The sequence below is a fragment of the Rousettus aegyptiacus genome, unplaced genomic scaffold (genome assembly GCF_014176215.1).
Source record: "Rousettus aegyptiacus isolate mRouAeg1 unplaced genomic scaffold, mRouAeg1.p scaffold_m13_p_18, whole genome shotgun sequence".
In the NCBI taxonomy this organism is placed as follows: Eukaryota; Metazoa; Chordata; class Mammalia; order Chiroptera; family Pteropodidae; genus Rousettus; species Rousettus aegyptiacus.
The window spans coordinates 11,971,784-12,040,712 of NW_023416293.1; the positions used below are offsets into that span (position 1 = coordinate 11,971,784).

Here is a 68,929-nt window from a genome sequence, read left to right on the forward strand (position 1 = left end):
GTGAAATAATTGCTCACTCTGAGTTTTGGAAATTCTAAGTGTTTCAGTTCATTTTCAGTTGGAAGGAATCAACATTTAACAGTTCTGAGCTCTCGAGTTTTAGCTTCTGCTTTCTACTTTGTGGCTGTATTCAGCCCCTGTCAAAAGGGTAAGCCAGCTTTATCAGTGTCATCACGAAGATGAATAGAGGTATTGCAACAGTTCAATCTTCAAAGTACAGAACCTGGCTCACCTACCATGACTCGCTGCACGGTTACAACATGCGTGAGATTTATATCTGTCCGTTCTCAGAAAAACAGGACAAGTTCATTCTGACTTCCATTCAATTTCTATTAATATCTTTAGAATCTAGTTTCGTATTTCCAATTAAAATTTTATTATGCTTAATCCTATCTTAATGAGAACGTCTCAATTTTTCTTCTTCCTTTATCCCAGCTTCAAATAATTCTTTTCTCTGTCATGGATGACGGTATTCCCTTCTAATCAATATGTCATAATGCTAAGTATTGGCATATCAAGCTAAAATTCTAAACTATAATAGTAACTTATTTAGTTTTATGAAACATGTAAACCATGATAATCTCTCATGTTGCTGTATCCTAAATACAGTATCTTAACCTACCTCCAGGAAAGAAATTATATTTTTATATATACAAAATATATTTATAATAAGTTATAATGTATAAATATATATAACTTATATGTAATATAATATATAACATAATTTATATTTATATATATACACACATAAAAATACACATAGAATGTACATATGTATATGTTTTAGAATATGTTGGCAAGGAAGGATATATTATGCCAATGCAGATTTTTGTTTAGGTTTTGTCAGAAATACTCTATTAACTTACAGGGCCATAATTCCAACCTCATTTCTCTAAACGTATATTTTTCTATTCTCAATATCATTAAGTGCAGATAGCTCAGTCGTTTTCTAAATCCAGTGGTTTTGAGATAGATATGCTCAAATAAGAGAATTCCTTCATATTGTTAAGGAATTCTTTTAAATGTTTGATATCCCGCTTTAATGTTTTATCCCACAGGAGACTTCTGCTTCTGATGGAGAACGATTCAAAAGACTCTGGCTCTGGGTGACCCAGGTACGACTGCACGCACAAACAAACATGATTCTGTGGTGGCACCCAGGGGTGCTGGCTGCAGGCAAGCCTTGGCGGACAGAATTTCAGAAAACGACACGCCTTTCTCATGGACGAGCAGCCAGGCGTGGAGGCTCACATTCCTGATATGTCACCGAGCCGGGTGGGCGGCAGAGCCGTGGCCTTGCCTGGCATCGAGAGGCCACCTGGGAGAGGACGTAAGGACAACAGCCAAGCTTTGAGTTACGGTGCAGGCTGGCAGGCTAAGCTGGAATCTGGGAGAGCCCCAAACAAACAAACAAACGAAAGTGAACAAACCGTGTAACCCTGTAATCGCCCCCCTCAGCCCCGGATTCGTGCTAAGGAAGGGCAGAGGAGGAGCACCGGGAAGCCTTCTGGAACATTCGCCCCGTGGTTGGTGCCAGGTCCCTGCTGGAGAGGAAGTCAAAGGTGAACCAAAATGGCAACACTGTGCCCAGCCCCTCCCAGGCCACATACTGACAAGATCCTAAATTTGGGCCCCTCTGCATGGCAGCCCAGAAATCTGACGCTTGGCTGACCAGAAGCGAGCTCGGTCTAATTAGACCCGTGGCTCAGCACCCCTGTTTTCTTACCATGGGGGGTTCCCAGAGGTCAGCCCCTCAACCTGGAACAGCCTGCTCTCTGCAAAAGAGAAGACAACATCTTAAAAGTTCAGATTTCAGGAGAAGCAATTCATGGAAGGACCCCTGTTTTTACCATTGTAACAAATTCCACTTGTCACATGCTTTGCCTGTAATCCTGTTTCTGTTACTACATCATCTTTCCTCATCTTCGGTGCCGAAACCTGACCTCTTAGTGAAATAAAAAGGTGCTACGCCTGAAATTCTGGAGTTTGCGTTCAGTGGGATCTCCAGGAATGAGATGATCACACACAGATGTAGTTTTTTCAGAAAACACTCAAAAAATGCTCGTGTTAAATTTCTCCATTCCATTACGCCATCTATTTTTATCACCTTTTGAACTGAAAGATAGTTAATATAGAAGACCTCAAATAAAAAAAATAAATTTTTTAACCTGGGACTCAGCTGGGATTAGAAACTGCTGTCCCCACTCACTTTAAGATGCAGCCCTTGGAAAATGAAGCTCGTTGTATCTATTTTGTTATTTATCAGCTCCGGAGATGTTCCTTCTTGAGTCTAAGCTTTTTCTATAAAAATAAACTCAAAGTTTTAGGCAACTTCAATTCATAAAACTTTAGGCCCATATAGATCCCACCTTTCTTTCCATTTATTACAAAACAAAGGATTAAAACAAAGTCTTCATATGACTACCAAAGGACTTTGTTTCCAGTTGAAAGTCTGTAACTCTTTTTATGCAAGTTATTTCAAATAAGCACTTATTTTTAAGACCGAGGTCTCTCAACACTTTTTCACTCACTAACTGATGATATGTTTCACAAAAGTACCTGTCTGCTGTTTTGGCTCCCTTGGAGGGCAGGTTTGTAGTTCTTAGCAGTAAGGAAAGGTTCGAATGGATTAGCACGTGGCATCCTCCCCCACACACATTTTTTTTCCCCCTGTGCACCAGAGGCTAGAGATGAAAACGCAGGAGTCCCTTGGGTGCTGGCGGGAAGTTAGCAAGTTAAAGTATTAATCAGGTACGCATCCCCAGAGCTTTGGAAGGCAAAGCGGGGTGAAATGGCGGATGCTTCTTGCCATTTTCTCTGCCTCTGCTGGTGAACGTGGTCCTGCAAGGGTTGGATTTTTCTGCGCCAGCCGAGTGAGTGTCAAGAGCCTGGCAGGAGATGTCTGTGTTGCCAGCGTAGACCTAGCAGGCGCGGCTGGTGCTGGTGCTCTCTGTGAGTGACGGCTGGGGACGATCCCTAGATGGCAATTAAGGTGGTGTGTCCTTGAAGCCCACAGCCCGGCTGGTGGTTCCGGGAGTCACGCCGGAGGCGGCCCAGTGGACAGCCTGCTCTTCCAGCCTTTCTGGTGATTTGGGACCTCTGAATTCCCTATACGAAATCTTGTCCCATGTGGCCATCTAGAAGGGCCCCCCAGGCTCAGCATAGGAACAGGGATAAACCACAAGACTGCCAGGGATTGAGGAAGGAGTAGCTAATACGGGGAGGAAGACTTCCCCTCCCTCCCCCCCCCCCCGCCCCCACTCTTATTTGTTTGTTTTGGCCTTGGAAGGGCCAGAAACCGGTTTGCATGCTTGGGAGCTGAGACACACATCCGCTGTGGAGGACCGAAGAGAAACGACGCCCCATAAGGTACTGGTGCCAGGGGACAGGACAGGGCTAACTTCAAGTCAAGGTCAAGGCTCTGAGTGTTACATGGAGTCGGCTGCATAAACCGAGACCGAGTTTGCAGCTTGGGGACTTTCGATCACCACGGTGTGATCGGCGAAATCCTAGGACGGCTTACGTTTCCACTCGGGAGCAAATGAAGCACAGCCCACACCGAAGCGCCTCGAGGCGCTTTCTGTTATTTCCGTGAGTCTTGCTCACTCGCCCGTAAGAGAAGCTTAATCTGGAGATCGGTTTTCCGCTGCTCCTGTGTTTTGCCTTTAACAGGCAAGCTAAACACCGTGATTTTTTTTTTGAAAAGTATTGTGTGTAAACAAAAACACATTGTAGGCCCCATGAGCATCTCACCTTTGCCTCCGTTTGCTATGCATTCTGAGGGAATCTCTGGAGTCGGTTTTTTTTCTTGTTGTTGTTTTTTAATTGATTGATTAATGATTATTATTTTTTTAGGCGAGGCAACCCCTGGTTGACCTCACAGATTGCAAGGACCTTGTCAGTTTACAATCCCTTATTTTTTAAGCCTACAGCACCTGGTCTTCCTAGGTGGTCTCCCATCCAAGCACTAACCAGGCCCGACCCTGCTTAGCTTCCGAGATCAGACAGGATCTGGCTTGTTCAGGGTGGCGTGGCCATAGACAAATTAATTTTTTATGGTGACATTGGTTAACGAAGTTCGGTAAGTTTAACAGTAAGGTGTGTATATATATATATATTGCATTGCGTGTTCACCTCCCGTAGTTAGATTTCTTTCTGTCACCACATATTTGACCCCCTTTACCCCGTCTACCTCTCTCCCCTCCTCCCCCACCCCCTACCCTCTGGTAACCACTAGTCTATTTTTTTGTCCCTGACCATGAGTCTCTGTTTGTCCTGTTCATTTGTTACTTTGGAGTCAGTTGTGTACACAGAGAAGGGACTTAGGGTCTGCTTTAGTTACTGAATTAAGTTACTTTAGTAAAGTTACAAATCCACAAATCCAGTTTCTGATAACCTTTTAAATTCAACTTGTATATTGTTTTATTTACAAACTTAATACAATTTAACAATCACAGTAAGATTTTACCGTTCACTTAATTTAGTTATCTTAAACATTTTAAGTGATTTTATGAATTTAATATATTTGATTTTCTTTTCAAGTGCTTCAACCATGTAAAAGACTATATCATTCTTATAAATATAGCAAATTAAACTTATTTTTGTATTCCTTTCAATTAAAACTTGTAAGTCTTGATTATACATTTTAAGTTGGAATCACAGAACTAGTTTTAAAAATTCTATTCCATGTGTTTATAGCAACGTATCAAAGCATGTAAAAACATCACGCAATTTCATATTAAAATATTAATGAATAACCCATATTATTTTATACTTTAAATGTCCAAGAATCGAAAAATATTTGCCCACATAAGAAAATAAGGCATGAACAGGCTAAGGTTCACAGTGCATTGGGAACACATATCTTCCTGAGTGATTTTCTCAAAAATCGTGGTTTTAATGATTACATCACATGGCCAGTTCCTTCGGCACCGGATTTTGGCGGGTCCGGCGGGGTCGCTTTGCGCCCGCTTTCCGCTCGCCCAGACTGTGATCAGCGGCGCGGACGCGCTGTTTTGTCTTTCTGGGTTTTTCCTTAGCAGAGGCCCAAGAACGGTATGGCTGTTTTTCAGGGCTCTTGATAAATATCTCTGGTTGCCTTGCCAACCTCCTCACCGACTTCCGCCCAGGAATATATCGTAGTGTCCGGGTCACCTTGCCCTGCCCTGGCCAGCACCGAGCACAATCTTTATTGCTACTGTCACGTAATTTCGTGGGAAGTGCGGTGGGACGTGGTTTGTAAGCCCACGGTGTGCTGCCGTTTCGGGGTACGCCTCACCCCTCGTGCACACTCACTGACGTTTCGGGGTACGCCTCACCCCTTGTGCACACTCACTGACGTTTCGGGGTACGCCTCACCCCTCGTGCACGCGTACTGACGTTTCGGGGTACGCTTCACCCCTCGTGCACGCGCACTGACGTTTCGGGGTACGCCTCACCCCCTGGGCACGCAGGTGGGATGCGCGCGCGGCCAGGCCGGGTGGCGCCGCCGCGGTCCCGGGCCCCACGGCCAGGGGGCGCTGCGGCCTCGGGTGCCCCGCCGGGCCGGTGTGGGGCGCGCACGGCTCCACCGCGCGCGGAGCAAAGGTTGGTGGCTCCGCAGGCAGCATGACGGTGGCGGCCAGGCTCCGAGGCAAGGCGGCCAGCAGCCTCGCGCGCCGCGGGCCCCGGGGCCGAGGGCGGCAGGACGCGGACGAGGAGGCGACCGCCATCCTGGAGCACCTGGAGCTGGGGGACAGCGAGGCGGCCGCGAGCGCAGCCAGCGAGGGGCGCCCGGGGGGCCGCGGCGCGCGGCGCGTGCACCTGGCCGTGCTCCCCGAGCGCTACGAGCCGCTGCAGGAGCCGGCGCCCCGCGACAAGCCCAAGAAGAGGTACCGACAGAGGCTGAAGAAGTACAGCAAGGTAGGGACCCCGCGCCCCGCCCCTGCCCCGGGGGTCCGGCAGGCGCGCGCCCCGGCCCCGGGCTTCCTGAGGCCCCCGCGGGGAACCCGGGCGGGTCCCCACCGTCCGACCTGCTCCCCCTCGGTGGGGCGCTCCCGCGTCCCCCTCTCCCCACTCCCCCACTCCCGTCTCCCAAGCTGTCCCGTCTGTGACCCGCGCAGGGAAGGGAAAGTAAGTTGCAAGTAACGACAAACTAGAGCAGAGGTGTCCCTGAGCGCCGCGTCCCCGGCCGGCTGGTTAATCACCGTCACTCAAGGGTCGAGGCTCGCTTTCCCAGGTGATTCTTCTCCCCGGGGCGTCTTCACTCCCCTGAGCCCCCCGCGGGGCAGAAATCAGTGTCCCCGCTTTAAGGATGGGAACCCCGAGGCCTGAGCTCGGTGAGGTGACAGGCGTGGTGACCCAGCTGGAAAGCGGAGCGTGCCAGCCCCGTCGATCTGCGTTCCGGCAACATTCTCCCCGGGATGTCCCACCGGCTGAGAACCGTTTGGGTTACTCTCCCTTTTGGGTTGTGAAAATGTCCAGAGGCGGCCGGACGTGGTCATCACACAGCGTGGTGAGGGTACTCGGGGCCACCGAAGCGTTGACCTTAAAATGATTCATTTTTATGTTGCGTGACTCGTACTTTGAGTAAAGAAACCCCACCAGCAGGTCGACTAGGGATGGCGGGCCCCGCGGGGGTCAGCCGCGTCGGCCAGGTGAGGACGCGTGTGCTCCGGAGCGATGCGCACCGGCCCAGTGGACCCCACGGGGAGGCCAGGGGTCTTTGTCACGTGGCGGCCTTGGCCACGGCCCTTCGGCCTTTCGAAGGAGCCGCTTCGGCCTCTGCTTTTTCTGAAGCGGCTCAGGAGGTGACCAGCTGGGCTCCCACGTAGAGGAAGAAGGTAGCCGACTCCCCCTTTGCCGACCACGGGGCGGGCTTCCCCTGCTGCCCTCGGCAGGTGACGCTGGACCTTACGTGGGTCTGGCGAATCAGGCGTGAACTGGAAACGGCTCCACGTTGCCGTCCCCTGCTCAGTAATGAGACCAGCGCTCCCGGGGTGCGGTGCGGTTCTCTGGGCTCCCGCGGGGCGCCTCGTGTGCTGAGCACAGGTATCTCCGAATCTTCTCGACACCCTGGGAAAGCCGGGGACCCCGTCTGGCAGCAGAGGACACTGGAGTTTAAGGGACTTGGCTGTCTGTTCAAGGCTGCTCAGCGGGACAGCCTCGGGGCTGGAGGCGGTGGCCTCACAGTTCCTGCCCGTGCAGAAGCGATTGGGACGAGGAAGCAGGTGGGGTGAGGAAACTGACCCCCAAACTTAGCTTAAAGTGATAGGTGCCCTCCCTGAGCAGGGAGAGGTGCGGGTAAGGACAGAAATTAAATTTTTTTTTTTTTTTTTTTTTTTTTAGGTGAGGCAACTCTTGGTTGACCCTCACAGATTGCAAGGACTTCGTCGGTTTATAATCTCTTATTTTGTATGCCTACAGCACCTGGTCTTCCCAGGTGGTCTCCCATCCAAGTACTAACCAGGCCTGACCCGGCTTCGCTTCCGAGATCAGACAGGATCGGGCTCGTTCAGGGCGGCGTGGCCGTAGACAGGAAAGTAATTAAGTTTTGTTAACCAAGCGGCCAGCCAGGAGAGGCTTGGTGAGGAGAAATGCAATGTGTGGAATTACCTTTAGCTCAAGAGGGAGAAAGAGGTCCCCACGTTCTAGGGGGCGAGGGTGCAGGCGCGGGAGCCAGGCTGCCAGGCGCCAACCCCGTCCGGCCGCTTACTGGTCGCGCGACCTCGGCTGTGCCCACCTGTCTCGGTTTCCTCATCTGTCACTTGGGCTCATCATGGTAAGGGGTGAATGCGTGGATGCGTGGAGAGGCCTTCGGGAGCACGTGGCATGTGACAAAAGGTTTTGTAACTGTTGACTGAGGGGGCAGAGGAGAGGAACAAACAGTGCTTTAAACAAACACGTTTGTCCTTCGACAGTGCCGGGATCCGGAAGCCCAAGCTCAGTGTCCCTGGGCTAACGTCATCGGCAGGGCCCTCTCCTTCCGGGGGCTCCCGGAGAGACCCGTTTCTCCTCGGTCCAGCTTCCGAGATCCCCTTCCTCCAGCCTCACGGCCACGAGCACAGCACCTTCAAAGTTCCTTCTCACTGGCCTTCCTGCTGCTGTTATTGGGTCGCCTCCCGGCACCCCCACATTCCTCTTCCAGGGACCGCTGGCTTTCTCTGGAGTCCCGTAAAGACGTCAGGATCCTCGTAGTGACTGGACCCACCTGGGTAATCCAGATGGTCTCTCCATCTCCAGACCCGTCATTTAACCACATCTGCAGACTCCCTTTTGCCAGATGCGCTGATTCTGGGAGTTGGGACCTGGGCCTCTCAGGAGGGGGGCAACATTCAGCCACCGACCGCTCCCGCGCTCCCCCGTTCCCCTCCGCCCCTCGCTCGGAAGTTCTCCTCAGGTCACAGAACTCGAAATCTGCCCCCCGTGAATGACGCCGAAATGGTCCCCGTCATAGAGGTGGCACATTTCTTTGCCTCCCATCATTTCAAATCTCTGTTTTTACAGTGTTCCCACCGCGGAGCTATTTTGGTAGCTTCCTCCCTCCCCCACCCCCACCCAGAGGGAAAAAAAATTGCAAAGATGAAGTGACAAGCTGCTTCTTTAAAATAGCAGGCTGAGGAAAATGGAGGTACAGATACCCCAAATGTCAAGTTTAATGCGGCCGTCCCCGAGGCCGGCGGCCCTGCTGAGAAAGGCTAGCTCCCAGGCACCGTTCTGTTGTCCGTACTCCAAACAGGCGAGTAGGATCCTCCCACCGAATCTCGCTACACGTTTATACTGATGTGTCCCTTAGCAACGTCTCCCCCTCAACACACACACACACGCACACACACGCACGCACACAGGCACGCACGCACCCTCCACCCTCAGGGCCTCCCCGAGAGGTCACGGTTCTCAGTGTTGACAGCCATCCACGTGACCCGGCTGTCCCAGAGGAAACCCTTTCTGGGTTCCGGGGAGACGGTGAGGACGGCAACGAAGCCCCCTCCCTCATCCCATCCCAGGAAAGGACGCTCTTAAGAAACTTTCCTGAGCGGATAACAAAACATCTCAGATCGACGTGTTGCCACCACGAGCCTAAATGGCTGTGGTCTCAGGAGAGACGGTGTTTTTTCTACAGTAAGAAGAGCTGGTGTCCGGGCCACCTACCCACCTGCAGCTGGCGCCGGGCCCTGTCTGTCCTAAGGGCCTCCCTTGCACACACCTGTTTAATCCTCTTCACGACCCAGCCTGGTGCTTACTAAATATTCCCATTTTGTAGATGAGGGAAAGAGGCCACGGAAAGTTAAGGAAGTGACTGGGCTGGAATTTAAGCCCAGGCCGCAAGTGGTTACACACTGGGTTCATGAAACGGGGCGTATGGCGTGGGGTGAAGGGCGCCCCCCTGCCATGAGACTTCCTTGGGATGGAACTTCGGCTCTGCCTGTTACCATGTGTACGATCACGAACAACTAAGTCCTCCGTACTATCTCCTGGTTGAAGCTCGATGGCCAAAGGCCACCAGGGACGTGCTGGTAGCCGATCCAAGCTAGGTTTATTTGCCTGGTGCGGCCAGGAAAGGCAGAGGAATCGTGAGGTCAAAAAGTGGACGCTTGGAGTGGGTCCTTGAATATTGGAGTCTGAGCCAGAGGCATAAATCTGGGAGTTGTCAGCAGACAGGTAACGCTTACGGTCATTGGATGAGACCACCTAAGGACAGATTATAGACGAAGGGAGGGAGGGAGGGAGGCAGGGAGGGGGGGAGGCAGGGAGGCAGGCTAGCAGCCTCACCACGACCCCAAGATCTCTGAATTATCTGGAGACACACAGCACTTGAAAGCGCTTGACAAGGTGGTGACATTTCTTCTGAGCCTCACGTGTTCTGGGGCTGGGGGCGGGCTTGGGAAAACCTTGGCGACTTGCTAATCTACTCTGGGAAGATGGGGCAAAGTGATCCCTGGAGCCTGAGGAAGTACAGAGTTGCCTAACCTCACCCTTTGCTCTTCTCTTCTGTTCCTGAAAATAGAACGCGGGGAAGGTCATCATCAAAGGATGCCACTACCTGGTCATCGGCCTGCAGGGGTTCGCCGCCGCCTACTCCGCCCCGTTCGGAGTGGCCACCAGCGTGGGGTCGTTTGTCCGCTAGTGGGAGCTGCTGGTGCGGACGTCTCCGGGACAAGCAGAAGCCTCTGCCCTGGGACCCGTGCAAATCCAGAAGCTTCTCGGACTCGAACCCACAAACTCCTTGGAAGGGAAAAAGGCCTTTGTTTGTCGAAACGGACGAGTGTTTACAACCCGGGGCGAGGCCCCTGCCCTCTGCTGGGGGGCGGGTGGCCCCGACGGAGCGTCCCACGCAGAATCAGCGGTATCAGGTTGCGGGTTAGAGTTAGGTCAGTAAAGCCGGAGCCTTTGCGGGAAGGTGGCAGGGGCCCTGGGCGCAGCAGCCCCCGAGGAGACGCCAGCGCTCTGGGCGGGCAGCGGAGCGGTGACCGTGGGGGTGCGGGGGGCAGGGCTTTGACCTGGGGCGAGATCGTTTGCGGGCCCTTGGCGGCCTCTGAGGTCGTGGAAGTCACGTCCCCCCATCTCCTCCCTTCACCCCCATGGTCACCAGTTTAATACAGGCTTGAGAAGGAAGCAAGGACCCTCCCTTTGAAGGCTGTGACGCTCCGAAACTGTGTTGATAACGTGTCGTGACTATCGGAAGTAGATAAAAGCTTGTCGCTGGCACCCTGCGCTGACATGGACGTGCAGCTGGCGGTGAGGGAGGGGACAGCAAGTTTGGGTGCAGGCCGGGCGCGTGGGAAAGGCCGGGGGAGGCCGCGTGCTCCCCGGGCCAGCGTGCGGGGCGGCCGGGCCCAGCCGCACACGCGTGGCCGGCCGACGTCGTGGGCCTCCCGCCCCGCGCCTGGCCGCACCAGCCCGACATCATCTCCACATCCGCGCCCACGCAGGGTGCTCCGTCTCGGGGTGGGAAGGGGGAGACGCCTCCTCGGGAAACGAAAGCGTCTGATTTAGAGAAGGGACCAGGAAGTCGGAGACAGGTGCCGCGGAAGTAGAAACGGGGTGCAGGGCCGTCGGCCGAGAGAAGCGGAGGCGCAGGCCGCAGGCGGGGTCATCGGCGTTGGGGGATGTCCGGGTCGCGGCCGGGCAGCCAGGTGGCCTGAGGCCCCGTGACTGCTGCTCCGCAGCCCTCCGAGGCCCGCGGGGTGCCACCGGCCGCCTTGGGAGCATCCCCACCTGTCCGCGCTGTCCTTGACCTCGTCTCACCTGGACTCAGAGCCTCGCGTGGCCGCAGTCCTGACACTGCCCCAGGAGGACCCGGGGACTGTCACGGGACCATCGGCCGGGAGCCGAAGGGAAGAGGAGGTCCTTCACTCCAGGCCCTCTGCCAATCCCCACGGAAAACCGGCGTTCTGACCGTTTCTAGAACGTTCAGAAGTCCAACGTAGCAGGCGTTGCCCATCAGTCTGTAGCGTCCATGGTGGCACTGACCTGCCGCCCCTGGACATTTCGTCAGGCCACGGAAGGGAGGCCTCGTCCGTCGTGGTGAGTCCGGGCAGGTGGCCACACGGACGGCTGGACAGAAGAAGGAGCAGGCGGAGGAGAACGTCGTGGCCGGGGCGCCAGGCTCAGCGTCCCCTTCCGGAGGCTCGTGTTGAGATGACCTCAGCTCCGTTTCCTGCACCCTTAGTCTTCGTGAGGAAAGGGAAGGCGGGTGCTCTCGTTCTAGCCCAGATGAAGAGAGTGGGTGGTGGCCCGTCCAACGACAACCACGCGCGAAACGAGGCGTGATGGGAGACAGAGGGACGCACAGTTGGCGGGGTGTCGGGTGTGTGCGCGGCCTGCTGGTCACAGGAAGGAGGACGGGAGGAGGGAGCCCGGGGCGGCCCAAGGATGCTGCCCGGCCCCAGACATGCCCCCCGGGTCCCTGGCCAGGCGGAGAGGTGAGCCCGGGGAGGGACGAGAGCTGCCGAGGCCTCCTGAGGAGACCTTTTCCCACCCTGCCCCCCAAACTGGAGACACCGTCAGCCCCACACATCTGGCCTGATCCTCGAAGTCTGGTTATGAAGCACCTAAAAATTTCAAAAGTTGGAACTTCACAGAGATTGTCCTGGGAGCCAGGTTCTCGTGACAGAACACAGCCCAGCTGTGACCGGACACCCGTGTGGCAGGTGGCCTCTTTGCCTTTCATTTTTTTCTTTTTTTTTTTTTTTTTAATATCGGGGTCCACGTCCTGAGAGCTGAGTTTTAGAGCTTTTCTTTTACACGCTTGCCCACGAGCCTTCGTTCGCGTCTTTTTCTTGCCCCGTTATGTGAATAAAACCCGCAACTGGTTTAATCTTCTGTGTGTGAAGTTTTTTTTTGTTCCACTCACTTTCTGGCCTTGCCCAAGACAGCCGCCGTGGCAGAGGGCTTCCTGCAGCAGGCGAGGGCCAGCTGGGCGACCTCCTGGGACAAGCTGGGGGAAGCCCAGCACCGCTCTGAGGCCCGGGGTAGCAGGGAGGAGGGAGGCCCCCACTCCCCTGAAACTCTGCTCAGCTGTTAAAGATGGGGCTATTCTCGATAAATCCAGCAGAACCGGCTTCAGTAAGTGGTCCACCCAGCAGCGTGGATAAGGCTTCCAGGGTGCTCAGCGCCTTCCATCCTGAGCCTCCATCCGGAGGTGCAAATGAGGATCCGAATTCGACACCTGCAGGACTGACCTGGATTTTTTTGAAGGTGTTTCCCGGGGAATCCTCTCGTGTAACCTTTTGACCAGGCGCTAAACACGCTACACGCATGTTTCTGGTTCAAACACCATCGGCAGGAAAGTCGTTGAAGCCGCCCTTCCTGTTGCTGGCTCTTGGATTTCGGAGGGGGCCGCTTTCGGCCGGATTTGCTTTCTCTGTCTGAAATGGAGGGAAATCGTTTGTTTTGTTTTTGTTCTGCTCGTTTCAGAAATATAGAAAATGGTGAGATAAATCCGTTTTTTTGTTTTGTTTTGTTTAGTTTTGTTTTTGCAGGGGAGTTACCGTTTGGAGGAGGAAAGAAAAGCATTACATATTTATTACATCTTTATTCTCGAAAGAACCCTGAGTCAGGTAGTATTATCACGCCCACAGCCACGGATCTGGGAAGCAGAGACACTTAGGTTTTGGATGACAGTTTGTGCGTGTTGAGATCTTCAGCATTCGAGGAGGAGAGGGCGTTAGGTTGTTTGTGACCTTCGCCGGAGGCGCTGGGCTGCTGGCTCGGCGACTTCATGTCTCTAGATTCTCAATTTCGTTTCCTTCCCAGTAACAAAGCAAGGAGATGGTGTCAAGCGAGCGTAAATGAGTTGGGAGGCTCTGGCCAGAGAGAAATGGCCAAGATTTGTGCAAGGGTTTTTGGGTTTAAAAACCAGAGCCGCAGGAATAAAGAAAAGCTAAGAGTTCTTACGGTAATAAATACATTCTTGAGAAGAGCCAGCCCTACGCTCTTAGCCTCCGGATTGGTCCGAGACGGTCATCTCTCAGATGTCCTGTGGTCTGGATAATGGATGTCAGGTGGTCCGCACACGTGACCATTCTTTCCTAAGCCCTCAGGGGTCAATCAGAGAGCTATTGATAGCATTTATGTAGATCTGGAAAATTTTAAAGTGTGAGCTCTCAGGCTAGGTAAAGCAGGAATAGGATTGGTTCCTCATGCCTCAGCCCGCTCGATGGTAGTAACTTAGAGCTTGCCTGCAGTGACTCCATTTTATTTCTCCTCTCTTTCCTCCATAGATACTATTATTATTTTCTGGGTTTCACACGAAAACCGAAGCTCAGGAAAGGTAGGGAAGGCCGCTCCGAGGCGGTGGCCGGGGGCGCGGGCCCAGGACGCACAGCTGGGCTCTCCCCGCCACCTGCCAAGCATCCCTGCTTCCTCTCAGGCCCCTGCACCGCCCGGCCCGGGAGGGCGAGGGGAGCGTTCGCCGTAATCACATCCACCTTGCGTTCCTGGTTCCAGTAGAGCGATCCGAGTAGCTAGGAACCCTCTGCGAAGGGAGTCGAGGTACTTACCGGCTCATCACACTCGGGATTTTTGAGATGCTGAGATTCCTTAGCTGCCGATTTGCCAAGGTCAAGGTACAGCGGGTAGGACACAGGGCCGGGGCCGGGCGGGAGAGGGGGGTCTGTTATTTACGTTGTCTCGCTTCCTCGCGTGACTTCTGCAGCCACGGTTACTATCCCCGTTGACTGGTAACAAACGGTTCCCACAGAGCCAGCCCCCTGTCACTCACTCCAGGGCCCAGGGGCTGCAGGCCAAAGCCCTAGGCCGGCGGGAAGCCGCCCCCAAGACAGCAAGAGCACTGGCACAAACTGGCTGCGAATCCTCCAGCCCTGCGACCTTGGACAAGTTCCCCAACCCCTCGGAATTTCAGGGCTGGGCTTGGTTTTGGTTGCAGAGTAAACAGTGTCTGCTTTAGAGGGCTATTTGGAAGACGGAATGTGGACCAGCACGGAGGACCGGAGGACCGGGTGTGCAGGTTGTCATGTGGCCGTCCTTCGCCCCTGACCTGTGGGAGGGAGGGAGGGAGGGAGGGAAAGCCAGAGAGAGAGAGAGAGAGAGAGAGAGGAAAGAGGCACCTCCCACTTCTCCTTCTTCACCTTGAACTCGTCCTCTATCTGAGGGTGGCCTCCAGGTTTGCATGGGGGTTAGAGCCCCCCTTTCCCTTAGCTTGAAAAGAAACCCACTTGGAGATCCAGGGGAAGGAGGATCTCGGGGCTGCGGAGGACTGGGAGAAAAATTTACCCCCCGGGTTGGGGCGGGGTGGGGGGCAGGGTGGCTGGACGAGCAGGAAGGGTTGTGATTGGAGCTTTCTCTCTCTCCCAAAGCAAAGGCTCTGAACTTGCATGCTGAGCTTGCTTGGGTGACGAGTCCCCAACACCCAAGCTGTCTTCCCTGTGACGTGGGGATGCAGGGTTCCTGTCAGCTCCCCATTCGCAGTGCTCAGGGGACAAGCGAGCTGCCTGGGGACCGACGGGAAGGCCAGGGGCTCTCGGAGGGGTGGCAGGTCTCTCCGCAGTGGCTCACTGCGATCTGCTCGCTCTGTGGTAACAACCAGCAGAACCTCCCTTCACCACCCAGGAGTCTCTTGTTCGTGGTTATCCATTTACCCAGCAGATCCGTTCTGAGCGCCTGCCCTGGGGCCCCGCCGAGGCCCTGGGCTCGTGGCCTCCGTGTGCACTTGGGCAGGGTGTGAGAAGGCCTATGCCACGCAGGACGGAGGGGCCAGGCGCCCGGGGCCTCCCTGCCTCCTGCTGGCAGGGGAGCGCGTCGCTGTGTGGCTCTCAGGCGCCGTGGCTCCTCTCGGGCCGGCCGTGCTCCATCCTCGGGGACAAAGCGCGGCCCGCACGCATCTGTCCCCTCCTCTGGCAGTCTGCGGCTGAGGAATAGTCCCGCCTCCCCCCTCCTCCAGCTGCTCATCTTTTACTCCCCCCGCCCTGCCCTCCGGGAGGAAAGAGAAACAATGACCGGCTTCCCCAGCAGCCTCCGTCTGGGCCGGGAGAGGCAGCGAGTTCTTTTTCTGGCCCTGGCTGCTGTTTACACCAATCCCACCACGCCCTCCGCCCTCCGCTCCCTCCCTGACCTTCGACCTTCGCCCCGGCCCTCTGTCAGCTGCCTCCCTGCCCTGGCCTGGGATTTCTGCTTCTCTCTCAAGTCTCAGCTCAAGGCCACTGCCTCCGTGAAGCCTTCCCTGATCGCAGCGGCTGAAATGGGTCAGTTGCTCTGGACACGGTGGGGTCCTGTGTGTCCTGAGTCCTGGATCCATTCTATTCTGCTCCGTGTTAGAATCGGCCGTTAACACATGCGATTCCTCCGTGATGCTGGAATGTAGTTGGGGAAGGAGGGAAAAAAGGAAGAGAAGAAGGAGGAGGAAAAGAAAGGAAAGAGCCCGGATTTCGACCGCAAGCTTGGTGGAGCCTCTAAGGCAAAATCGGCCAACACAAAACACAAATCGAAACTCTGTAGAGAGCACCTGGGGCCTGGGCAGGACCAGGATGGAGGCCGTTAGCAAGGTGACCCCAGGAAGGCTCCTGCCCTCAGCGCCCCTCGTGCTGTGTGGGGGGCAGGGAGGGCGGGCCCCTGACCAGCAACTGCTGCCCTAGGCAGGATCTGGAAGTGAGCGGAGTCCGCCTGACCGAGAGGCCGCAGGATGCCCAGAGGGAGCTGGGACACAGCCTGGGAGGGGGTGACTTCGGGGAGCTGGGGCCAGTCCTGCAGGCATGGCTCTGGAGCAGGTGAGGGCGGGACCCCACATGCCTTAACAGGGCCCTACGGAGTCATCAGTCCATTTCATGGGCCAGGAAGCGGAAACGGAGAAAGCGGGGGACTTGCCCAAGCCCTGCCTCCCCCGCCGGAGGGCGTGGCCCGCCCCCATCCCCCATCCCTCCCTCCCACCCCCGCCCCTGAGAGCCCTGCTGCTGCCCCCCCTCTGCGTTTGCTTCGCTGTCAGCTGCTTGCTTATTTGGGGTCTCACTCCCCTCACTTGGATGCAAGCTCTGTGACAGCAGGGACTGTTCGGGTCACCGCTGCGTCCCCAGTGCCTGGGTCACTGCCTCGCGCTTAGTAGGGCCTCCGTGGACCTTTGCTGACGTGCAGATGAGGACGGACGGAAGGCGGACGGCACAGGGTCGCGTGGGACTTGCTGCGGCCCGAGGTCGGCTGCGGGCGCGTCCGCTGGGGGCCTGTCCTTACGCCCCACGTCTGGGAGAGTCAGAGTCGGAACGGCGCTGGGCGGCACGCTGTCGTTCGGTCATCAGCCCCTTCCTTCTGTCACATAGTCAGTCACCCAGACAGCTGTCCATCAAGCGCCCGCCCTTGCCCGGCCCTGAGCAGGGACAGCTCCTGGGGAGGGGCAGACGCAGCGGCTGGGACAGAGGACGGACGCCAGGGGGCCAGGGCCTCCAGCGGGGGTGCCAGGGCAGCCCCTCAGAGGACGCCAGCCACGGGGCGGTGTTCCAGGAGGGGAGAAGCCTGCACAATGCTGTCAGGGGCGCCTGAGGTGGGTGGGGCGGGAGCTCAGCGCCTGTTTGAGGAGGGGAGGCCCATGTGGCTGGAGCAGCATGCAGGGGCAGTGGCCGGGTCCCACGGAGAGGGGACGGCGGGGCGGCAAGGGGCCCTGGGGGCCTCAGCGGTGCCGTGAACAAAGGGGAAACTTCTGATGGGTCCTTCGTGGGGACGGGAGAGGGACAGTGGGGTCAGCTCCATGCTTTGAAAAGCCCTCCCCCCCAAGCCGAAAGGGGGACAGGCTGGGCCTGGGGTAGGCGTCGCGGAGGCAGAGGACAGGCAGGGGCTACAGGGTGTCTGCAGAGACAGCCTGTCACCTGGGGTGACGGGAAGGTATGGGCTCCCCGGCGCCTACAGATAAAACCAGGTGGCAGGATTTGCTGAGGCCAGCGTAGGGGTGAGGGAGGGAGAAGAATCAGAGAATTCTCTCAGATCGCCGCTTGTGCAACAGGGAAGGCACCGGAGGGTGGCGGTGGGTGGGCAGGCGCAGAGGGGGCTGAGAGTCTTTTAAGCTCAAGGCCAAGACTACTGTTTACTTAGTTTGCACAATGCCTCTTCGCTGGGCCAGAAATACCATGTTCAAGGCCAAGTCCCAGGGTTTTCTGCACAGAGTTTCCTGTGCCGTTATTGTCATTTTTACTTTGGAGCCTGGGCATTGTGTGACTGGCCCGGGCCCTAACTGGCAGGGGCTTACTGAGCACATGGTCCCTGCTGGTCTCTCCTGGCACCGGGGGCTGCCCAAAGGCACATTCCAGGCCAACAGGGGTGGGGGCAGGGGTCGTGTCTTATGTGCGAACATGTGAGGCAGGGCACTGTCAGGGGGCGGGGTGCTCACACCGCAGGTAAGTGCAGGCCTGCTGGACGCTTAGTGCCCCACGTGGTCCAATCCTCATAACGAGCCAGAGACACAGATCTCATCCTCCTCGTTATTTAAACGTGGAAACGGAGGCCGCGAGGCGTCAGGCCTCCTTGGAGACCGCGCAGATCCAGAAGGCCGCAGAGCCCACCTTCCTGGCCCTGCTCACCTGGGTAGAACCTGCTCCGTACTTGTCTCCTCTGCCCCTCCACACCCGTCTCATGGGCGTGGTCCAGCTGGTCTGTACACTAAAACGACCACCGGCCCTGACTATTAGGCAGAATTCCCCTCTCTCTGCCCAATACAGGCAGCGCTCGCTACCTACCCCCCACCTGTCATCCAGTTAGAGGTAAGCCTCTGGTGGCCTCGGGCAGGGGAGGAGGGAGGAGAGTGCCACCCCCTGGCACAGTGCCCTGTGTTGGGCCCACACACACCTGCCCGTGAGCTTCTTTTAACCCTTCGAGGAGTTCGGGGTCCTGAAAAGACGTTCGTCTCCTTCACATTTCCTGGAAGGAAAGACGAAGATGAGGAAGCCTGGCCCTCCCCTCGTCGGGGGGCCGTGCTGGACACCTGCCACACGTCCTCCGCCTCCGCGGACTGCATCTTGATTTAAAAAGGGAAATACAGCGATGCTTACGACCAGGTGTCGTAGTGTCCATCATACCGGAGCCATTATTTTGTGGTGGAACTTGGAAAAGCTGCTCAAGACTTTGGAGCGTTAAATAAATAAACAGAATGAAATAGGGATTATTTTGTGAGTCGCCCTGCCCTGGCCCACGCACTCTGTATAGTTTTTTCCTGAGGGAGTGAGAGGAGGGAGGGAGGGAGGGCATGTTTCGGAAAGGCCGGCCCCAGGCACCTGTACCCTGCGTGCCTTCACCCCGAGCAGGGCACACACTGCTGAGACGAAAAGCTGATCTCCCCGCAGCGGCCAAAGAAAACGAACGCAGAGGAAAAGCCACTGAAGACGGGAGAGGAAGCAGCGTTCTGCATCACAGCCGGTAACATCCTCCAGATCAGAGCTGCAGAGACTTGTGGTCATGGCCTGAGGGACGTCCAGGGTGGCGGGGTGGGGCCCGGCCAGGGGCGAGAAGGTCCTGGCCCTCGGGTCATGAGCCCGACCCCCTACACCTTGGCCCCGATCCAGGCGGAGGCCCAGTGAATTCACGGCATCACCTATCTGTTGATTGAATATAAACCGAGATTTTACTGTGTCCGAGACACACAGGTGGACACACGAGGCCCCACGGACGGGAGGTCACCGCGCAGTGGCTGTGACAGACACATCTCGACCTTTGTTCCGGCCGGTCCACTCTGCGCTTCCTGCCTCTAGCCACATCTTCCTGGCCTCGTCTTTGTCCATGAAGGGTTCCCGGGGGCCTGGGGGGGGGGGTGCTCTTAGGTGAGACAGGGGACTCCGGGCACAGGAACGAACACCTTCTACTTCCGATGCAGGGTCGCCGAGCGGCCCAAACAACGTTCTGTCTCTGGCAGACCTTTCTGGAACTGCGAAGTATTTACTCCAAAGTCAGGGGGCATCTAAAGTGTAGCATTGTTTCTCCTCTGTCTATTTCAAAATCTGTGACCTCCAAGTGGCTCTTAGTCTCCACTCTCCACCGAGTTGGGTCAAGGGAGGTTTGCGCCTTTGGACTTGCTGGCCAGGAAGGAAGAGAGGACTTCCTCCCGCCGCCCCATAGAACCAGGGGCAAGCGCTTCCTCCCCGCCCTTCGCTCCCAAACGCTGGTGGCAGCGCCCCCTGGTGGAAACTCGGAGCAACTGCCGGGGACCCAGAGGGGCGGGCTTGAACTCACGGAGGGCAGGAGCTGGGCCATTACCTGGGGGGCAGGGGGGGGGGTGACATCCGGAGGGAACAGGCTCCAGTCGGACCCACCAGCTGGTTGCTGCCACGAAGAATATACAGCTCGCCTTACCCGATATTTTCGTTTTCTAGACATACTAGATACTTCCCTATTGGAAGAAACCAAAACCTAAAACAAAAGCAAAACCAACTGCGTGAGTCAGGGAAAACAGGAGGCAGGCCAGGGTTCGGGGCTGCAGGCTGCGGGGGAAGCCAAACACAGTAACGGGTTCATCCCGACACATGCGTGAGGGACGATCTCGGCGACATTGTCTATAAAACATGACGATCACAACCATGACCACACTTGACAAGGAGGAAAAAGTACAGGCTTATTCACTCACTTCTGAGTTTTCCCACTTATGTGTGCACAGTACAGTGATTTATTTTTACTTCTTATGTTAACCAGCAAAAAGTAGGAGATTTTAATGGGAGGAAAAATCTCGAAATCTAAAAAAGTTTTTTCACCTTTTTTTTTTTTTTCCTGCTATTTGGGGAAAAAAATTAATTATCCAAAGATAGTTCCCCAGCTTCCGGAAGGCCAATGTCCATGAGGGTGTATCTGAACGTTTTAGGAAAGAGAGTCTTATTCCTAATACAACCTGCAAAGCCCATGCAATTTGGTCTCCCTCTGCCTGACAGCCTCACCTCTTATCATGATCAGCATACAAAAGTATTTTCCTCCAAGAATACTTCAGGCTTCTTTAGAAAATTCTATTTCTCTTTAAGGTGCTCTTCCTCCCTTTTCCATTAAAAACAAAGGGACAAACAAACAAAACAAACAAACGAACAAACAAAAACCTCCTGCACATTCTTCAAAACCCAGTTTGCATAATCCTTCCTCCCCAAGCCTTCAGGCCCTAGCCAGCTGCCTACCCCCAACCTATGCTTTCAAAGTTCTAAGCCATATCTCTAGTATAACAATCACTTCGTTTATGTTGCAATTATTTGTTTATTCATCTTTCGCAAGTGAAAAGTTTCCATACCCTCCATGTTTGCAGCCATGCAATTTCTCTTCTCATCAGTACATAACGTTCTTTGGGGGGGGCCGGGTGTGTCTTCTGGATGGAGTCCACATTCCTTTCCACACAGTGTACGTCTTTCTCCCATCCGGGCTTGTTTATCTTCCCAGCTCTCTCCCTGAACCCAGACTTTGCCCTCTACTTCCCAGTCTTAACTGAATTCAGTCATTTTCTCTGTTTACCCTCTCCCTGACTCTTCATTGAGCAAAAAGTCCCTCATTGGTCAAGCCTCAGCGTCTCTGCCTGAAGTGGGGACCCAGCGTCCGGTAGGTTCCAAGGGTCCCTATCTCCCCTCCCCCCCCCCCCCCCGAGCTCCTGTCATCTCATAACCGAACTGTTTACTAATGTAACCCTTCCTGGACTCTGAATTCTAGGGATCAGAGACTCTTCCTGAATGCACAGCACAGCACAGGGCTGGAATGACAGGTGTTCTCCCCGGAAGAAGAGTTGGCCACGTACGTGTCTTCCTTCGGGCCTTCTGTGCTCTCAGCCTCAGGAGGTCTGGGGCTGGCGCTGGGCAGCTGAAGCGTGACTTCTTCCCTGGGTATCCCGACCGCAACCCACAACTGTCACGTAATCCGGGGTGTCTCCTCTTTGCAGCCTGAAGGAGGCACCTGGCTAACACACAGGTGACCCTGTGAGCTGGGTGTTCTCCCCGATCCATCCTCCCTGGGAGGAAGAGGAGGCGGCGGTGGCACTGGGGACGGGCTTGGGGGCACGCAGAGACCCTTCTCGGGAATGACTAAAAGGGCACGGAGGTGTCCATCGACAGTCCCCTGAGAACACTGTTAGCAAAGGTTAGTGTTTCGGAGCCCAGTTCACTCTTGGACACTGAAAAGTGAAGACCTTCTACCCTAAAAGGCTCGAAGCAGATTCCGATCCACGGTGAACGGAATGTCAAATTACTCCATAAACTGTAAAGTCCTGCAAAATACCAAGTACTACGATCATTACTGTTGTGGTGCAATTCAGATCTAAGACCCACGGGGCCAACTGAGACGAATTGTGAGCCTTTATTAGCCGGCCGGCGACTGACTCTCAACCGCGCAGGGTTGGAGGAGATCAGAGGGGATAGCTTAAAAAGCCTAAAACCACGTCAAGCAAGCAAGCAGGTTTACAGAAGCAGAGGTTGGCCATTAGCAGATCTTTGCACAGAGTATCTCCCAAAACTACCCTGGTTAAACATTAAACAAGCAAACAGATTAGAGAAGTAGAAGTTGCCCATTTGAAAATTTTCCACCCTTAACAATTACCATTTCTATTATTTTAACTCCAGATGCTCACTGACACCCAAATTTGCATGCATTATACTGATTCTGGAGTATCACAAAAGCCCACCGTGTGTGTGTGTGTGTGTGTGTGTGTGTGTGTGTGTGTGTGTGTGTTGGGCAAAGACCCAAAGGACCCAAAGAGGCAACTTTTAAGTTTTTAAATGAGCATTTTATTTCCTTAAGTGTGCTCTGACAGCAGCCTTGCGTGGAGGGTGGGCTCAGAGCCGCCTCGAGTGGCCTGGCCGTTTGAGGCAGAGGGAGTCAGGTGCGAGTTTGTACACACGTCACTGCAACACCATGCTTGGGAAAGAAACCCACTGAGCGTGATGACAATGTGTGTTTATGGAAGGGGCCGGTTTCACCGGCTCGGGCTATCCGGGGGGAAATGCAGGTCGGTTTTGATTACTCACTTTATTTTAGAAAAGGCCAAAGGGAGCTGGCTCCTCGGGTTCCCTTCCGTCCCCAGTCTTGTCCTGGACCTGGGGGGCACCTCTCTTTTCCAGAGAGTGACCAATTCAGATCTGGGAGGGGGCCTGCTGGCTGCCTCCTTAAGCCACGAATTAAGAGACCAGCTTTGCGAAATAAGCAAACGACCTCAAACCTTCGCTTGCCTAGGAAAATCCACTGTCCACCTCAGTGCCCTTTTGGATGGAGCTGTTAAAGATGCAGAAGCCCAGCAGCAAGGACCCCAGTGAAGGCGGACGGGACTCCGTAACTGCTGGGGACCGTACCAGAAAGAGCTGAGCTCCATCCCGTTTGCCCAGGTGACTGGGATCTTTCAAGGGCGAATCCTGGAGCAGGGAGGGGGACAGGGCAGGGGACGGGTTGGTGGGTGTGAACGGGGTTAGGCCGGCTGCGGTTCTAGCTGGCAGTTACTGAAGGGGGATTCTGCCCTCCCACAGAGAACGGGGGACAAGCCCCCATTCTTCTTGATGACCTTTCAAAGGAATGGCTTCGGGGCCTTGAGAAAGGGCGTTTCTGAGCTGTCAGCCATAAGTATGCATCTCAAAGGGACAAAGGAAGACTGCCATTGTAAGCTCTTCCTGAAGGTGCTCTGAGAGAGGCCCCTCCACCCGAGTAGCCCTAGCCCGGGGACAGTGAAACCCCCTGGGAGGAGGTTGGCCTCAGGCGGCATTTGACGGAGGCCGGGTGGGCTGGGGGCTGGTGTCTCCCTCCGGGGACCTGGCCTCAGGCTGCGAGGAGGAGCTGGGCTCACCGCGCAGGAGTTCCCACGGGGAGGGCTCTGGACCCGAAAATGCCGCGGTGCTCAGAGCCACCTGCCAGGGAAAGGGGTTCCTAAACCTTTAAAACTCTCGCGGCACCCCCGCAGCCTCTGTCACTGTTCGCTGCGCCGGGGGGTTGGGCCAGCGCTGGCTCCTCCTGCCGCCCGGGCCTTCGGCGGGGGCGCCCGTGTCCCTGTGTCACCAGCCAACGCAGCGCCGGCCATGGGCGCCGCGGCCTCGTCGGCGCGAGCCGCGCTCGGCCTCCCCGCGCTGCGCCCAGGCCTGGGCGCGCAGCCCCGGCCCGCCTGGCTCGCGGCGGCCGCGCTGGGCCTGGTGGCGCTGGGGACGCTCGTGTGGCTCCGCGCGCGGCCCCGGCGGCGCCGGCGGCTGCAGCAGGTGGGCACCGTGCAGCAGCTGTACATCTACCCTGTCAAGTCCTGCAAGGCGGTGGCGGTGAGCGAGGCCGAGTGCACCGCCCTGGGGCTGTGCCGCGGCCACCTGCGGGACAGGTACGCCGCGGGGCCGGGGCGCGGGCGGTGGGGGGCCTGCTGGGCTGGGGCACAGTACTGGAGGTGGGGCTTGTCCCCGGGCAGAAGCGCAGAGGTTTGCGACCTGGGTTTCCTGGGCTAGCGCCTCTGCCTGTGATCCTTTTCCCGGGGAAGGCCAAGTTCATGTCCGGTTCAGGGCTGGAAAGGTGGGTAGGGGCGAGAGGTTCCTCCTCTGTCTGTGAAAGGCCCGGGCTGCCCAGCTTAGCGCCAAGGCCCCTGTTTGCTCTCAGCTTCCTTGGCAGCAGCGGGCAAACTGCAGTGAAGCCAAAACCAAGCCTAGTTCAAGGGCCCGGCTTTGGCCTTGCTGGGCCTTGTTCCTGACGGTCCCCAGTTCCTGGCAAGGGGCCTGGGAGACCCAAGAGGTCCCCACCTGACCCTCTTTAATGAGTACTAAGTAGTGTGAGGTCTTCCGTGGAGGACAAGGGGTGTCAGCAGGGGCAGCCGGCTGCCCCGAGTGCACCCCAGGACATATGTACCCACTCTATTCCGAAAACCGCTATCCTCGTCAGGAAATGTGGGCCCCCACGGCACAAAAAAAAACTTCAGCTTGTTCTAGAGCAGTGCTGCGTGTACGGACCACGTAACTCGCGAGGGACTGCCTGCCCCCCTGCACCCCTCGCCTAACCCCAGACCTGCGGGGTCAGGGTCACCGAGAGGTATATCGGCTCGTGCGCGGTGTCAACAGCTCCCAGGTGACCCCCGACTCTCCGAGTGACAGGTTTATTTGGGCCCATCAAGAAGAACAGGTGTAGCGTTCATTCCAGCGTGCAGGGCTGAACCGGGTTTCTGCTCGCCGGCTGCTTGCTTGCGGGCGCGACTTCGGCCAGGCGGTGCTGGGCCCCCTCCGGCCTCCGGGGGAGGCGAGTTCTGACTTGAAGGATGGAGGTTGTTGCAGAGAGCGATTTCCAGGTCCTACCTGTGTCCCCTCGGGTTGCCTCGACGACCCGCTCTCCCACTTGTTACGACTTTGCTGCGACTGTCGCTTCCACAGGAAGAGCGTATCTGTCCTTTGTTTTTCCACTTCTGCGGGCGTCCTGCATCGACTCTCCCTGGTTTTGGACAAGGAACGCTCGGGACGGGCGGTGTGGTGTGGGGCCGGGGGCGGGGTGGAGGGGAAGGCTACAGAAAGGACATTGATTTGGTGCTTAAAACGTAGTGAACCCTGAGTCAGTGCTGTCACACAGATGAGCTTCTTCAGCTACCTCGTGGCCCGGATTATCATCTCCTCTCGGCTGATAAGGAAACGGTTCTAGAAAGGGTACGCAGAGGAAGTCCTCAGTGGGTTCGGTGACTTTAAGCCAGAGGAAACCTCTTCTACCATAGGCTGCTAGATGTAAACAAGAGCTCCATTCGTACAGCATCTCATCCACATCATAACAGAATAACACGGACCAAAACATGGTTGGCTAGTCACAGACACACTGCAGCTCCCCCAGGATCGCAAAAGCGTTACGGGCCGAGGGGAATTGAACTCAGATCTCTGTGGGGGCAGCTCTCGAGTTCCATCTGTGAAGTGCAAGGATCGCGGACCAGGATCAGGAGACCTGGCAAGGTCATTAACTGACCTCCTTGAGCCTCATTTTTTTCATTCGTGAATAAAGAGAGAGAGAGAGATCGAACTTGATGATCTCTAAGACCCTCTCTAATCTAGATTTTATTTTATTAAAAGGTAAATGAAACCTGAAAACACACTGGAAAGATAAAAATTCTGCTAAATGGTGGCTGTTGTTCCATCAACCTGAGACTCCAGCCATAAAGCTACAGTCTGGAAGGCAGGAAAAGGCCTTTTTATTTAATTCTGTTTTGAATCCATGTCGCTGGAACTGCCCCAGACGCCAGGGACTTCCTCTGTAAGTGCTCTGTGTTTCGCCTTCCCAGAGACACTTAGCTGCGTGACCGTCCGGCTTCAGCACCCCGACCTTTGCGCGTTGAAATTCCACCCAGCAAAGTGCTGGCTCAGAGGCCATGGCTGCCCTTGACCTTGCAGAGTCCAGTTCTCTCCGGCAGCCTCGGTGATTGATAAACCTGTCCGGACCGTTCCTGACGTCACCCCCTTATCACTCCCACACAGATGGTTGTCGCCTCTCGGAGAAACGAGTCCCCTGAGTTTACGGTCCTGGGTGCCGTTTCTCCTGGATTCTTCCCGCCTTCACTCTGCCCTCTGCGCTGTCAGCCCCGGTCATTCCTGAGTCCCAGGCCAACTCGGGACTTTAGCGATGGGACTGTCCACCCGTCTCGGGCTCCGCTTCTCCGCCCCGCTGGCTGGTCGGATGGGACACTGTTGTTCTTTTGCAGAAACTGAGCCAGGGCTCCGCCCCCCCCACCTCCCCCACCCCCCCGCACTCACGTTTTATGTGTGAAGCAAAGGTGTCGATTTCAGGTTGGCAGACTAGGTTGGCATCGCGCTCGGTCACGAAAAAAAATCTGCGTTCCAGGCTTATCCTTTCTTTTTGATCTGGCAGACAGAGTTAATTACTCATTCTCTGGGCATCACGTGTACCAGAGGTGAAAAGTATCCCTACCCCACTGGCAGGGTAATGAGGCTGGTGGGGGGGGGGGGCAGCTTACAGAACCGCACAGGTGAGCAGGCCGGAGAGCCCTGGGAACCCAAGGCACCTGGAGAGAAAAGAGGTGGCCTCCTCGGAGGGGTGGGGACTGCCACGGCCCAGCATCCCGGTCCTCAGGAAGGGGGGAGCCGAGAAAACCCCTAAAACACGGCCACACCCCCAGCCCCCTGCCATGCGGGCTAGCGGGGAAGGGACAGCGTAGGCAGCATGCGGGACAGGTACCCCGCTTGGCAGGCTCCCCAGGTGAGACCCGCCCCCTCGCCCGCCCGTGAGTCAGATGCCCTGTCAGGTGGCCTCAGACACGCCCGTCTGGCCCAGACGCGAGGCCTGGCCCCACCCGCTTTGGAGGTGTCTTCCTCGGGTGCTGGGAAAGCAGCCCTTATCCTGCTCGGGTCTGCGAAGCCCCGACTTTCCGTGGCTGCTCACTCCTCGAGGCCCACAGCTCGCCGCCCCCTGCTCTCGCCTGCCCGTCCTCTGCTCCGTCTAAAACAGCGCTACTGAAGCTCATTTTCCCTGAGGGCAGTGCACTTTTCTTTTATTTTTTAAGGAGTCAAATCATTCGTGTGGTTTAACCCCAAATACATTCTCTGCTGTAATAAAAGCATGGCCAGCCTCAGCCCCATTGTCTCCATGGACGTGACATGCAGAGTGCTTGACCACTGAGCCCAGAATCCTCAGCTAACAGGTGACTTTCGTGACCCCTGCTTCTCTGAGAAGGGACATGTGTGCACGAAGAGGAAAGGCTGTGTGGGGGACCCTGACACAGGCGCCCACAGCCAGTCAGACGAAATAGGGGCCAACGTGCCTCCTCCTCGAATCACAAACATCACATGACCTTTGTCCAGGCTCTCAGGCCACTTGGACCAGAGGTTCTGGCCCCATCTGGTTCCAACAGGAAGATCAGGAAGACAACTCAACTTGGGGTTCAGAGGCACATTCGACAGGCCCAGGGAAGTTTCTGGTCAAAGCAGAGGCCCCAGAGACACAACGTAGTTACCCAAGCAGGAAGGGAGGGCCCCTCGACCGGCCTCATTTTCTGGATCTTTGGAATTGGGTATTTGCATACATTGGTCAGAAGCTCTCTCTCCCAGGTCTGTTTCTGCCAAAGAAGCTCCCTTTGGGGGGCGCCCACTTTTGAACCCAAAGAATTTGGCCAGATCTGGATAACTGTCTAGGAAAATATATATATATATATAGTTGCTTCTTGAGTCGGGGCGGGGACAGGATTTTGAAGAATTAGAAAGTTGGGGAGAGGGAAGTTACTGGGAGGATGGAAGAGCTGCTCCCAGGACCCGAGTGCACCCTTGTCCGTCTCTCGGCAGGTTTTGGATGGTGACTAAGAAGGACGGACACATGGTCACAGCCCGGCAGGAGCCTCGCCTGGTCCTGGTCTCCGTCACCTGTGAAGACGACTCCCTGATCTTCAGGGCTCCCGGCGTGGACCAGCTGATTTTGCCAAGCAAGATGCCTTCCTCGCACACGGTCCACGACTGCAGGTACCTGGCTTCGGGGCCCAGGGACCTATGGGCGGGTTTCCCTTGGGCTCCTCCCTGCGTTCTGTCTGCACAGCCGGTGATGAGGCTGATCAAGGAGACGTGTCCGGGATGTCGAGTCCGGGTTGGGCTGGAGCCAGGGGTCGGCTGTGAGCTGTGATGTAAGGGCGCGTGGGATTTGTTTTCTCGGGTGTGGTAAGCCAGGCACAAAGACATGTTTTGTACTCACAGGAGGCCCATGCCACACAGGGCCTCCCCGGAAGCTGCAGGGTTGGCCGGGAGGCAGAAGGAATGGGGGAAAGGCAGGCAGGAGCCTTCGCTGTGATCCCACAGGGGAGAGCGGGCGAGGCCGGGTAAACCCGCTGAGGATCTGCTATTTAAACAGCTTCAGTGGGTGCCGGGGCACGGAGCCCATCCCCACCGTCTGGCGCCTGGTCCTGCTGGGTGATGAGGGCGGGAGGTCGTGGCCAGGGCTGTGCACAACAGTGTAGGTGGCCTACTTTGGTTGGCATGCATATGAGAGGTGCTTTACTGTCTCTAGCAGGTGACTAGCCCTGCGAAGGGACAGTTTCTTTAGAATCGGCAAGGCCCCGAGATGTCAAAGCATCAAAAAATACAGAAAGTCAAACAGCATGAGTAACACGGACGGAGAGGGGGTACAAAGAACCAGTCGATAGGGTTTTTTTTTTTTTTTCCAAGTTGAATGGGCTTCTGCTCAGAGGTGCCAGCCCACTGGCCACCGGCCGGGCAGACAAGGAAGTCAGTGGGGATGCTGCCTGCTGCGTCTCGGGGCTGGGCGGTGAGGATGCTGGTGCTTTTCAGGGTGCCCTGCGAGGTGGACGGAGACAGAGGCGCCAGAGGCAAGCCCCAGACGGCTGCCTTCCAGCCCGTGGGGCCCCTGCAGGGCCGGCCAGTTTGGTGGCTCGGCCCAGCCTTGTCCTACGCTACCGGGAAGTCCTAGAGGCCCTGACCCTTGCCGTGGGGTGCTCCGGACCCCTTTGCAACCACCTGAGCATTCCAGCATGTGGAAATGTAGTTGCCCCACGGCCTCCAGATTCAGGGGGACATGCAGGTTGTTCTCTGTTTCACGAGCAGAATGCCTGAGCTGAGCCATCACTCAAAGTCCTGAAACTTCAAAACCCTGAAGCGGCAGCGATGCATTAAGCACAACGTTTCCATTGATTATCCCACAAGGCGGGCACCCGTTAATTCCACTTCGCACGTGAGGGGCCAGGACTCAGGTCGTCCTCACGTGAGGCAGAGCTGGGATTCGAGCCCGCCTGCCTCCCCGGCGTTGGCTCCCCACGCCTGTGCGTGGGGAGGGGGCAGGCCCTCTCACACACTCCAGCTCTGCGCAAAGAAATCCACTGGGGAGAAAGAAAACCGTAGCCGCCTCGTTTGATTGGAGGCCACCGTCGGCCCACGAGTACGTGTTCGGCGGACAGGTGTCGAGTGACTGACGTGAAAGTCGCCTGGCACACTCTGCCAGCGACCCCGAAAGAGTTCTCCCTGCATGTTCTTTCCTCGCCTCACTAAACAGGCAGAACTCTGGGGAGACACCGACCCCCCTGTAGAAGGGTTAATCCGATCCCCCCAAAAAACACAACCCGTTCTCATATAATTTTGTTCGACGCATCCGTTGTGTTTCTGGATGACATGGAAGCAGAGAGCCCTGGGAGCTGTGGATGACCACGGGGCGGGGAGGGGCCAGTCAGGACACCGCCCGCCCCAGCCGCTCTCACTGTAGGGACTGGTCCAGCCTCCGCTTATTTACAAGCCATTTTTAATGGATCGGTTGTCACGAGAACTGCTAAAACCAGCAGGAACGACACAAAGTAGATGGAAAGTGACAAACAGTGACGATCGCAGCCGGCTCGCCAGAGCTTAGAACACACTTAAATTCAAACTCGACAACCTCGAGTTGGGAAGAAAAAAGTAAAGGAGACCCTTTACCACAACCACGTGAACTGAGGCGCGCCCGTTGAATTTTATAAGAAAGTGCCAGCTTGTTCCCTGAAATCGTTGCGCCACTTTGCATGTGTTCGGGGCGCGAGGGCCCGTCGTCTCGTACGCGTGTCACTAGGTGGCGTTTCCAGTCCTGTAACTCGGCCCCGAGAAGGAAGGACATTGTGACATTTGCAACAACACGGACCTCGAAGGCACTGGCTCAGTGACACGTGTCAGACAGAGAAAGACAAGTGCTGCGTGATCTCACTGATGAGTGGAATAATGACAATAAAAAAAAAAAAAAAACCCAAAACCAAACGCAGGGGAGGAGATCACGTGTGTGCCTCGTAGACAGCAGAGGGGAGCCGTGAGCTGGCGTGAGGCCGTGCCGGACGAGGCGCAGACGAGGGGCGTGTCACCCGCCCCGGTGGCCGCGGCTCACGCGGCCGTGTTGGGGTTTTCCGGAAAGTCGTCATGGGAGTCGGTGCTAAGAATGTTCGTCATAAAGGAAAAAACACGTTTTTTCTTTTCTTTGCTTTGTGTGTGTGTGTGTGTGTGTGAGTGTGTGTGTGTCTTCATGAGATGAGGATGTTAACTAAACTAATTGTGAGGTCATTCCACAACATAGGTAGGTCACGTCGTTAGGGCACATGGTGCCGTATGTCAATTACATCTCAACAGAGCTAGAAAAAAAAATTTTTTTTTAATATGGACCGTGAAAGAAGACCTTAACCGTGTATTTTAAAGCGGATGAGAGTGGAAATCAGACTGTCATGGTATTAAGATTCCATCGCTCAGTCTGCAAAGCATAACTTTATTTTATTTTAATAAAATGTTTATATACTTATAATATAGACAATATGTATAATGCTTTATAATATAATTTCATTTTAAATATTAACATTTACAATTCAATGGACGTGATAGCCTTCACAAAAAATTAAACTCGTAAAACAGTTTCCACATCAGCTTATGAGGGGTACACATACCCTTAAAAAAATTCCTTTAGGGGCACACAAGCAAAAAAAAATGAAAACCTTGAAGACCATTGTGTTATCTAATGGAACCGCATGGGGCAGGTGCTATAGTATGATCTACGATTTACACCTAGAGGCGGTGGTTAGAGGGGGGTGGGTAGCTATGCTTTGCTGAAGGTCACAGGCTAAGGACGAGCAGAGTTCCCATATGAACCCATCCTGCCAGACTCCAGGCTCAGGATTTACCTACCACACCTGCGGCGCATCCTTCATCCCTTCTGAAAGTCCCCTAAATCCTTGCCCCTCGAAGTGCGGTCCATGGACCAGCAGCTGCGGCATCCCGAAGCTTGCTCAGCCTCTGACCCCACCGGAGTCCGCACGTCCACCGGGTCCGGGCGAGCGGCAGGCGTCACCTGCTCCGGCGAGCACGCTCCCGCCGGGCTTCGGCCCCTTCCGCGGAACCTCTGCACAGACACAGGTCCCAGCCGCCCGGCTGACCCGCCGCGAGGCCCTCGCTCGGCACGTGGGCGCAGGGGGCCAAGCCCCATGTTCTCTCGTCCCCCTTCCAGGGTTTTCGGTCTCGACATCCAGGGCAGAGACTGTGGTGATGAAGCAGCCCAGTGGTTCACCGACTTCTTGAAGACGGAGGCTTTCAGGCTGGTTCAGTTTGAAAAGAACATGAAGGCGAGACCCTCGGGAAAGATTCTCCCAGGCATGCGGCACAATTACCAGGTGCGCTCGGAGCGCCGCCCCGCCCTGCTGCCCTCGACCCTGTCCCCTCCGGCTCCCTGCTTTCTTGTCCCCCTGAGAGCTTGCCTCGGGATCCCCGTGGGAACAGCGTAGGCCTGGCCCAGGCGAGTCGCCCAGAGGGCACCACCTGGGCAGGTGTTGGGCACGGAGCGAGAAGCGGATTGGGTGGGGCACCCCCGTGATGCAGGGGGACGCCAGGGGCGACTCCCAGCACGATGGGAGCTAGGGTGGTGAAAGTGAGGGCTCCGTTTGGGGCTAAATCCAGGATTCCTGAAGGTTCGGGCTTTCTCCCGGCGCCGTGTTCGAGGTTGGTGAGGGATGGTTCCTTTAGGAGCTTAACCCTCCCTCCTGAAGAAAACTGCCCTCTGTGTCAGCTGCAGCCCAAAGGCCACAGCCTCCGACTCCCTTGGGGGGGGGTCTCCCCCAAACCCCTGACGACGAGCTCCCTGAGTGCTGGGGTTTCACCTGCCCTCACTACATAGCAGGTGCTTAGTAAACGCACGGTGCGTGAACGGTGGCGGCTGAAAGAAATCTTTACCGTAGTAGAGCTGATTGGCCGCAGACCCTTCCTCTGTCTGATGAGGATGGGGAGAGGGTCACCTGTTGGGCCCTGGAGCGAGGACCTAGAGAGGAAGCGAGGCCTGGAGGGTGAGGCGGGCCCCGAGCCCGGCTGCCGCCCTCAGCGCATCGACAGGGACCCTGCCCTGAGCCCGGGGCCGACGTGGCCACTTTTTAAAGCCCAAGTGTCACTCGCCGTTCCTGGTATCACCCCCCCTTTCCCGCAGGCAGGTGGTTTTACTGTTAAAGCTTCCGTAGCGTTGCGGTCGGTCTCAGGCGCTTCCTGGGGGCAGTGAGGCCTGACGGCGCCTCGTTCTTGGTGCAGGTGGCCTACCCGGACTGCAGCCCGGTCATGATCCTCTCTGAAGCCTCCCTGGCAGATCTGAACACCAGGCTGGCGAAGAAAGTGAAAATGGAGATTTTCAGGCCCAATATCGTGGTGACAGGCTGCGAGGCTTTTGAGGAGGTAAGTGGCTCCGTGGTTTTGTGTGTTACGCTCAGAGATGTTCCGCACGGTGATAGAACTGCTCTCTCCTTTATCTCGTGCCAACTCGGACCCTTTAGGGTTGACAGCAGGGGACACTCCTTCCCCGGGCATCATCTTAAGCTGGGCGAGTCCTTCACTCATGGCTGCTGCCATCACCTCACTGGCCTCAGGGGGGCGCTGCTCACCCTTTAGTGCTCAGGCCCCACAGCAAGCCATAGAGCAGCCGAAACGCAGCGAGTCTGGGAAGAGGCTGGAAAACGCACAGCTCACAGGAGACAAAAGGGGACGAAGATGGCGAGACCAGCCGTCTCTCCTTCCCTGAACCGCCCAGGGGGGCCCTCGAAGATTCGAGGCTGCTGGAAGCCCCAGGCCCCAGAGCGGTGGCCGAGAGGGTATAGGAGACCTGCCTGGGCACGGGGCCCAGGGGACATTGCATACCGTGGCCCTGAGTTCTCTCCCAGAAGACCCACGTGCTCTCTCACGCGGCTGACACCAGGCATTGCCACCCTCTCCAGACACGGCCCTTTGGGACCCCAAAGGGCAACCCCAGTCGGAACCCAGCTGCAGCCCGAGATCACCATCAGCAAAGGGTGTGAGCATTGGGGACGGGCTAAACTTTAGACGACAACAAACACCGTTTATCAGGTGTTTCCCGGGTGCCGGGCGCTGAACTAAGGAATCACGTCACCCAGCTGACTTCCTCTGGTCCGTATGATGCCCTGCGACGTCTGTATTATTCTCTCCTTTTCCCGAGGAGCCCGAAGTTGGGCGGCGGCGCACACCTTGGGAGGCGTGTGCCTGGCGGCTCTGGCCTCTGGACCCGAGACTTGCACCTCTCGGTCGCGGTCAAGGTTCCACTTTAGAGGTCCCGCATGGTTGCCTCTGAGGCGGGGGGCTCTGGAACTTTCTCCGTCCTTTGCTCCCTTGGGCGACCGCGTTTCCTTCTATTTGCTGGTCACCGTTGTCCTTTAGGACGGACCTTCGCCGAGAGCCTACTAGAAATCCTTGCACCTGTTGGCGCTTCACGTTATGCGATGGTTTAAAAAATAGCCCCGTAGATGGAAGTCGTCTGCGTGCGGCTGTTACCTGTCGTGAGTCACCTATATTCTTTAATCCTTCTTTACATCTGTTAAAAGTGACCGACCATCTTTCATGGCCCAGGCACTGTGTGTCCAGGAGTCCTGGGTACAGAAATGCAAAGGCCCTCTGCCCCCCTTACAAATTTCCCAGTACGAGAGCGAATGGCAGCCCAATGTGAGCCATGTTTAATGCCACACTTAGCTAGTGCCAACTCCTCGGCCACGGAAATGCCTACCTCTGCCTGGAGAAGGGAGGCCCGGGGGCGGGGAGGGGTCAGCCCAGGGTACCCCGAAGCCAGGCCATGCGTGCGTGTGTAGCTGTGTGTGTGCTGGGTGTGCTGACAAGGGCCAGTGATAGTCACTCTGGGTAAAGGAGGCCGCCAGTTGGAGACCTGACAGCTGGAGGGGCCGTGACATTAAGGGGTCCCCAGGACCGGGGCATTTCAGAACTGCAGGAGCACCAGGGGTCAAGGAGAAATGGCTGGAGGAGGATGGTCCCTCCTCCGTGCCAGGGAATTTAAATTTCATCTTGTGGATACTGAGGAGCTGGTAACGATTTGGAGCGAGGAAGCGAATCTGCAGCCAGCCAACAGATAACTGCCGGTGCCCGCGATACGCCCGGCGAGACGTCACCGTGGCACCTCCCTGGGCTGAGCGCCAAGACGGAAGGATAAAACGCCGGGCCGTGGCGCTTCTTCCCCGGAGGTGTTTTTGAAAAACCCTGTAGATGAGCAGGACTCTGGGACCTCCAGGACAATGGAGACAGGGCCTGCGACTGTCTCGGCAGCCCCGTCGAGGTCCCCCTGTGCAGACGCCCGCCCCGACTCAGGAGGGGGTGGAGAGGGGGCGGAGAGGCAGGAGGTGGGGCGTCCTCACTGGCTCCTTGACAGAAGGGACTTGGTTTTTCTCCCCAGGAATATGTCCCGATTTGGTGGGGCCTGAAGTTTATGCAATTTGGGGGCCCCTAAGAAAAACAAAGAACAGAAACAAAATTCAGTACAGAGCGTTGGGAAAGTCCAGTGAAGGCCCAAGGCCCGTTAGCTTCTCTGTAAACACATCTGTTTCCCCTGCTCCCTGGTCCTGGGCGTGGGCGCCGGGCTGTTTGTAAGTGTGGCGTCCTCACACGCTCGGTGTGATCAGCGCTCGGCGTCAGCAACGCATGCCACTAAACCCTGGACCCCAGATGAGTCCACGAAGCAAAAATCCTTTCACAAGGATCCTCTAATTGCGCCATTATTTTCTGGGAAACTTTCTTTCTCGTGGTCGTTTTTTTTTTTGTTTGTTTTTTTTTTTATAATTTCTCGGCCTCTTGGCCAAGATTTAAGTAGAGAAACTTTCTTTTAGGGAATAAAAGTTTTCTGGATTTGCTTCCCCTGAAGGGTAAATTGTTTTGATATTAATTTTAGTTTAAGACCTTGAACCTGAGGAAGAAGAAACAACTCTCTCATTCCAGCCTACGGATTTGATTTTTCTTTTTTCTTTCTTTTTTTTTTTTTTTTTTTTTGCTTTTCGGTGACTTTGCCGACAAGGATTTTCCTTCTCCTGTAGCTTGTCAAACTGAACCTAAGGCCGATGTAAGCCCAACGGCGTTCCCTTAGGCAGTTTGAGTGGGTAGAGTCTTTTTTTTTTTAATAAAAAAATGTTGAGTGAGCTTGTGCTCTTGAGTACATCTGTTGCTTTATTCTTGCATTGCAGCAGGCTTACAGAAGTAGTAATACTCCATTTTTTTTTTTTTTGGAATAATTTTTTTAGAAGAATCCTCTGGTTACGCACATTGGAAAAAAAAATCCTTACTATAAAATAATGCTGCTATTGCTGATTTGGTCTCCTTTCAATTAGGAAATGCAATATTTAAGGGCCTGATGTATTAACCAGTCTACATGTCATCATCGCGGAACTATCACCTGTTCAATTAGAGGGACTAATTACGTTAAATATTAATGTAAAATGATAATGCACGTAAATAATAGACCAGCTGACAATAAAAAAAGAAAATAGATAGCAAACCTAAGCATGCTGGAAAAATTCAGGCCGTTATTTATTGCCAAAATGTAGAATCATAAGAGAATGCAATGTGCACCTTTTACCCTTTGTGACCCAAAGTGCTTTGTACTTTTACCATGTAACTCATAATATAAAGCAGATTTTATTTCAAACGCGGTTTCCCTTGGGCCACTGTGGCGTGTTTGGATTCTGGGAATGCAGAGCAATGAAATTTTGAAGTGATAAAATTGACCGGTGCGTCTCATCTCTGCGGTTCACTGCTGTGGGGTCAGCATCGCCTGAACCTTGCTTGCTTCCTGGTGAGCAGGGCTGGATGCTTCTTTTGGAATGCCCTGTTCGTATATTCATCACTCCACATTATGAAAGAACAGTGGAGAAGCTTGCAGAAACCCCTCGGGGTGGCGTCTGGCCCTCGGAAAGTGCTTCTCCAGGAAGTTTCTAGAAAGGCAGTGGATTTTTGAAGCCACACATTTGTGGTTCGAATTCTGCATCCCGGCCCCTCACCACCACGCTCAAGCCTGTATGAATATTGGGTTCTCCAATATTCATCATCACCAGCGTTTTCTGTCCTGGGAGTCGGGATAAGTGAGGATTTTATTTGGGTGCTTGGATAAGAAGGCTCTGTCCTGATATAAAGACAGCAATCTCTGCCTGACTTCAAGGATTTCTGAAGAAGCAATGATAAAAATAACAATATATAAAACAATAACAAAAATAATAATAATTATGGTTCACAGTTATTAAATGCCCGTTATATAGCAGGCAATGTGTCAGACCCATGACACGCATTATCCCGTTTAATGCCCCTGCTTATCTTTCCCAAACCACAGATCACAATCCATTATTGGATTATATCAGTTTAGCGGATCCTGACCAGCATTAAAAAGAAAAAGCAATAGAATAATAGAATAAAAGGTATTAGAGTAAACTCAATGTTGAAAGGTTAAGAATTATTTTGCGAAGCTTTTGTTTAAGTTATATATTGAGGACGTGTGTGAAAGAGCATTAGGAAACAATATAAAATGTATTTTTTTTAAAAAAAGGCTATTTTTAGAACAGTTTTAGGTTTACAATACAATTGAGAGGAAGGCGCAGAGCTTTTCCATACAACCCTTACTGTTATATTCTCCTACCAAGGGACATCTTGGTTGTGTCCAAGGTTTGGTAATTATAAAAATATAAATTGCACGGCAGAAAATGTTTGTTAGCCACTGAGGTGGGCAGTATTTCCCGGATGCGAAAACGGAGACTCGGGGAAGTCGAGTGACTTGCCCAGCGTCACCCACCCAGCTAGCATGTGGCCGGGTGAGGACGTGTGCTCCAGCTGTCTGCCAGAGGTCCCTGGATTTAAGTTGTCTACACAACTCTGTCTCCTTCAACTGCCTGGCAGTGCACTCACTCTGGGGCCAGGGGGGTCAGAGGTCTGTCTCTGGAAGAAGCAGGACAGCCGAGGTCAGTATGCAATGGACCGGGAGAGCGGGGCCAATGGCCAGTGGGGTGTCAGGACCCATGGGCGGGGTGCCCCTGTGCGGAGGCAGAAGTCTTGAATGTGTGAGTCTTTCAACTGGTTCCCTTGGGTGATGTTTCACTCCTCAAAGAACCGTCGGATTTGAACTTGGCTTCCCTTGCAGCTTAGCTTTAGGGAGAGAGTGGGCTTGCCTCGTAAGCTGTGCGTTCCTCACGACATATTGATAAACTGGCCTCTGAGTTCATTAATGATTCTCGTGGCGAACTGCCCACCAGAGACGGTCCGTCCACGCTGTGCTGGCCGCCAGGTGTCCGAGGCCGCGAGTCGAGAGGTGGGGCCTGGACCCCCAGCTGCCTCCTTTGGAAGATGGTTCTCGGCATCTTCATTCATCCTTAGTACCAGCCAAAGAGTGAACTGCCCGCACGTTCTTAATTCAAAAGAGAATGTTCCTTTTCTCCTAGGATACCTGGGATGAACTCCTGATTGGCAACGTGGAAATGAAAAAGGTTTTGGCTTGCCCCAGGTACGGAATCTCACGAGACTCAAACCCCTGGGGTGTGGCTTGCCCACCGGTTCTTAACGGTTACCTGACCCTCGGTTATTGCGTGACAGGTGCATCATGTCCACGGTGGACCCGGATACCGGCATAATAGACAGGAAGGAGCCCCTGGAAACCCTGAAGAGGTAGATCACGTGTCCAATGTGTTTTTAATGCTGTCCCCACCTGGAACTCCCTGTGGGTGGGAACAATGTCTGAGCACCTTTCACCCTGCCTTCTGGTCAGTTTATGTCCGTCCAACAATGTTAAGAGAGTGTTGCTTCCTCTGTTTTTTTCCTTAACAGATCTTCTAGTCCTTTTGACAATTTTTTAATTATATAATAGTAAGTGTTGAAGTTTTTGTATCTCATATTGATTTTTAATAACGTTATGTGCATTTTTCCAAATTAAGACCTTAAATATTTTGATTGCGACTCAGATTTCTTTATTAGAATCGATATCAAGGAATATGAGAATAATCGAAGTTGTATAATGAAATGTTAGAAAAATAACAGAAGGTAATGAGTTATCGACGTTTGTTTACCCAGAAGCTTCCTTTATGCCAGGGTGTTTTCATTTGTTTTGTTTTGTTATTTAAAGAATTCTGGTTGACTTTAGTTCTCAACAAAGAATGTGTTTTTAAACTTAACATTTTTTTTTTGAAGATATATTCTATTTTCTTTCCCTTTCCTCTGTTTTGTCGTTGGTTTCTAATGAGTTTAGGTTAGAGTCAAGAAATTATTTCTGGAAGACTTCAGATTTACAATTCCGTTTGTTTTTTTTTTTTAAGGTGTAGTGAAGTTAATTTGTTTTCTTTAGATAGGCCTTTAAAAAAATTAACTTCCCCAGGGGTCCTGTCCGCCTGCCGACTGCATCTTTGTCTTAAGTTCTGTTCATAAAAGAAACCTCAGTTTTGGGCTCCTGAACTTGGAGGGGTAGAAAGCTCAGTGTTGAAATGCAGTAAGCAAGATTTCAGCGTCTACGTTTCAAGATTGCATGAGCATTTGTTCCCGACGAGTGGTGAAATTGGAGGTACACAGCCAAACAAACTATTTTAAGTAACAGAGAAAAGTTTTTTTTTTTCTTCTTCTTCTTCTTTCTTTTTGGCCTCAACTGAAGCCATGGAAAAATTGTTTAGACTCTCAGGATACTTCTAGAAAAACCAAGATAATTCGCAGTTTGACCGATTTCCCACTCACTTCTCTGTCAACATTTCAGAAAAGGCTGGCCGTTCATTTGCAAATAACCTAGGGAGGAAAACGTGGGATTATTTCGAAAGCCTTTAGGTGACTGTTCCCTTGTACGCCTGACAATGGATTTTTTGCTTCTTTCAGCTACCGCCTGTGCGATCCTTCAGAGAAGCACTTATACAAGTCGTCCCCACTTTTTGGGAACTATTTTTTGGTGGAAAAGGTGGGAAGCTTGAGAGTTGGCGACCCCGTGTATCGCATGGTACAGTGACGGCCCCCCGGGGTGACGTGGTAAGAACCAGCGCCTCAGGGTCACCGCCCCGTTTTCTCACGCGGAGACGTTCTCACATTTTGCGGCTCTGACCTTTGGGAAAATGAGCAGCTGGAAAACGCCCTTTGTTTTTAATCCCCTCTTTTTCTATGCTCTCCCACCAGCCTTCTCCCCCACACTCCCCCGTTCAGTTATAAAACCCCGATGCGGGATTTCCCGCAGAAAGACAGATAGATAGGTGCGCCCAGCTCGTTAAGGAGTTGTAATCAGGAATCGGGACATGAAGGCGAGCGATCCTCAAGAGTTCTGCACTTATTTACTCATTTTTTTCCTGTCTCTGATAGAAAAATGAAGGGGAAGTGTTTAAATTATTCAGAATCAACCTGGGGAGGAACGTTAACTGCTTTATAGCAAATGAATTTTTAAAATAAGATTTCAAGTTTGAAAAACAGTGTGTCACGGTGCCTGGATTCGGAATCAGAAGGAAGAACATAATGCCCCCACATCGATTTCATCGGGCCAAATAAAACCCCGAGTCCTGGAGAATAAGCTTGACCCCTAAATTATAGGAATCAGAAAGGCAGTGGGAACACTTCGAATTGAAGTTTATAAGTAACTCTTCTCATAAAATCTATAGCTCAGTTTTTAAAGTCACATGTCCAAAATTTCTCGACTGTCTTTCTCTCTAATTCTGGCCTGTCTCAGCTTCTCACCTGGCCCCCTGCAGGACCACACAGCAGAGTGGTCCAGACCAGCTCTACCTCGCATTAGAAAGACCTGGGGTTCATAATCCCGGCAGCAACATACCCTAACTCAGCTGAGTTACTTAACTCAATACTTTAAGCCCCCATACCCTTATTGGCATCCCCAAAACAATCGATAAAAGTTATTTCGAAGGTTAATTCATATCATGTTGCAACATTGCCACAGAAATGTATAAAGAACTCAATAACTATTAGCTATTATTTTTATTGGCATCATTGTAACTACTACTGCATGTGGGGCACAGTTTTAGATGCCACAGTGAACAGAAAGATGAGACAGGCTTTGCCCTGGAGGTGGGCAAAAAGGAACGGACCTTCCACTGGCAACCTGTTACATACGATCAGGTGTTTGCATAACTATAACCATATTTCACCACTTCTAAGATACCTACTTTGTCCACTTTTTAACACCTCTGAAATCAGAAATCTTCTTCTTAGAATATTCAGGATGCCATTTTAAAAAATCTTAGCGATGCTTCAAATAATGATGCATCTTAAGATGGGCCGAAATCCAGGGAAAATCGTAAAATTCCTGCTGTTGCTAAATGCCCCACCTGGGGAGAAGGGAGCCAAGCCTGAGCCATGTGAAGCTGATCCTGTGTCCCCAGTGGTCAGGCCGCGATTGACTGGCCCCAGGTCAGTGCCTGAGCCCAGGTCTTTCATACGTCGTCTGCATTTGATGGAGTCTAGTAACCTCTGAGGTACCTTAACAAGTAGGGGTCCTTCCCAGCTGGATCTCAGACCCACTCAGTCCCATCCTGTTTTGCAATGGATGGAGGCAGCAAACACATGGGATCCCTCAGATTTCCGGTGATCTCATTAAAGAGCCTCAGATAGCATGCTATCCTTTGTCATCCTTTCAGGGTCTCTGTGAGATAGGTGTGGTAATCAGCATTTTCAGGGACGAGAAACAAAGGCTCGGAGAGGTCAACTGACCTGGGGCCAAGGAGCGGATAAGATGTAGAGCGAAGGGGCCTCTTTCTTCGTGCAACTTATGCTGGTCATTTTTATGTGTGAAGAGATGAGAGCTCGGGAAGAGACATGTGCTTCCTGGCTTCAGAGAAGGAGCAAATTCTTTCTGGGCGGGGTGATGGAGGATTGCTCGAGGATGGCCGGGGAACCTCAACTTGCCGAGGAAGGCAAATCAAGAGAGGGCTCCAGGGGTCTAATATGATGGAAGCTCCTAGAAGAGCTAGTCTACTGTAGGGAACTAAGAGGGCAGTAGGGCAGAGAGGAGGGGAGATGAGGGTGGGGAGAAGGTTCTTGAAAGTTAGTTCGCAGGTGAAGGTAGCTGCACTTTTGGAAGATTCTCCTGAGAGCCGTGCGTGAGGTGAGACTCCAGGCAGACACGTGACTTAGCAGGTGCAAGCTGTGGGCGTGGAGTGCCCAGGGCCTCAGTGTGGCATAGATGCCGTTTGCCATTTGTCCCCGAACTCCCTTTGAGCTTCGTTACAGACTTGGCTGCACCAGCCCTGGGCGCTCCTGCCTCTCTGATCTGAGGATGCGTCTCCTGCACAAGTGCCAGCCCCTCAGGGTCCCAGCTGGGGGACTTGGTAGAAAGTCTTTCCTGCTGCCTGCCCTCTGGAAGCACCCAGAGGTGTCCTCTCTGGTGACTCATTTCTGTTGGGCTTTAGAAAGAAGAGATGTTACTCACTCACTTTAAGTGTGAGCGTACTAACGTTTCTGCATTCTGGAAAAGTCCGCAACAGGTTGACTGAAGTCTTTAAAAAATATCAAGTCATACTTTAACCAGGGTTACTTGAGTTGTTTACTTATCTCTTTAAAATTTCATTATGTACAAGTTCATCTGTTCCATTATAAATGCACGACATATTCATCATGGCAAATTTAGAAAATAAGAGAAAAGTAGAAGAAAGAAATCACCCACTGTCAGTGTTCATGAATTTTATTCTGGATGGCTATTTGTGTGTGTCCTGTAGCTATGAGCTGTATGATATGTAATATACATGTATTATTTGTATATAATATATCATATGTTGTATAATATATGAAATAGTATCTATCATAAACACTTTCATAATGCCTTCAAATGTTATGATGGCTTTGTAACATCACATTATATAAATATATGACACCTTTTAAACATCATTTTATAGCATTTGACACTTGGACTATATCCAGTTTTGTTAAAAATGATATTGTAATGTATTACTTTGTAGGCAGAGGATTTTAAAAGTAAAACATGGTTTTCTACAAGTTAGATTCATAAAGTGGGATTATTGACTCATGAGGGAAAAGCCTAGTTTTTTTTAGCATTTTGCTTCCAAAAGGGGGTCTTCCCATTTACGCGCCCCCATGGCATGGGAGAACCATCCCCTGCTCCAAACTGGTGTCAGAACTGCTGGGTGACTCCCTTTTAAGGCTGTTTTTTTTTTTCATTAAGGTAATTTGGTGTGGGATGTGGTTGTACTAGAACCTGTTTTGTGGGCAGTTGAATTATTTATGACCGGTAGGAGAAATAAGCAAATAATCAGAGACTCTTATTGTTGATTCAGGTTTCAGCAATCAAGAGGCATTGATCAAGATTTTAACGACTGCCACACCAACACCTTAAAGAATCATCACCCAGCCTCTGAGCATCGTCACCCAGGAAATGAATCTGCTTTGACTTTTTGGAGTTACATATGCTCCAAGTTAATGCAAGGGAAGTAATAGAGGTGATTTGGGAATAAGAAGGTATATAGACTTTAGCTAATGAAGAGTTTTTAAATAAATAAAATTGTAAAATTATTTCGAATGTCAGTGTAACTATTTTACTTCTCCAATCTCTGACATCAATATTGATGAGTAACGAAAGTTGAAAGACATCCGCTAAAAAGCTACCAAATTGTTTTCTAAATGTTTATATTTTATTACTTATCGTTCCATGTTTTAGAAAAAATGGGAATAGGTTTTCTGAGATGCCTTTATATGCAAACACACTCACAAAATCCTGTGAGTGGTTTTTACATGACTACTGAGTCCCAGCGACTTTTTGCTCAAGTGTTTTTGACGTGGAATCAGGTTGTACTTGAGTATGGAAATGATTGTAAAGATCTCGGTTACACCCCTGTTAAGCCATATAAAAGTAACTGTATGTAGCTGTGGGCGCGCCAGCTGGAATTCCAAGTACGATAAAAGAATGAGATTTAAAAGAGCATGGAATCTGAGAATCGATGTAGGAAGAGAGAAGTCTGTGCGTATATTTTTTTAGATGCGAGTAATTATTTTTGCAACAAAGAGAAGTGAACTATTTTGATATGACTAAACAATAATTCTCATCGAAGTAATACATGAACGAACTAACCAATTTATACTTTTGTGGTTACTTTAATATCAATAAATGTGGCTCTCCATTGTACTTTTTTTTTGTACTTATGAGTCTTTTTCCAGGGCTTTCTTGGTGTTCTGATAGGACTTTACCTCTGTCATTCATTTTTTTCCTCACTCTGACTGCCTCGCAGACATTACCTCCTGTCCTTGGGGCGAGGAGTGGGGGTCATCAGGAAAGACACAGAAAGGCAGGACGGCCAGCGGTGGGTGAGGAGCGGCCGTCCCTTCTCCACTTTTCTTTGCTGGGTCCTGGGACTGAAATTTACCTCTGTTCTCAGCCCCCTGCAAGGGAAGGGCATTAAATGAGCCAGATCCCTGGTACATTTTGGAGATGACGAAACTGAAAAGTCAGGGTAACTTTAAAGTCAACCATTAACACAGAGAAGCAAAATTTTTTCCTTCTAAATTTCTGAAGAGAAATTAGGGAAAGAGCGAAACAGAAATACACAAAATTGAACGCCCCCGGCCCAACTCTTCTCGGAGCGTGTGGGGCTCCAGTCCTGCGGTCCCCAGGTGTTTTGCGCTGCCCTCTGTCCACGCATGGCACGCATGGCACGCATGGCCGTCCATGAGCATTGCGTCCCGAGGGGGGCGCTCGGTTTACGCAAGCCCAGTCCCGTGTCAGCTCACTTGGGGGGCGGGGGCGGGCTGCAAAGCCCAGGCGGCAGTGGCCCGCGTGCTCCGAGCGCAGCTCCCGGCTTTCGCAGGGGCGGGGCGAGGAGGCCGAGGGCGACCTGAGCCACAGACAGCTGCAGGCCCGGCGCAGCCCGTTTCCTCGGATCGCCACCGGCCGCGGGCTCCCTCGCCCCTGCCTGGCGAGCGAAGGGGGTGGCGGGGGGCAGCCGAGCGCTGCGTGCGGAGCCCACGTCGTGCCCGCCCGCTCCCGCTATGCCAAAGCCTGGGATCTGCCCCGCCGCCTGATTTCTAATTCGAGATAATGCTTTGTCCTGCAAAGTTTGTCCTTTTATCTTTGTAGGTTAGATAAACAACCCAGGAATATGTAAATCGACCGACCACTCGTAGCGAGGGAGACGGCGGCGGCGGGGGAGGGCAGGACACACCCCCGTGCCGGCGCCAGCGCCCACCCCCAGCGCCCAGGACCCACCCTCCGGAGGAGGCCGCGGGGCTCCGATAGGCCCGGAGGGGGTTCGGCAGCCGCCCCCCAGCAGTCCCCGCAGGCGGCGACCTGCCGCGGGCTGTGAGCGGCGCGACAGCGGGGACCCGCTCGGCCATGGGCGCCGCGGTGTCCCAGGCGCTGGCCGCGCTCGGCCTGGGCGCGCAGCCCCCGGCCGCCTGGCTCGCGGCGGCCGCGCTGGGCCTGGTGGCGCTGGGGACGCTCGCGTGGCGCCGCGCGCGGCCCCGGCGGCGCGGGCGGCTGCAGCAGGTGGGCACCGTGCAGCAGCTGTACATCTACCCTGTCAAGTCCTGCAAGGGGGTGGCGGTGAGCGAGGCCGAGTGCACCGCCCTGGGGCTGCGCCGCGGCCACCTGCGGGACAGGTACGCGGGGCCGGGGCGCGGGGCGGCGGGGGAGGGCTGCGGAGCCCCTTGGTTTTTGACAAATAACCAGGGGCTGCGTGGGGACCCCCTGTCATCTCCCAAGAGCAGACCCCAGGGCGGGGACGCTGGGCCTCGGGATGGCTGTCTCACTGGTCGGTCGGCCGGCGGGAGCCTTGAGACGGGATCGGTCCCCCGCGCTTTAGTCTTTTTAGTCGTTGTCGTGTTGGGGCGCCTTGGAGTGGGAGCCCAGCCCTCGAAGGTGCAGGGTGCTGGAGTGACAGGGACCAAGAGTGGTGACACAAGTTGATGCTCAAGTTTCTTGCAGCCTCGGAGTGCTTTTGAATAGGTCATTCTCCCTAATTCTCTGGGGCACGCTTTTACGGATAAAGAAATAGGTTCACGGCCACACACCCCGTGGGAACTCGCCTGTGTTCTCTTTCGCTCAGTGGTGCTTTGTAAAATCACGGTTTTTTTAGTGGTGCCCTACCAGGCTAGGCTCCATCTCTGAATTCCTGGGATTCGGCAGAGGTCGGAAGGGCCCAGAGCGAGTGGCTTTCTCCTCCTCTGAGTCTGGCTCAGGCCGGCCCTGGGCCTGTCTGTAGGGTGCCCTGCGGGTCCTTCCCCCGACCAGCCCTCGCGGCCTCTGTCCCAGCCCGCAGGGCAGGACAATGGGGGCTGTAGCTTTTCTTCCTTCCAGCTCTCCAGACAGAGGGCAGTTCATGGCATAATTGAAAGGTGAGTTACTCATCTCTGCTTCGGGAAGGAAGCCAAGAATGCTAACTAGTCTGTAATTCATTCGGCAGACTCTGAATGATGGTAGAACTTGTTTCTGTAGGCCCAGAGGCAAAAGACATCGGAATTTTACCTTATCAATTCAAAAAAACATATACTGAACTCGCATTACAACAGATAGTAATACTTGGCTTTTATACCAGACACTGTGGTATATTCTTATTTTTGTCATCACCCTACCAGAAAGGGACCAAGAAATGCAGACGACAGCTTTTAGTTCTATGTGATAACTTTGTCGATGGGACAAGTGCCAAGGAGCATCAGAAACTTGGGGATGGTCAGGAATGACTTCATAGCTTGAACTGAAACTTTAAAAATGATTACGAATTTTCCAGGCAAGTAAGTTGGGGAGACAGACATTCTAGAGAGAGGGAATAAGCTAGGTACAAACACTGGGCTTGAGAAGACAGGTATGTTGGGGGAAAGGCTGATGCAGTTGTAGATATTTACCTAAAGGAATTGAAAAGAGGGATTGAAGAAATCCTTACACACCGGTGTTCACTGCGGCATGGTTCACAATAGCCCAGAGGTGAAGCCACGCAAATGTCCATCAGGGGGTGAATTCGTAAACAGGTGGCGTGGACACACAGCAGAACGTTATTCAGCCTTGGAAAGGAACGGAGTTCTGAGACACCCTGCAGCATAGATGAATCTCGAAGACAGTACATTCAATGACGTCAGCCAGGCCCAAAAGGACAAATGTCGTACGATTCCAATTATACGAAGTCTGTAGAATAGGAAAATTCATAGAGACAGGAAGTGGGTTAGAGGCTGTCAGGGGCCGGAGGGGGAGGGTATGGGGAGTTATTGCTTAATGGGTACAGAGTTTGAGGTGATGGAAGGTTTTTGGAAGTAGCTAGTGGTGACGGTTGCATAATACTGTGAATATAGTTAATGCCACTGAATCATGTGCTCAAAAATGGTGTAGTGAACGTTTGTGTCCGAATATCTGTGTGAGTCTCTACTTTCAGCTCTTTTGGGTTTATACCTAAGAGTAGGCCTGGCATTTCGCGTCATATATATTGTACCACAATAAAAAAAATTCTAAACATAAGAAAGGCTGGCAGGTGTGAGGGCCTCGGGAGGTGACGACGGCTGGGCGGGCATCTGGATCGTGAGGGGCCTTGCCTGCCTTGCTGAAGAGTTAGTATTTTACCCTGAAAGCACAGAGGGGCCTTTGCATGAGAGGTGACGCGATCGAATTTGTATCGAGAAAGATCAGACGTCCGTTATTACTCAGAAGAATTACTCGGAAGAATATGCCAGTCCCAAGGATTTGGCACGGGGCAGAGCTCTGCTGAGGCCCAGGGTGAAAGGCTGATAACAGGGCAGTTCAGGGAAGGTCTCACGTTAGCCAAACTCTCCAGTGTCGCGCAACACCTCTACTATGGCGACCTGCTGGAGGTGGTGACCCCAAACACCTGCCGTGTTTTTTTCTTGTCTATGAATGCCAAAAGCACAATGAGATCACTTCTGTAATGGGAATCATTCAATCCAGTGTGAACCAGCTTTACCAAGACGCCAATGCGTTTGGCTCCCCCGGTAGCTGGGAGCTAACCTACACGATTGCATTGTTCTTTTTCTGGGAATGGTCCTCTCTATTGCTCTCATTTCTCCCTCTTTTCTTTTTCGTTCTCCTGTAGAGGACCTCTAGACCGGGAGCATTGGGCCAGAAAAGATGTTGTCCCTATTAACAATAGACCTCTTGGCAAATTGCAAAATTCACAGTCCTGAGTATCAAAACATTGCTTTTTTTCCTTTTTTTAAAGAGGAAGGTGGGTTTGGCCAGGTGTGTGTGGCATCGTATGGTGCTCACCTGGCTCCCAAGCTCCGTGACCGATACAGCAGTGGTCTTGTTACTGTGCCTCCGCAGGCCCCGGAAAGTCTTCCCAGAAAATAGATTCTCGTCCTCTCCTTGGACCGTGCTCGAGGAAAGCGGTCAGACTGTCTGGCCGTTGAGATGGAAATGTAATGAACACCTTTGATGTCTGTGCCTTCAGGAAGCTCCGAATGTTTAGACCCTCGGAAATGAACTGAGACTCAGGCTTGCTCTGCTGCCGAGTCGGTGTTTCGGATAGACAGGCAGACAGACAGGCAGGCAGGCAGACACAGGCACACGCGAGGCCACACGCACCGGGCTTCCGGGGAGGAAATCGCCCATGGCAGCACATCGCCGAAGGTCTCGCAGGTGCCGGCTGCCAGTCACCGCGGGCCTTGCGCGTCTTGTGTTTTGAAAATGGCAGGTTCTGGCTTGTGATCAACGAGAAGGGGAACATGGTCACCGCCCGACAGGAGCCTCGCCTGGTCCTCATTTCCCTGATCTGCGAGGGGGATGCCCTGACCCTCAGCGCAGCCTACACGAAGGACCTGCTGCTGCCCGTCCAGACGCCCCCCACGAATGCCGTGGTCAAGTGCAGGTAAGGAAGAGGCCACTCGCGGCCCCGGCACGCGCATTCACTCATGCGGGGCCATGAAAGTGCCGGCTACGGAGGGGATCCTGAGACAGATGACCGGCAATTAACCCTCGATGACAAATGCACCCGATGTGGGGTCAGGTCCTCAAGAGCGTGATGATCTACACAAAGGAGGAACGGGATAGCAATTCAGAAACGGAGGCCGACGCGGGGTTGACAGACGTAAGAGTCCCGCGTAGAACGCCCTGGGGACAAAACACATCGCTGAAGGACCAACGTGGGGCGGGAGTGACCGAGGGAGAGAATTCTGGGAGAGGAAAGGTTAGATCCCTGTTTGACCAGAGGACGGGGCCTGTTTTGCTTGGAAAGCAGGAACCCTACGACTCTGAGTTAGGACGGGAGTCACAAATGGCGAGGTGGCCTGCGCGGCATTTAGGTCCCACAAAAGGAAGTTCCAAAATAGAAATGAGCAGCTGCCGCCGGAAGGGCGATCTGACCTGCAGTCACCCAGGGGTGCGAGGTGGGTCACCGGGGAGGCCCTGGGCCCAGAAGCTCTTTCCCGGGGTCACAAGGGCTGCGAGGAGGCGAGGAGTCCAGCAAACCCAGGGCTGCCTCTAAGAAGTCGCGTCCAGAGTTGACTTTTTAATCCCGTTATGGGAAAAATTAAAAATTTAGCCTAAGTATACGTTTGTCACAGTGTCTGCCTTTTAATTAAAATGCGATGTGAATGCTAAACGTTAGTCCATGACCTGTCGTAGACAATAATGTCACATCAAACAACGCAGTGAACTGAAAAAAACATCTGAAGATCCCCCCGATGTTCATAAAATGCAACCCCAATACAATTTCTATAATATCTTAGACATATAATAATATACTTCTATTTTATTTGGGTGGTTTTTTTATTATTCTAAAAGGAATATATATTCATAGTCGAAAAATTGGGAAGTACCAAAAAAAGGGGGAAAAAAACCATCTAAAATAACTATAATAATATTTTGACGTATTTTCTTTCTGTCTCTATAGCTAATATTTTTCACACCAAGTTGATGCATTGAGTATTTTTTCATATTGTTTAGAAAATCTTCAAAAATACCATTCTTCATATTGGCAAACATTTCATTCTGTGAGTGCCCTTTATGCATTTTAACTTGTCCCCAAGATTAAACATTTGAATTGTTTTCAGCGTTTTCCCAAGCTGGAAGAAGACTTTGATAAATATCTTGATAGAAATCTTTGTTCATATCTCTTATTATTTCCTTAGGGAAAAAATTTTTACAATTGTTTTGTTAGAAACAAGAGTATGGATCCTAGACTTTGGATATATGTTGCTAAATTGTTTTTGCAGAATGGCAAAACCAGGTACGTGGCTACCAGAGGTTCATGAGCATGCCTGTCTAATTATATCCTGATCATTACGTTAAAAAATATGTTGCCATTTGGATGGGGAAAATGGTAATTTCTCGTTGATTTAGTTTGCATTTTTAACACACCCGTTACAATTTGTATTTCACGTCTGTCCACCTCCTGGTTCCTATTTGTCTGCCATGGTTAGATACTCACCCAGACTTTGCTGTGGTGAAAATTTTTTCCGTTTAATTTTTTATCCATTGGGAATGGTGTGGAAACATTTTTCATGGACCCTTATGGGCTTTGGCCTGTGTTTCAAAGACTAAACAGGAAACGGGTTTGAAAATGGCAAAACGAGAAGGCTTAGCCTCTTTGGGCAAAGATGTCAAGGATGCTTGGGACTCAGTTTCTTATCCAGCCCTTGTGGTATCTCTTGTGGCATCTGGAATCGTAACATCAGCCCAGTGCCTTAAAGATTTCCGATGAGTTTTGGGGGCCCTGGGGCGACAAGGCCGTCCGTGATCACGGCCAGTACACCTGCTTATTACTTGGTGTCCATGCATCTCCGTCAAAGGTTTTGGGAACGTTTGGACTTTTTTCCCCTTGCATTTTTCGGGACAGTGTGTCAGCAGCGTGCTGGGCCCAGCGGCACAGCCGAGGCTGCTCAGAACACAGCAGAAACGGGAAGGTGACGAGGAACAAAATCCCGCTCATTGAAAAGCCTCGGGTTCCAGATGTTTAAATGAACTTGAACCCCCGGACCGGCGCGTAGAGGTCGCCATGGAAACAAGCATCAGGTCAAGAGGGCTGATGTCTTAAATGTTTTTATAAGGAGCAGAGACGGATGCAGACGGTTTAACGCAGTGAAGACCATGGTTGTCAGCCGCCTCCTCTGCCGCTGCTGCCTCCGTCCACCCACAAAAGCTACCAAGGGAACACTGTGCTGCTGCGTGGCAGGCAGGCTGAGGGGCTTCGATGGCAGTCGGGGTTTGAGTCCGGAGATAAGAGGCAGACACTAGAAAAGAGACATTTAATAGCAAGGTGACCTTCGAGGCTGCCTTTGTCCCTAGATTTTGGTAGTGCAGCCTCGGCGCGCGATGCTTCAGAAATGAACATGTTAGACGGTCCGCGGCTCACACGCGCTCATATGCACTCATACATGCACACGCATGCACACAGGCCGACCTCTCACACACACTGAATTCTGGAAATCTCTGCCCTCTTGCGGTGGATTTGATGTTCGGAGGAAGTGTGCGAGTCTTTTGGAGCTGAGCTGGGTGAACAAGGAGGTGATCAACCCACGTAAGATGATTTTTTGGGGGGACGGGGGTGTTTAAAAATGAGGTTAGACTCCCATCAGGAGGGCTCATTTCTCATGCATCTTCTAAGTCATTTATGATTAATGTTAGAATGAATCTATTGCTTCCCAAGGTGACGACTTTGCAAGGTAAAATGCATTTGGATGTATGAATGTTGGCATTTTTATTTTGGTCATTCTAGTTTTATTTCATCTTGACCCAGAAAAGAGTAAGGCAGGTAGATGCTCCTGGTTTTTATTGATCAAAGGGCCTCATTACTCCGTAGGCATAGGACGTGAACTTCAACCCTCTGACTTTCAGGAGGTCAATTTAGAATGGATGGGAAGGAGGAAATAAAATATCTTTGTTTGTAGATAATATGATATTATATAGAGAAAAACCTAAAGACACTGTTCAATCCAAAAATTTAGTAAAGTTACAGGATAAAAAAAATCAACATAAATAAAAATCGGTTGTGTTTCAAAACACTAATCACAAAAGATCTGAAAAAGAAATAAAACAATCTGATTCACAATGTCAAAAATACTAAAATCCTTAAAATTTAACCAGTGAGTTGGAACATCTGTGCCTTGAAGACTCTAAGATGCTGATGAAAGGCATTGAGGAGACACATAAATGGAAAGGTATTCCATGTTCACAGATTGGAAGAATTAATATTCAAATGGCCGTACTACCGAACGCCATTTATAGATTCCAGGCAATCTCTGTCAAAATTCAATGGCATTTTTCACAGCAATAGGAAAAAAAAACAATCCTAAAATTTGCATGAGACCACAAAAGGCCCCGAATAGCCAAAGCAATCCTGTGAGAAACAAGAACAAAGCATCACACTTCTTGCTTCCAAACTATACTCCAAGGCTACAATAATCAAAACGGTATGGCGCTGGCATAAAAATAGACACATAGTTCGATGGAGCAGGATCAAGAGCCCGGAAATAAACCCATGCCTACATGGCCAACGAATAATTGTCAGGAAAGCCGAGAATAATCAGCGGGGACAGGACCATCTTGTTGATAAATAGTTTTGGGGAAACTGGATGTTCCCAGAGGTGGTGCCAGGCTAAAATGATGTCTCCTGGCAGTTAGGGAATGACCGGGACAGCACAACTTGGTGTAGCTATTCCAACATGGGCAGGACATGGAAGGGCGCCCAGGTTTTCAAAGCCATGCCCAGCCTTCTCTCTCGTCACCCCCCGCAGAGTGCACGGCTTGGAGGTCCAGGGCAGAGACTGTGGCGAGGCCGCAGCCGAGTGGGTCACCAGCTTCCTGAAGTCACAGCCCTACCGCCTGGTGCATTTTGAGCCTCACATGCGACCAAGAAAGCCTCACCAAATGTTCGATGTATTCCGGCCCAAAGATCAGGTCAGAGGAGGGCCCCTCAGCTTGGGACTTTGGGGCGTCCCGTGGGAGGCGGGCTTCCTTGGTTGCGGAGCACTGTCTACCTCCAGCCCATCCGGTAGGGGTGCATTTCTGCGGAGCTCCATCTTGTTTTGCCAGGCGACCCCCAGGCAATACCCACAGGCAAAAATCAAGCCCTTCCCTCGGGAACATCGTCTGTGCTTCTTGATTTGGGGGTGGCGCCCTCATAGTCGCCCGTGGACACCTACCTCCCTATTTACAGAAGCCTTCCGGTGCCCTTTGGGTTCCAGAACTGTTCTATGCCAGGATCTTTTTCACTCTGTTTTGTCACTGCATGTGGGGTCCAACCTTTTCACAGTTTGAATGCAATGAGGACAATGAGTGTGGGATGGAGATCCACAGACTTAAAATGACCAGCCCTTAACACCACAAGGCTGCAAGGACTCGTCGTGACAGTAGGGCTGGCAGCTCGGCGCTGTGAAACTCAGTCCCCGGGGCCGTTAAAAAAATCAGAGTCAGCAAAAGTACTTGACAATGATTTGCAGGCAGCATAAAAAATAAACGTCCACAGAATCAGTGATCGCACGTAACGAGGCCATCAAACCCAACCACCTTGCTAACCATCTGAAAACCTCGAAGCTTAGGAAAGGAGAGGGAATTCCCCCAAGGACACCTGCTAGGAGCTCGTTCTAGGATCCTAAGCTCATGTCCTCTTCATTCTATCATGTAATCCCTGTTACCCGCAAGGCTCCTCAGAGCGACTGAATCACTGTGACTTTTTCTATAAAGAAAAAAAAACAAACAAACTAGAGAAATCCTTAGAAAGGTTGTGTGCACATGGGAGGCGGGAGGGGAGGGGTCCATGGAAGGTCTAGCGCCGTGTGCGATGACGGCCGCTCTCCTCACCAGATCGCTTACTCGGACGCCAGCCCGCTCTTGATCCTCTCCCAGGCGTCGCTGGCGGACCTCAACTCCAGGCTGGAGAAGAAAGTCAAAGCAGCGAACTTCAGGCCCAATATCGTCATTTCAGGGTGTGGCGTCTACGCAGAGGTACGGATGTGGTTCCCCGCCCGTTTTCCTTGGATGTAACTTTCTTTTTCTTTCTTTTTTTTCCCCCCAAGGTATGAGACTTTGAGATTAGATTAGATTCTTCCGAAAGATGCGTTATGTGTTGGCCCTTGGGTCTGGGGGAAGGTGGCTTTCTTGTCCGTCAATGGCCCCCTGGGAAGACCGGCATTTGCAGCATGGCTGTGGGGGGCGCGGTTTTAACGTATGGATTTGGGGAGATGCCCACGTCTGTCGCAACCTCTGTCCGTACTCATGCTTCTGGTCTGTTCTTCAAAACCTTCTCCGCACCGAGGACCCGCTGGCACCCCCAGACTGGGACCCGCCTTGTTCTGCTTTCTCCCGTTTCCCACATTCAGATAGTGGCTGTGACTTGGTGGCTCCGTTCCATTCCCATTCTCCTCCGGCCCCTTTCAGGGCCAAGTCGCCGTCCTGGCTCATCTGGGTTATTGCGATAGCTGCTCTTCAATGGCCGGTCGCCCTGCTTCTGCCCTTGACCGACCCCACCATCAGACATGGTCTATTCTCAACACGTAGGTCAAGGTCGTCCTGTAAATGTAAGGCACATCATGTCTTTCTCCTCCAAATCCTCTCACGAGTCTCCATTTCTCTTCAGGTAAAAAAATATATATAGGGTCTTTATGGGGAGTCCCACATGACCCTGCGCCCTGCTGGGCTCCATTTCCTGCCACTCTCCCCTTCTCCCAGCCTGCTCCGGCCGCCCAGCCCTACCCCCCACCCCAGGACCTTTGCACGTGCTGACGCCGCTGCCCGGCACGCCTCGGGTCGCCTCCCTGGCTCGCTCCCTCGCCTCCTTCCCTTCCGTGCTGATTACCTTGAATCTTGCCCTTCACCCGCTTAGAAACTCCCGGCCTTCTTTGAAAGTCCAGAGGAAAAGTCCCCTCCCCCGGAAAGCCAGCCAGTCCCCAGACCTAGAGGAGATGCCTCTCTGCTCTGAAGCTCCGCCCAGCTTGTGCCGATGGAGTCTCTTGTCGCCTCCAGCCGATGCGTTCCGGTGGGAAGGCTTCCGAGTGCTCTTCTTCCGCGTTTAACACACTTCTGGGCCCACAGGGGACATTTGACATACGTTAGTTTCTCCTCTTCCTCCCCTTTGCCGAATGGATTCTCGCCCTCTGGCATTTTTACCTATTTGTCTGTGAATAAATTCCTAACAGTTTCTACTGCATAGGAAAGGGGCCCTGGAAATAGTTCTTGAATTAATAACCAATTACTTTCCTAACTGGAATCCTCGTTTCTCTCCTCTCGGATTTTTTTTTTTTAAATGACCACAGTGCCCCCTGGTGGAGAAATGAATGCAGGACAGGCCGGGGCTGCTCTGTCAACAGGAGCCCAGCCTTCCCGGCTGCTGTGAAAATTGCAGTGGAGAGACAGACCCACGTTATGATTTTTAAAAAATCTGCCATACATAGCTCAAGAATAACACTATTAGAGTTAAAATCCTGAGTCCGGAGCTCTGTCTGCGGCTTGCGATGAACGAAGGACCTGAAGATTTTGCCTTCAGGTGCCTGGTATTTCTGTTTCTGAGGGTAAGAAGGTCAGGGCCACACAGATGTCCGAGTCCTTCCTTCTAAGGACTTCCCGGGGTCCCCTCACCCTTCTTTCGGGCGCCTCAAAATCTCCACCCTGGAAGGCTCAGTTCCGATTCCACCTTTTCCATAAACCTGCCCCGACCAGAGCAGCATGAAGACTTGTTGTCTACATGGCAGGGACAGTTCTTGCTCGCACGGTTCTATCAGCACACGCTCGCTACTTCTCGGCCCTTTTTATAGTTTTTTCTGGACCTTTTAAAAAATATAATGATCATTTGCTTTTCGTGTATGTGTGACCTATCTCCCCTGCTGGGTTCACGGGGTGCAGTCCACTGGTTTGATCTGTCCTGAGGAGTAGGTACCGGGGACCCCAGCTGCAGGCAGGAGCTGGGGTGCTTCCTGAACCCCAGTGGGGGATGCAGAGAGAAGAGGCTGTGGCTGCTCTTGGTTTCTCCACATTTGGCCGGGGGAGATGCGAGACTCACGTCTGCCCTGACTTAAGGGTCTCGTCCACCTCGGGGCACACACAAAGAAATCTGATGTGGGCTCTCCGTACCCCTTCTTCTCCTTCTGCCACTCCTTCTGCCCCCTTACTTCTCCGTCCCCCCCTCGGGTGAAAGAAGATCAATCAGGGAGGCTTCCCGTAGGAGGTGAGTTTCAACCACAGTTTGACAAATGAGAAGAGAGGGTGCATTTCGTTCCAAGTCAGTGAAGTGACACATCCAAGGTGGAGTGAGGAGGGGACAGGGAGGTGGGTGGCCCCTCAGGACTGACGTGCACAGTCTGCCGTCTTTGATGTCAGTGGCTTCACGAGGTGTCAGCTCATGGGAAGGCCCTTCACAGGTGCGTCGGCCGCAGGCTCAGACGTGGTCACGTGATGTCTTGTGCTTCGTCCCGTAGGATTCGTGGAACGAGCTTCTCATCGGGGACGTGGAGCTGAGAAGAGTGATGGCTTGCTCCAGGTGGGGCACATCCTCCGCGGCCGGGGGGGCGGGAGGCCGAGGTCACTCCACCTTGTTCCTTGTGTCACGCTCCGTGTGTGTGTGTGTGCGTGTGTGTGTGCGCAGGTGCATTTTAACCACGGTGGACCCGGACACCGGTGTCATGAGCAGGAAGGAGCCACTGGACACCCTGAAGAGGTAGGAACGGGAGACCGAGTATCCGTAGGGGGCGAGATGTGACCATGGGCACAGCCGGTCTCAGGGCGAATGGGGTGCCGTGCAGCCAGGGGAGCTCTGCCTGCTACCCGGAAACTTTGAAGATGAAACTGGTCTTTTCTTTCTTAAGGAACAGTGACATCCACCCTGACTCCCACAGAGTACGAGCGGTTATCATTGTTGCTTCCAAAATGTCCTGTTCCTAGTAGAAAGAAGAAAGCACGTTTGATTTGTGGAGGCGAAAGTTTTGTCGGAGGCATAAATAGTGCGACAATCAGGACAGTTGCCACCGGCCACCTGTGCTCGGTTGTGCTGTGCTGAGCTAGGGGCGGGAGGATTTAGTGGTAGTAACGCACCCCACCCCAACGTGGCTCGCCACCTGCTCATTGTGGGACTCCGACAAGTCGCTTAGCTTCTTACAGTTTCCGTTTCTTTATTTGCGAAAACCGGGCTCGTAACACCTCTCCAGCTGCTCAGAATGAGGCAAGAAATATGATTTAAAAAACAGACGATAGAATACCGCGCACAGTGACCACGTAGGCTGCGGTCACTGGTCGTCTTAGTCTATGAACTTGTATGAACTTGACGGCTTCGGGGAGAAGCAGCCTGGAGTCGCTTCGGGGCATTTTCCGACGCCACGTGCTGCGTGTCCAGCACGCCTCTCTCCGCGGACCTTCACGGGGTAGTCAGAGAGGCCTGGGAAGGGGCCCGTGCCCCTGGGTGGGGACACCCAGACCCACAAGCACGGGCCAGTCGATGAGTGAACCAGGCAGAGTGAGCGGCGAGCGGCCGTCACCGGCGCCCAGCGCTTCACAGTTACCGGGTCGCGTTGGCACTGCAGCCCGAGCAGCAGGACCTCCGTCTAAGCCAAGCGGCTCGGGCCTCCTGCCCGTCAGAGCGGGTGCATGTTTCATGTTCAGCGGAAGAGAAATGCACTGAGAAAGGAGCTTTTAGATGAGTTTGCGATATGTTAATTCCAACAGAAACCTATATATATTTTTAAAAATCATAGAAGATGCATGTACGGGACGATACAGTTTTCAGTCCTAAAACTCGGCGAGCACCCGAATTCATAACCGCTTGCGCGACTGCCTCGTCCCCACAAGGGGGCGCTGCGGACCTTATTTCGGGCCTCCCCGCAGCCCCGCGGCAGAGGTGGCTGCAGGAGCTGAGGTCCAGTGAGAACTGGGGAGGGCTGGCCTGGCAGGCTGGCGCCAGAGGGACGCCCTGGCAGGCGGGGCCACCCGAGAGCCACCTCTCCGCCCTCACAGCTTCCCGTTCGTATTCCTAGACAGCGAAATGGACCTCCACCTGCGAACCAGGTGACCAGAGCTGGTTCTTTCTCAGGCCTCGTCTGGACTCAGGTGTATAGATGACCAGGGTCACATACCCAGTGGGAAGTGTCCTAGCTATGGTGCCTGGCTTCTGGTCCCAGCTTGACCTCTTAGATCTGTGCTCTTGGGCGAGGTGGTTACTCCCCTGAGGCCCCCCTGTAAAGTGGGGATAATCCCATCCCCACCGAGGCTTGCCGTGAGAATTAAGAGATAATATCTGTGGTCTTTATAAACTGCCAGCGTGTGACATGCAGAACTCAGACTCCCAGTTTCCCCCTGGGGTCATCAGAGCCTCAGACCACAGAGCTGGGCAGCTAGGAGGAATCCCAGGTCATAACAGTAGCTGATCTGCCCCTCGTCCTGAAGAGGCCACCCTCGGACAGACGCAGATCCCCAGATGCCCCTGGCGTTGCATGCTGGCAGAGGAGACATGGCCCGGGAGAGCCGTCTGGGTCCTTGGGTCCAGGTCACTGACCATGGAGCGAGGCGGGGCACTTGTCCAGGCAGGGCAGGCTGGGTCGGTGGCTCGTGGCTTTCCTTCACGGATTTATAGTCATTGGTTTGTTCAGCCAACGTCTGAATGGCTGAGGTGTCCCAGGCACTGTCCCAGGCTGTGGGAACTCAGCAGTGGACATGTACACGCCGCCAGCCCGCACGGTGCCGGCGGAGCCGAGGGTGTCCGGAACCAGGCTCCACATTGACCCTGTCTGTTTTCTCATCAGCCATTTCTGATCTGAAAAACAAAATCAGGACCAAGTTGTTGCAATAGTTTGTTTGCTTGTTTTAAGCATGATAGAATGCAACTCATGCTTTCTATTAAAAAGGTTTTAAATTTAGAAATGATGTAAAATCGGAGTTAGCTGAAACGAGGAGCTGAAAGCACACTTTCCCCCGGCGGAGGGAGGAGGGGGAGGATCTCGCCGCGTTATTCCCACACGTCTGCTGTGCTCGCTCTTCCCAGGGCCTCTTGCGTCTTCCTGACAAAGACGTCCATGCTTCTGCCAACAGAGGAATTTCCTCACCAGCGCAGTCATCCGTTTCGCACATGGTTCTCAGTCACTGGTGACGGAGGGGCCCGGTGTCGGGTGGGAGCAGTAGAAAGGAGTTAGACCCAGCTTCTGCTCTCCGGGGACTCCCTGTCCTACAGAGCAAGTAGACGCGCTCCCCGACACTACCAGCCGGAGCATGCGCGTGTTCACGGGGCAGGCAGAGAAAATGGAGGCGGGTGTGATCGATTATTCCTGGCTGGGGGCCCTGGGCTTCCTCCTCGGAGACGTGGCATTTGAGTTGGGGCCTGGAGGGAGAGGTAGAGTTCTAATACATGGGGACCTGGACGAAGGACATTCCAGAGCCACGTCAGAGGAATTACTGAGCCAGTCAGGTGCAGAGGGAATGGACATCAGGTGTCCAGTGCAATCCACATGTTAGGGGCAGAGGGCGAGGGTCTGGAGAAGCTGGCCTCAGCCGGGCAGGGGCCTTGCGTGCTGGGCTGAAGGGTTGGAATGCTTTTCTTCGGGCTCTGGGGAGCCACTGAACGTCGCAGCCTGGGAATGCTCAGCCCGGAGCAAGATCGAGAAATTAAGAAAGTGCAGTGCCAACAATGAACGGAAAGGCAGGGTGAGGGAGAAGGAGGGAGGGAGGATGGTCAAGAAGGTAATGCCGTCGCCTGAGCTCGCTCGGAGCAAGCCTGTGACAGTGGGAGAAGAGCAGAGAGAATTCAAACCATGGGGTGTGGGAAGGACCCCAGGGCTTTGGACAAGCTCGGGGGTTGTGGGGGGCAAAGGTGTCGGGGAAGACTCCAGGGCTCCAAGCCTGAGTGACGGGTAGGATGGTGGTTCCGGTGACTCACCTGGAGGAGTCAGGAGGGCAGAGGTCTGGGAACAAGAAGGTGACCACCGATGTCAGAACACATCAAGTACCTAATCTCCTGAGAAAGGGAACAAACATGGGGTGAAGATGGGGGTTGTGGCCATTGGGTGCGCTTCTGCAGTGTGTCCACTGGGGGGCGGTGTTCCGTGAGACCGGTGGCGGGTGGGTGCTCGCTGGCTGGGCTACACCGCGGTGCCCTGTGGGGTGGGCTCGCCTGTGCCTGGAAGGAGCCACGTGCTGTGCGAGCTCTTGCTTCTGAGTGGCTGTGACTCGTGATCTCTCTCCTACTGCAGCTATCGCCTGTGTGACCCTTCGGAGCAAAACTTGTACGGCAAATCGCCTCTCTTTGGACAGTATTTTGTTCCGGAAAACCCAGGGACCATCAAAGTGGGAGACGCCGTGTACCTGCTGGGCCGGGAAAAGGCGTCATAGGTCCTGGACTCTCAGATGCCTTTGGAAAAAAAAACCAAAAAAAAAACAAAAAAACAAAACAAACAAACAAAACAACAACAACAACACACCTGCCAAGTCCCGGGTTTTGCAGCGGGCACCTCCGCGTTTTCTGGAGAGCTGTGATTTCCAAGCGCTTCCTCTCGGGGCCTTCCTCAGAGCACAGGTGCGCAGTCTTGATGACTTATAGGACCTCAGGAAGTCCCCTCAATGACAAGGTCCTGAAGACCCCCCCGGTTAACACTGATTATGGAATAATTGTTTCTCCTCCTCCTTTATTCGCCGACTCAGAGTGCCCCGATCTCCATCATCTCATTGCTGCTCCTTAGGGAAAGAAAACGAGGAGGCGTGAGCGAGCGAGAGGAATGTTCTGGAAGGTTTTTATCCCCCCATGCATGGGGCATGCAATGGAAATTAAATAGATCCCCCCCCAAAAAAAAAACAAAACAGGCTACACTGTGACCTCATCTTCCCCCGCGCACCCCTGGCTACGTTTTGAAAGGGCGTAGAGAGCTTGGCCTTCAGGGAACACGCGAGAAGCACACGTCGTCTTGGACTTGGCCCTGTCACTTCGGTCCAGTGTCTGTGAGGACGTGGTGACTCCCTGGGAGCCCGCGGCGCCTCGGGACTGCGGGGGAGAAGCGATGACAGGCTGGCAGGCCTGCTCAGGGGAGCCCCATTGCCGTCAGCCTCTGACCAGCGGCGGGGGGACAAGCAAGGTCGGGAAACACCTCCCTGCCAGGAGACGAAGCGTCGGGTATCTCGTGTGCGTCCCCAAAACTTCCCCCAATATCTGAACGTGGACTGGGGGGGCGCCGCGGAGGGGAATCGCCCTCGTTCACGTTGCCCAGGAAACGACCGAGACCCTGGGAACACTTGAGCACAAAGGAACCTCTTGCAAGGAGGTGGTGCCATCTAGTGGCGTTGAGAGGCAGCTCAGAGCCCGCTGTGGAAAAAATGGAAAAAAAATCCCTGTGGATGCCGTGTTAGTTTTCCATCCCGGATTTTTTTTTTTTTTTAACTCCAGGTGTTTTATGCTTCTCTGCCGGAAACATTCGATTTCCTGGAAGCGCTCAGGAGGATGGCTGTCTGTCCCAGAGTCCCCCAGTATCCTTACTGGTCCCATCCACGCCTCATGACTGGCTGCTTCTCACGTTTAGGGTGAAAAAGTTCTAAAGTCCGCGGATGAGAAGAAACGGGACTGTGATTCAAAGTAAACCACTGAAGACCTTTCTCAGGAGCAAGGAAAAAATGTAAGTCGATTTGTTTAAAAAACGATAGCTAACATGTCTACTGATGGAATTAAGTGATGCTAAGGTCTGATGAAGTGTACCTTTCATTGCCCGTTTGTCCTTTAATTGTATTAGGAAGTTGATGAAATCATGAAAAAATGTTTCAAAACTATGGATAAATAAAAACTACTTTGACCAGCTCCGGGTCTCGCTAGCTTCTTGGTGCCGAGTCAGGCTTCGAAAGCTGACAGAGATGAGCAGACAAAGCCAATGATCCTGACACCTGACCAGGGCTCTCCTAAATGCGTCTGCTCACACACAGCATCCCCAGGCAGATGCCCATTTTTGAAGAACTGTCAAGTAAACATGCTTTTAACCCAAAGCAGTGCATTTTCCAGGGGTTTCATAAAAAGGGTCAGAGGTCATTGGACTTTAGCCTGGATTTGAGGTAAAGTTACAAGTCAACAGATGCACGTATATACGTTTTCTGGTTGGCGAATTGCTATCATTTGTCTTCTGCACACTTTGCTGTGGAAGAATGGCTACCATGTTTATGAAACCACGTGGATATCGGCTTTCTGAGAGCCGCTGATAGTTAGGGCAGAGAAATTCCAGGTTGGTTTGGTGCCTGTTCCTAGGTATTTGTAACCAGTGGCAAGAGAAATGGTTTAGTCATGAATTTCTAACCCCCGTAAATGGTAATTCACTTCCCCGGTGACCCGATCTGTGTGAAGGCCATGCTTCAGGCAGACCCCATCAGTCTCTGCCTTGCAGGGTGAGCTTAAAATGGAGGGGGGTACCCCGACACCCTCTTCATTGGAGGGAGTCTTCTTGTGTCTCTCGGAGGTTCCCGATGACCCTCGAATGTCAGGGGAGTGGTCAGGCTTTCTGTCAGTGAGATTTAGAAGCCATTTACTTGTGTTTATTTTATATTTATGAGTTGGTTGATGCCAAAGGCAGGGCTGATGTCTAGTTGCTTTTGGATGAGGACCATGTGCACACAATTCCGCTTGAAATGTGGGGTCAGGACTGCCGACCATCCCAGCCCTTCAGAAAGGTCTTAGAGCTGCGAGCGGCGACGCTCGAGGTCAGGCCAAAGCACCCACCCCCGGTGGCTGTTTAGTTCCAGGTGGCAGTCACAGCAGAGAGAGTTACAGATCCAGAGCTGGAGATCTGGACAGGGCCAGTGTGGGAGGACTCTGGGCTGCCTGCAGAATGGCTCCTGTTCACAGCTATTCTGCTAAAACGTTAGAAATTCACAGCCGGGAGATAAAAGCAGCAACCTCTACACACAAAGCTGAGAAAGAACTCCAGGTGGGCGAGACGATGAGCCGCACCCCTCCGCTGTGTCCTGGGGTTTTGGTGAAACTTCCTGAGGGGCCAGGGAACTTAACTAGCCCCGTGAGGAGGCTGCCATCACCAGCTCTGGCACGCTGGGGTGCCATGCCAAGTGCCCCCCTAGAATTCCGAGTGTGACAAATTATAACAATCCATGATGGCAGACAGCAGAGGTGCAAGGGTCACTCCAGGCGCCAAAGCGTCTCCCCGGCCAGGCCTCCAGTGTGGGTGTCCCGGGGTGGTGGCACCATACCCTGACCCCGCACTTCCCAAGTTTCATCGGCCCGTGGCCTTCTGAAAGTTTGCCTGGAGGTGGCTCCCCAAAGAACGCCCTGGACCAGAAACGGAGAAGTCCCGCGTGCCTCCCTCCGCTTCCCAGGCCGGCAAGTCCTCAAGGCTCTGGAGCCCGCCGGAGCATCCAGCTGATGTTTGACGCCGGCCTCCCCACCGCTCTGTTCTGATTCTCTTGATAAATGCTGCTGCGATCGATCGCCAGAAGGAGCAAAGAACCGCAGTTAGCAGGAGAAGCGCATTCGTGGGAAGGTTCTAGAAGTGAAAAGGGCTCCCTGTGGCATGGAGGAGGCCTCCCCTGGGGATAATGCTTCCTCTTGTCTTCTTCCTGGCGGAAGGATGGACTGGGGCTTAAAGGATTCAAGGAGGTGAGGAGAGCGTGTCTTAGACTCCTAGCTCTCCTGTCGTGGGTCTTGGGAGCTCCCAGATGCCCACGGGCACCAGGGAGGGGCCCCCTCGCTGTCTGCCAGCTTCGCGTCCACTGCGGCTCCTTTCTCCAGTGGGGCCGCCTGCCGTCACCCCCAGCAGAGTCACCCCTGGCCCCTCTTGCCCCTGGCCACACGTAAACATGCACTTTGTATTATTAATCTCCTATCGGCAGTGTTTGCTGCTACCACGTTCTTAGAGATGGACGAGTGAGTTACGATGTCATCTCAAGTTCCCCTGTTTCAAGCCCGGGGGAAAATCTGGCTCAGCACTGCAAATGTTTTGGGACCTGAAATAATAAAAATCTGTACATATTTTTTAATCTGAAGTAATCTTAACGTCAGCTGTGACCGCACTGCCTTCAGAGGAAGGGCCCCGGCCACAGCTCTACGGGGGACCCTGCTCTCCCTCCAACACAACTGACACGGGCCCGGGGGGCCACCTGGTCCCATGCTCTCTGCCTGGCTCCAAAGGAGGAGCTGCCTTATTCATCTTCCTGGATGGGGCTGTCGATCACACAAGGTAACAAAAAAGGCTGAGAAACGACTTGCCATCCAACTTCTTCTGAGGCCAATGAGTGGGTCAAGTTCACTTAGGTTTCGCCACTGACCAGCCTAATCTATTCACCTGGGTAGTCCTCAGTCATATGCCCTTACCGTCACGGAACATTCCAGACTGCTCTTCCTCCTGCCTCCCTCGCAAGCCCACAGTGCCCGATTCTTCTTCTTTGTTTCCTCTACCAATCCCCAGCCTGTTTCCAACAGTCCAGGCTCATCCTGGTGGAGCCTTATGAGATCAAAGTAAGTCTGACTCCTCTCTCTCTGTCTCTCTGACTCTGTCTCTGTCTCTGTCTCTGTCTCTGTCTCTGTCTCTGTCTCTCTCTCTCTCTCTCGGATTTCCTGGGAGCACTGTCAATAAAGCCCCGTTGTCATAATTATTTCTGATAATAGTGTTCCACCTAATGAAAGTCTCGGAGAGATTGCATTTACTGGGGCTAAGGGAGGGCCACCTTCCAGATGATGAGCCCAGCAATTAGAGCAGCTCGTTAGCCAGAGGCCCGGGACAGCACAGGACAGCTGGAGAGTTCTCCCCTGCAAGCGGCTCTGGTTAACATCAACCACGAAAGCTCTTTGTAAACACGCGAATAATTGATCGTCCGGCGCTCACAGAGCTACCGAGGATCTGAGCTCCGACGACTCGTTTGCGAGCCTTTCCTGTCGTCTGAGGCCATAACACTGGAGGAATGATGACCCGTTTCTCGGAGATTCTTCTGCGGCTGGAGTTGCCAGGATCAAGGCTGTAATGGTTTGTTATGATGACTTTTGTTATTCCATTAGGCTCAATTGCTTTAAAAAATGATGTGCGCATACTTTCGGAATGTTTTTACCCTTTACGTTGACCTGACTTCATAGTTTACATTACAGAATGTATTAATGACAGAAGAGTGTTTTCATGTCCCAAGGACAAGTTTTAACAACCATAATCTGCCCTTAGTCATCATAAATATAAACGTATTGGTCAAACAGATCTCGTTAATGTGGCTAAGATAAATGCAAGTCTATATTTTAAGGCAGTTGAAGTCCTAGAGAAAAATCTGGGGCTGAGGGATCTCGCATACGTGCTACAAAAAGGCTGAGACGGTTAACATGTTTCCCTCTCTGGTTTTATGTTGGAGTCGGACAGATATAAACGGCTCGGGCACGTCGAGAAAGATCGTTCACATAGTTTCTGGACACCCTCGCCTCCTGGTGGGGTGAATCGTAGTTCTTAAAGTCACATTCTTCTTGTTATCCAGGGCTCTGGAAAAGAAACCAAATAAAGACTTCAGCTCTTAGCCGCGTGTGGCTCAACCACATTTCTCACGTCTTACGGCGTCTTAAAGTTTTAACTGCACTAAGGCCCCTGGCCCCAAGGTCGCGCTCCTGGTGGGAGGGGTCCCTTGCCCTCAGGTGTTTGCCTGACGCTTTGCATCCTCCCAGATGTCGATCCGTCAATCCGTATGTCGGCAGGTGATGCAGGCGACGTTCTGGGCATGAGCTGGAGGACGGGGCGAACGCTTTGTCTTTCTCTTCGGTACGCCACACTCAGAGTGGAGGCCTTTGTAGTGTCTACATTTTAAGGCCCTCCGGTGGGATAGAGATTCCCCTCTAAGAAACGCTTCGGGATCGTGGTCTCATTTTGCATCGTGAAAATGCATTTAAGGCAGTCACGTCTCAAACGCTGCTTCGAGAGAGCGGGCTCTTCACAGGGGTTAGTCTGTCTCCCCAGAGATGGCAAACGCGGTGCCGTCATTAACCTCTGTGTGGGTCGGGGTCACCGGCAGTGACCGATGAGTGCTTCGGATAAGACCATTTGCTGCCCTTTCCCGAGAAGAAGCTTTTTCCCAACCTGCCATGGCCTTCGGCGGCAGCCCGCAGTCGGCTTCAGAAACGGGGCTTCTCCTGGAATTTCTCTGGGACTAGGGATTGGAGTGTTTTCAAAATTTTGTTGGTGCGAGGCCAGCGCTGTGACAATCCGATCTCCCGTGCGGCGAATACTTTGTGATCTCTTCGCAAAGTGAGGCGCGCACGCCCGTGCCCGCAGCGACATGGTTCACAAGAGCCGAAAGGCAGGAGCAGCCCCGTGTGCCTGAACAGGAAGACGAACGGGTGAAGTGCGGTGTTTGCACTTGACGGAATAGTATTCAGCGTTGAAAAGGAGGAAATCCGGACACACGTTAGGACGACACGGGTAAACCTCGAGGACATTGTGCTAAGTACAAGAAGCCGGTCACAAAAGGACAGATGCTACATGATGCAACTTGTATGCGGTACCTACGGTAGTCAAACTCATAAAAACGTCAAGGAGAAGGGTGTTTGCCCCGGGCCGGGGGAGAGGAGGCTGGGAGTGAGTGTTTAACGGGAGAAGAGCGTCGTTTTTGCAAGATGAAAACAGTTCTGGAGACGGGCGGTGGGGAACGTACTTAATACTACTGAACTGCGCACTTGAACATGATTGACGGCAAGTTTTAAGTTGTGCATGTTTTTCCACAATTAAAATATAATAATACACCTAGGAAGGCCAGGTGCTGTAGATGTAAAAAATCAAAAAATAAGAGATTGTAAGCTGACAAGGTCCTTGCAATCTGTGAGGCCAACCAAGGGTTGCCTCGCTTAAAATAATAATAATAATAATAATAATAATAATAATAACAATAAAATAAATAAAACAAATAATATTAATAAAGAAAATGAAGTGAGGCGCATCGGAGACTTGGAGTGGAAGTAATCCAACCTCCAAGGCCCCTTCCTGGAGAGACAGGTCGGGGTGCAGCCACCAAAGGAACATGAGCCCCATCTAGAAGGTCAAGAATTCCTCTTGCCGAGACTAAAGAGAAAAAGGAGTTGAAATGTACTGTCTTTGAACTTTATCTTAATGGGGGGTGAGATCATTGAACTTCAGACTTTCATTTCTTGCTTTACCTTCCTTCGGACCTTCACTTGGAAGGGGATTTAATTTCGGACTTTCGGCTTCCTGGCAATTTGATATTTTGAGGTGGGGTTCAGGGCAAGGGCAGAGTACCTTACTGCTGGGGCGCCTTTATGATTTCTTTGGGTTTCGCTGCATAACCCCTGGTAGGTTATGGGGTCAGTGTGGTTGGAAATGATTTGACTTGGGAAGTGGAAACGGTCCTGCGTTTTCTGCCTTGACTCCGGAAAGGCCTTGAAGAACGTGATGTCCTGTACTGACCCATCTCAGAACCTTATGGGACGGAAACCCATACTGCCGGACCAGGAAGACCTATCAGGGAGCAGTGGCTGGTAGTGGGGTGTGGGTTGGTTCCCTCCCTGAGGGGGGAGGGCTTCCCGTTGACCACAGGCATAATGGTTCAACGTGATGGGTTCAAAGAATGAAAAAACCGGACTTCTGCGGAGGAGCCGGCAGCCTCCCTGCCTGTTGCTTTAGTGCTATAATAACACTTGTCCCTGGTGTGTCCTAAAGAAGGGACGTTAGCCTCGGCCTCCCCTGCTCAGGAGTCTCACTGGTAAGTGTGGGAGCAGTGAATCAGCTCTGCTCCTTCACCCCTTCTTCAGATTTCAGGGTGTCGGGGGCTTGGTCTCTTTGGTCTACGTGGGGAGCTTGGCAGGAACACCATGGCCTAGTTAGAGAGGCTCGCAGTTTTGCTCAGCGCTGCCGAGGCTGGCTGGGTCAAGGCAACACAAGTCGACCCTTGGACAACACGGGTTTGAACTGAGTGGGTCCACTCCGCCTTCCTGCCCCCCCCCCCCCGTTTAAAAAAATAAACACCGTAAATATACTTCCTCTTCCTTGTGACTTTCTTAGCTCTGTCTTTTCTCCAGGTTGCTTTATCCTAAGACTGAGGTCTGTAATACACATAGAACATGAAGTGTGTGTTAGTTGACTGTTTGTGTTGTTGGTGAGGCTTTCGATCAACAGTGGCTCCTGATAGTCGAGTTTTGGGGGAGTCAAAGCTACAGGGGTGTTTTCGACTGTGCAGAGGTCGGCACCCCCCACCCCGTGCCGTGCAAGGTCAGTCAGCTGTATTGTGACTCAGTACTAATAATTTCATTGCTTCTGTATTCTCACATCCTCCAGCCTGCCTTTTATCAATAGTAAGAGAAATATTTTGCTCTCTAAATCAATCAATCAATCAATCAATCAATCAATAGGACTTTTTAAAATCTAAAACTACGTCCACACTCTAAATGCCCAGACATTTGCGGAGGTTAGGGTTAAGGTTAGGGTTAGGACATCCACCCTGTTGGATCTTCCTGACCATCAGCGAGGCACCGAACCTACGCCCTGGGCCCCCAAGCCACTGCGCTCACTACCTGTCATTAACTAATCCTGGATTAATTAGCCAGGAAGGGGCAATGCTTGGGGCTTAATAATTGTGAACGGGTCACGTGGCAAACGACTGCGTGTGCACGTGTGTGTGGGGAGGAATAAATGAGAAAGGATGTTGCGTAAGAATATTTGCTTCTTTTTTTAACCAGTCAGTGCCTTTTGATGAAATAGAGCATTAGCAACATAAAGAACACGAAGACCAGCGGTACGGCTTTTGGTTTTTGGTTTTTGCTTTTCAGGTGAGGGTTAGGGAAGCTCATGAGGGATCGCCTTGCTCTCTCGGGCTGTGCCAAGTGGTGACCTTCTCTCCACCTTCCAGCCAAGCTTCCGAGGAAACTCTTTTCACGTGAACTGGAAAAGATGGATTTCAAGCTTCACTGAGAGCTTTAAAACCTGAAATCTGTCTTGAAAATAACCTGTCTCTTCGGACTCTTCAGTCCCAAAGAATCACGCAGCTTTTTCTTAGGCAGTGGAATGTCCGCATTATTAACCACGATTCCTTAAGTCTCTGAGTAGAAGGATGTTATAAACCTGAAAGTATTTGTTCTGGTTTGTGACTAAGCAAAAACTGTATGGTATTAAGCCAGATGTTGTTATAAACATATGAAACGGCACATTTTTCCCCCCCAAGCTTGGGGCATTGTGGTGTGATGCTTCTGGGAATGTGGAAATGTTCGACGCTGGTGTTCAAAAAAAAAAAAAAAAAAAAAAACACCCAGGAAATTGGAGGGAGAAAGGAAAAGAGCCGCCGCATCCTTCTCGAGATGCCCCTTAGGCCCAGGGGTTTGTTCGCGGTTCTTTTCCCACAACACGCACGTCCCACAAGCGCCTTGCTAGATGCTGGGTAAGCAGTTTAAATAGGAGGGGAGCAGCCCCCTGCACTCACTTCATAGCACAGGAAACGAACCCCGATGGGGGAGTGTGGGTCGCGTGCCACTGGAGAAGGCCGCGTGGTGTCCGAGAGGAGGGGAGTCCTGAGCTCCGCGCCGTCGGTTAGCTCTGCTTCCGTGGCCGGGCCACACAGAGCCACTTCATTACCTCCCTTCCGCTTCTTCCTCGCCACCTGCAGAATTCCTGCTCGATTCCAGCTATCTCTATCATACCATTTTGTTTTGACTGACCGCGTCTGTTCTACTGACGCACCGTTCGGAGCGATCCGTGGAACTGGGAGGTCCAAGTGCAGCGAGTCTTAAAGGAACTTGAACTTTGCCCTCGTCCATCCCATCCACGGGCCCTCGTTAGTGTCTTTTACCACAGCGTCTGGTCTGGTAGACCCGTCAGGCCCTGCCTAAGGAGTGCAGGCTCTTTCTGCTCGTCTCACACCTACGATAATACTCACTTACATTGAATTAAGAATTAAATGAAGGTGGCTAACACGAAGTCTGGAATCATCTCGTTGCAGCCTCCGGACCCTGAGCTTCTACTAATGCCCGCAGCGAGATCTACTTGGTGCGATCGCA

The 68,929-nt window shown here is 52.8% G+C and overlaps 3 protein-coding genes and 2 pseudogenes across 3 annotated transcripts; 3 read left to right on the forward strand and 2 right to left on the reverse strand.

The window, feature by feature from the left end:
- Positions 1-3,923: 3,923 nt before the first annotated feature.
- On the reverse strand, positions 3,924-4,042 carry LOC118613520 (annotated as a pseudogene).
- A 1,512-nt stretch (positions 4,043-5,554) lies between these two features.
- CUNH1orf115 (chromosome unknown C1orf115 homolog) lies at positions 5,555-12,298 on the forward strand. The gene is made up of 2 exons (XM_016165079.2): positions 5,555-5,901; positions 9,986-12,298. Exons 1-2 carry the CDS (start codon positions 5,608-5,610, stop codon positions 10,103-10,105), a joined length of 414 nt encoding a protein of 137 aa, XP_016020565.2. The 5' UTR covers positions 5,555-5,607; the 3' UTR covers positions 10,106-12,298.
- Positions 7,396-7,514, reverse strand: LOC118613511 (annotated as a pseudogene).
- Positions 12,299-23,411: 11,113 nt separating the features above from the next.
- Positions 23,412-43,206, forward strand: MTARC2 (mitochondrial amidoxime reducing component 2). The gene is made up of 8 exons (XM_016165078.2): positions 23,412-23,713; positions 27,642-27,815; positions 31,306-31,468; positions 32,370-32,510; positions 37,544-37,605; positions 37,695-37,766; positions 38,955-39,101; positions 42,362-43,206. Exons 1-7 carry the CDS (start codon positions 23,427-23,429, stop codon positions 39,079-39,081), a joined length of 1,026 nt encoding a protein of 341 aa, XP_016020564.2. The 5' UTR covers positions 23,412-23,426; the 3' UTR covers positions 39,082-39,101; positions 42,362-43,206.
- A 1,188-nt stretch (positions 43,207-44,394) lies between these two features.
- On the forward strand, positions 44,395-59,766 carry MTARC1 (mitochondrial amidoxime reducing component 1). The gene is made up of 7 exons (XM_016165087.2): positions 44,395-44,675; positions 47,711-47,884; positions 51,750-51,912; positions 52,819-52,959; positions 55,425-55,486; positions 55,592-55,663; positions 59,178-59,766. The coding sequence occupies exons 1-7, from the start codon at positions 44,410-44,412 to the stop codon at positions 59,314-59,316; spliced, it is 1,017 nt and encodes a 338-aa protein (XP_016020573.2). The 5' UTR covers positions 44,395-44,409; the 3' UTR covers positions 59,317-59,766.
- Positions 59,767-68,929: the final 9,163 nt, after the last annotated feature.

What these genes read in the sequence shown, in the direction of transcription:
- MTARC1 (XM_016165087.2), top strand. Translation starts at nt 44,410, where the DNA reads ATGGGCGCCGCGGTGTCCCAGGCGCTGGCCGCGCTCGGCCTGGGCGCG. An exon ending in CGCGGCCACCTGCGGGACAG is followed by an intron (nt 44,676 to 47,710) that starts GTACGCGGGGCC and finishes TGAAAATGGCAG; the next exon opens with GTTCTGGCTTGTGATCAACG. An exon ending in AATGCCGTGGTCAAGTGCAG is followed by an intron (nt 47,885 to 51,749) that starts GTAAGGAAGAGG and finishes CACCCCCCGCAG; the next exon opens with AGTGCACGGCTTGGAGGTCC.
- MTARC2 (XM_016165078.2), top strand. Translation starts at nt 23,427, where the DNA reads ATGGGCGCCGCGGCCTCGTCGGCGCGAGCCGCGCTCGGCCTCCCCGCG. An exon ending in GCATGCGGCACAATTACCAG is followed by an intron (nt 31,469 to 32,369) that starts GTGCGCTCGGAG and finishes TTCTTGGTGCAG; the next exon opens with GTGGCCTACCCGGACTGCAG. An exon ending in AAGGTTTTGGCTTGCCCCAG is followed by an intron (nt 37,606 to 37,694) that starts GTACGGAATCTC and finishes ATTGCGTGACAG; the next exon opens with GTGCATCATGTCCACGGTGG.
- CUNH1orf115 (XM_016165079.2), top strand. Translation starts at nt 5,608, where the DNA reads ATGACGGTGGCGGCCAGGCTCCGAGGCAAGGCGGCCAGCAGCCTCGCG. An exon ending in GGCTGAAGAAGTACAGCAAG is followed by an intron (nt 5,902 to 9,985) that starts GTAGGGACCCCG and finishes TCCTGAAAATAG; the next exon opens with AACGCGGGGAAGGTCATCAT.